General features: G+C 35.9%; 3 protein-coding genes across 5 annotated transcripts in view; 2 read left to right on the top strand and 1 right to left on the bottom strand.

The window, feature by feature from the left end:
- LOC113356358 overlaps window positions 1–2,015 on the bottom strand; it is a 5,888-nt gene extending 3,873 nt beyond the window's left edge. The window contains exons 1-2 of the mRNA XM_026599475.1: window positions 1,046–2,015; window positions 667–906 (exon numbers count right to left, since the gene is read on the bottom strand). Coding sequence (XP_026455260.1) covers window positions 667–906; window positions 1,046–1,624 — 819 coding nt within the window. The 5' untranslated portion in view covers window positions 1,625–2,015. The remainder of the gene's footprint in view (window positions 1–666; window positions 907–1,045) is intronic.
- Window positions 2,016–34,699: 32,684 nt separating this feature from the next.
- On the top strand, window positions 34,700–41,951 carry LOC113356357 (phosphoribosylamine--glycine ligase-like). Of its 3 annotated transcripts, XM_026599473.1 has the most exons (6): window positions 34,700–34,862; window positions 35,855–35,928; window positions 39,089–39,479; window positions 39,636–40,009; window positions 40,408–40,938; window positions 41,249–41,951. In XM_026599473.1, the coding sequence occupies exons 3-6, from the start codon at window positions 39,191–39,193 to the stop codon at window positions 41,720–41,722; spliced, it is 1,668 nt and encodes a 555-aa protein (XP_026455258.1). In that variant the 5' UTR covers window positions 34,700–34,862; window positions 35,855–35,928; window positions 39,089–39,190; the 3' UTR covers window positions 41,723–41,951. The 3 variants fall into 3 exon arrangements, with proteins under 3 accessions (XP_026455258.1, XP_026455259.1, XP_026455257.1); XM_026599474.1 differs by lacking the exons at window positions 34,700–34,862; window positions 35,855–35,928 and adding an exon at window positions 37,781–37,922; XM_026599472.1 differs by lacking the exons at window positions 34,700–34,862; window positions 35,855–35,928 and adding an exon at window positions 38,459–38,600.
- A 1,876-nt stretch (window positions 41,952–43,827) lies between these two features.
- On the top strand, window positions 43,828–53,445 carry LOC113356356 (gamma-glutamyl hydrolase 2-like). The gene is made up of 10 exons (XM_026599471.1): window positions 43,828–44,553; window positions 45,072–45,158; window positions 46,587–46,676; window positions 47,100–47,194; window positions 48,996–49,056; window positions 50,232–50,321; window positions 50,422–50,484; window positions 51,963–52,051; window positions 53,060–53,152; window positions 53,249–53,445. Exons 1-10 carry the CDS (start codon window positions 44,053–44,055, stop codon window positions 53,286–53,288), a joined length of 1,209 nt encoding a protein of 402 aa, XP_026455256.1. The 5' UTR covers window positions 43,828–44,052; the 3' UTR covers window positions 53,289–53,445.
- The last annotated feature ends 18,644 nt before the right edge of the window (window positions 53,446–72,089 follow it).

Raw genomic sequence — 72,089 nt, 5'->3', positions numbered from 1 at the left:
GATATTCCAAATGAGAAGAGAATGGAAGTGTTGTCATAACTAATGAGGTTAACCAATTTATACGAATATAAAGCATGGGGACAAAGACCTGTTTAGTTTTAGCCTACTATCTTATTTTGTTCACCATGTTCTAACACCTATTTGCTCCAGTTTGATGGTTATGGCACTCAACACACCTCACTACCCAGAAATTAATCAACAACTAATCTGATGTCTTATCCATTTTCTCCAACTGTACTAATCCAAATATGTTAGGTTTACAGAGTCATCAGTGAATCAGAAAGCTTATGCGGTATAGCCACAAAGGTATTACATGCTAAGCGCACTAAATATATGAAATATTTCAAAACTGCAAGAAGGAGCGTGGGAATGGTCAGTGCTAAAGTAGTCGTCTCACCACATGAGACAAAATATCAAATAGAAGTCGATGCACATTCAAAAATCTGAACCAAATCAAGTAGCAGGTTTACAAAGAATGTTGAGGGATTAAAAATGATATGACAATTCTATTTGCAATATGTAACTATATAACCATTACCAATAACTAGTATGTTGAGGGATTACAAATGAAACAATGAATATATGCAATATACAACCATATATAAACATAACGAATAACTAGTGTTTTCAGTAAGTCAAAAGTTGACTCACAAGGAATAGTCTTACCTTCCTATTGTAACCATACCAAAGCAAGTGCTGTTTTGACAAATGAACTGGTAAAAGTAGTGTTGTATCACGAACAAACAACAAGGGCCCAAACTGAACCAAAAACAAAGGAGAATTTTCATTCCCTGAAGTAGAGCCCCCATGTGATGCTTCTACCCTCCATAAATCCCCTCTTGCAACTAGAGAGTTTTCGATATCATTCGATCTACTATCGTATGTTGATGTAATATTACAGCTTCCCTGCATAAAGTACAAAATGAAAAAGCTTTATACAGGACTGTAAACAGATATCTATTTGTGCACTTTAAACTCTCTACCGTAGCCTATTCCTAGTTATCAATTGAGACAATATATTCGACAAGATTCAGAAAAAATATACCTGTTTTTTGCCGAAATATCCAGTAGATTTCAAATTAAAACCTCCAAAACCATCTTCCTCGGCCGATTCATCCGAAACAACTTCACTGGTCTCAGAAAATCCATAATCCCTAAACTGTTCAGCAAGCGATTTCAAATCTTCCTTGTGTCCAGCCAAAACAGCATCTCTTCTTTGAGTATCAAAATCCACCCTCAATGAACCACCAGCATCACTCTCATCATGTCGAAAAGGCACTGGTAATCTTCTAAAGAACTGTTGAATAACACCATTAACAGAAGCTCCAAATTCCACCCCAGCTTGTCCTAACCTATTTCCCGCATCAAAGATAGCTGAAACCCCATCAATTCCAAAACCATTATTATTATCCAATCCAAATCCAAAATCTCTTTTACCAAAACTCTGTGTTGTAAATTCAATATCAAACAGTTTAGGTTTTTGAGGTGGATTTGGCCATGGAAATGAATTAGGGTTTATATGTGTAGTAAGTAATCCATTGAAACCTTGTGCTAGTCTATCAGCTAAATCATGACCTTGTCTTTGTACCTCTTCCCAAGCTTCAAACGATCTCTCTACAGACATCAGAGATTCGATTATTTACCTTTTCTTTTGTCTTCAATTCAATTATCTTCTTTGATTTCAATTTCCTTAAAGATTTTTTCAAGAGATTTAGTTTGACCACTGTTAGAGACGAAATCGGGAGAAACAGATGGCTAAAAATAGGGTTTTTTTTCCCAGAGAAATGAAATGAAATTAGGGTTAGAGAGTGAGAGGAAATAGATAAGAAGAGGGGAAAGTGATTGTCAAGTCTGGACCAAGTTCTGTCCGAAGAAAAAGGTTGAGAAGCTTCTGATTACTGTTTCTGCTGTTCGTCTCATCTACTGCAGCGGTTGCGATGCGTGTTATGCATTTTTCTTAGTTTAGGTTTAGGTAGAACATGAGGAGGTTAAACTCGGCTTAACAAAATGATGGAATTCGTAGTATCTGAATGAATATATATATATATCTTTATGATGATGGGCAAGGGGCTAAAATGGCAAGCAACAAGACAAGAACGAGGAGATAGATCTTTTAATTGTGACACATGTCCACACTTCAAAGTTCAATTTTTTAAAGATAAAAACCATAAAGCTGGGGCCCTTAGGGGGGCTGGGTTCAGATTATGGCTGGCTCGCTTAAAGGATTTTATCACAATTCAAGAGGGAGACTGTTTCGAATACATATGAGTTCAAGGGCAAGTTGAAGGTTTTTTTTTTTTTTTTTTTTTGGAAGCATGAGATTGTATTAAGATTAAGCTGCAATTACACGAGGGAACGTTTTATCAAAAGAGTCCATTACAATTTGGTTAATGCAAGATGGGACTATATGATCCCAAACCAAGGTTGAAAGGTTTCCTAAGTGGCTACAGTCGGCAGCAAGGTTCGCCATCCCGTCTGCAGCTTGATTACCTTCCCTGTAGATGTGTGTAATGAGGCATTGCGGTAGTTGGCCCATGATTAGCTTGGTTTTCGAGATCATACTTGAAATGTACCAAGGCGGCTCAGCATCTGAAGATAGGAATCGAAGCAGGTTTTCTGAGTCGATTTCAAAATGAACTTGTGCCCAGCTTCAATTTCAAAAGGCTGGATGACGAAATGCCTAACACCTGCAGGAAGATTTTCTCTAGTAAAATCCTCCCTAATCCCTACCTCCAACCACATAATGCAAGCACAATATCTTCCTACACAAGTGCACAAGAAAATTGATCAAATTACTAGGAATTTTTTTGGGGGGCATGCTTCGTCCGTCAGGAAGCTTCACCCCTTGGGATTTGATAAGCTTACTAGAACCAAGTCACAAGGAGGGTTAGGCATACGTAAAAGCAGTGATCATAATAAGGCTTTACTTATGAAGCGGGTTTGGAACATCTATGAGAAACCAGATTCGATCTTGGCTTCCCTCTACAACGAAAAATATCTGAAACAACAACTTATATTTGCAGAAACTCCAGTTAAACTCCCTTCTTCAACCGGCCCTCAATGGAGGCAATTAGCATCTCTCATTCCTACAATGAAATAGCATCTTTTTTACACAATCGGAAATGGATTAACAACCCCCATCCAAGCTAATTGGATCCCACAATTCACTAATACCTTGGATCCGGCGAACAGTTACTCCATCCAGATGGTCGCTGACCTCATTGATCCTCTCAGTCACACCTGGAACCACGAAAAGCTAAACCTCCTTCCCCCTCACATAACCCAGAGAATCGTGAATATCCACCTCCCCCAAAACAACCCCTCTGATAGGATCATTTGGCCTTTCACCAAATCTGGAAAGTACACTATATCATCTGGATACAATTGCTTAGTAAGCACATCAAATCACGCGCACCCACTACCAGCATCAAAGTTCATATGGACACTTCCATGTCCTCCAAAAATACAGTTTTTCTTGTGGAAAGCAATCAATGAGGGCCTCTCAACCCTCACCATTTCACACCATATCCACCTCACCGACACAGACATATCCCAGTATGCAATTCTCATCCAGAAACTGTTGATCACATTCTCCTTCATTGTCAAGTACCTACAGCCGCATGGAACACTCTCATCATGGGACTTCCTAATCCTTCAAGTACCGGCCAAAATCTTCCAACCCTTCCAAACCCTCAAACGAAAATCTCACAAATCCTACAGTTAAAGGTACACGGTTCTATCAATACTGCATTTTGTTTCCTTTTCCGGTCCTTATGGATAGCTAGGAATGACTCCATATATCGTCAAAAGCAACCAAACCCGGGAAACATAGCACATATGGCTCTCAGTCTTCAACAAGAATTCTCTTGGGCACAAACGAACCTCCCTCTTGTGCTACCTGGAATGCCAGCTTCTATGAACCTTGGAAATGTAACACGGGCCTCCAGTACAATCATGGTAGGATGGACAAAACCTAATTTGGGTTGGATCAAGATCAACACAGATGGCGCAGCAAGAGGACATCCCTGAATAGCTGGAGCAGGCTTCATATGCAGGGACTCATCTGCGAACACCCTGATAGCGGTAGCACAACCGCTGGGAATCACCACTGCGTTGATTGACGAATCTTGGGCCATGCTCATAACATCTAGAATAGCAAAAGTTGAAGGTTATTAGTGTTGGAAATTTGATACTAGAGGATGAAAAATCACATAACAGGAAAGAATGTTATAACATCAGTTTCAATACGTTGCGATTTTTTTCAGCTAATATTTCGATCCTTCCCAAATTATTGGTGAGTACAATCGGTCATTGAAATAATACTTTTAGGATATAATGAATCCCTAACAATGTTGTTAGATTCAAGAGATGTACTCCCTTGACCTAACCAAGAACAGACAGTAATTAGAATCTGATGATGCTTAGAGTTTCTCCAATGATAATATGGTCGGTTTCATAGGTGGCACCATGGGAAGACACCCTTTATCTTATATAGAAATTGATTTTCCTAAATACAAGGGGAATAAAAATTCTTTCTCCAGCCCGTCTATCTATTAACCTCTTTCCCTGCCTAGTTATCTTATGGTTATTTGATTTGATCTTGTCAGAAAATATTACACAAAGTCACTCTTCTTTTCTGAACTTCAATTCTGTGACAGTGATCACACCGACGCCATCGATTATTTTCTGAACTCCAATTCCATGGCAGTGATCACCAAGAACGATTTGTTATTCCAACTGATGGATATTAATACCCAAATTTGTGCTCAAACATGAATCTACAGTTTTTTATTTTTTGAAGCATGAATCTACAGTTGTACGGCGATCATATAATTTTTTGATATTTGTGTTAATTATATTCGTGGAATCATTCAGATATACTGGCTTAACTTATGATTATGAAAAAGGCCATCACTCACAAACATATGATAAAAAAACCAAAAATTGGTTTTATCCTTTAAATTTGGCCTCGTGATTATTTCCCCCCTTGCGAACACTTAACTATGTCACCTGCTTATGTATATATATGAACAATTTCCAAAGCCTGATCAACAACTGTATCACCTTTTTCTTTCTTTGTCTGGTAATTAATTAAATAGTTACCAATTAAAGTTATAGATTTTGTTGTATCAATATAAAGAAAGAAAATAACTTTTACCGAAGTTTGGGATATGTACACAAGTAAAAGAAACTCTCTCTCCTCTAGATAAGCGATTTCCGACAAAGGGGAAGCTTTTACCGGCGTCCGCTGCTGCTCAGATCAGCTCTGGTCTGAGCAGTTCCAATCTCTAATCTTCCCTTATTAGCATAGAGTAATCAATTAGGACTCCTATAGAGAAGAAAAGGGAAATCATTAAACCCTAATCTCACTTAATCTTTCACCGCTATCGTCCAAACAACCTCCATGGATTTAACAGATCTCGTCGGCTAAATCCTCGGTTCACCGGCCTTTAGCTTAAAATTAGATGGTTGTTGCTTTGAAGTAATACCTACCTCTACTCATGAAGATTTTATCCTAATTTTATTTATGTTGTTGTTGCTGAGAATTAAAATTCAATAGAGGTTTCATTCAAATCTGGTCATCAACAATCTTCCTCGCCGACCCTGCTCATCTCAATTCTAATTGAGGTAATAACACTTTGGTTCCTCCTCAACCTCCTCTGGTCGGATAAGTAGGAGTAGATTTTGTTGTTGATACCCATGATTTCTTATTGTGGTGCTAGATATGGTATGTCTTCTTTGTTTAAACTTTAAACCATGTGAACACCCTCTGTTTGCCCCCAACTACCTCTCAAATACCCATTGGTTTTCAACTACCTGATAGTTACGATCGATATACAATCTCAATTTCCTTTTTTGCTTCTTTTTATTTTGTAAACCTTTAGCATCTGCATCTATTTCCTGAAGTTTTTTAGAGCCAGTCTTGGGTTAGTGAAAACCCCATGTTATTAACCTTTTATTTACATATGTGATCATGTTTATTTTAAATTGAAAGGCAATTTTCAATCAATCCACCAGTTTAGTTCCATCTAGAAGTTTGTTATGGTGTTGTTGGTGGTTTTCCTCTTGTTATTTTCTTTTATTGCCTTGATGATTACCGGGTTAGTTTTACAAAGTTTCCTTGTGATTTTTGTCAGAGTTTTTTGGAAATCAGATTTTGCTTAGGTTTGTTGGGTTCTTTTGGTTCATAGTTTTGTTTATCGAGTACCTAAAATTATCCTTGGAGTTGCATTAGTTGAATCATTTTTAGAAGCTAACCTCTCTGGTTTTAACCAAATTTTGTTGGGGTAACAGTTTTGAGCTTTATCTTGGCATCCAAGGAAAATAGCACCATCATTTTTTCATTCCTCAACGTTTGATCTCTCATCTACACCAAAATCAGGGACACCCAGCCATCGGACTTCAATTTCAATTGCGTCTAGATTTGTAGTTCTCTTCTTCGGCTTCACAAGTTTACCCTTTGATCCTAATTTGTTATGTGCCATCTCTGGTGCACTATTGTTGAAACCTGAAGCAATAGCACTAGAACCCTGCTAACCTTGGTCCTCTATAAAATGGTAGATTCATCTGCAATGTCAGGACCAAGGAGAATTATATCTCACCTCATGCAGCATAACATCTTCCCTATATGATGGAAACCATGAGCTCTACATTTTAGAATTGTATCACTATTACAGAATTACCTATTATCATAGCAGCAGCAAACTCAACACCTAATTTATGCGAATGGGCCGGTGAACTCGACTCCTTTAATCACTCTTAGTCTCAATTTCATTGTACTTTACTTTTAAGCAGATTTGTTTTCCCCTTTTTAATTATAGTACTGTAATCTAGTTTAAGCCTGTAACTCCTAGAGGTTTTATTTTTTAGTCTCTAGTATGTTTTAGTAGCATTTTCAGCAGTAGTAACCTCTATCTTCTCCGGTAAACACCATCTGATGGATAAAGACGGAAAGAAAAGAGATAGACAGTCATCGTTCGGGCAGTACACCTCGACATTTGGACGCAATTGCTTAACTAGCACTTTTAATCAAGAGCATCGAACACCTCTACCATCAACTAAACTCTTATGGACTCAGTCTCCATCAAAAGTACAGCTTTTCTTGTGGAAAGCATTGAATGAAGGCCTTCCGACCTTCGACTCCAACATCTCCCCCCGATGCACTTATGATCCGAAGATCGCTGCTCAAGCTTTACTCCATTGTTTTGCTACTTTAGATTCATGGCATTCCATTTCAATTGTAATTGATGAATCTATGGGTATCTTATACCCTCGTGTAATTGCTCGTTAAGTATTTAATAAAATTCATGCTTCAAAAGAAAAGTAAAGAAAGAAAAGAGGGAAGATAGGATGAGAAGAAGAAACCAAATCATGGAAACGATGGATGTTAGATTTGGTATAATCTTAATTTTGATTTAATGAATTTTAATTGAAAAATGCTGATTAGGATGGATAGACGTCCTCTTGGTGAACCTCTGAAACAAGAGATTGAGGAAGAGGACGTCTATATAAAAACATGTCATGTCATCTACATGTTAGTTAAAGAGGTTAGGGCTGGAGACATATTTCAGGGCAAATGAAACTATATCCTACGTGGATGAAGACTTTTTTGCTCACACACATTTCCATTGGAGAAGCTCTTAGAGAGTCCAAATTTGTGCACCCCTCCAAAACCAGGGTGCATTTCCGGCCCACCTCATTGGAGGATTCCTCGGTCAAAACCGGCTTTAAAACCAGCTTTAGTTTTCGAAAAAATATTTTCTGCATTTTCAAAACTTAATTTCCTTAAAAACTCTTTTAATTAGAATTTTTATTTCCTCCGTATCTCCGAGCCAACCAAATAAGAATTCCTCTTTCCTCTCTATCTTTTTAATTCATCCGAGTTTTTCCATTACAGTCTGGTAACTTAGAATTCTTCCGCAAAGAAAGTGATAATTAGAACTTCATTAAAGCCTCTAAGTTTCTTTTCTCTTCTAATCAAAGAAAGCGAAAAGTCAAGTTCAAAATTTTTTTCTTGTTTAACTTTGCTTCATCATAGTATGAATTTGGTTAAATTCCTATATATATCAGATTTAATTCCCCGCCACCTCTTACATCACCACAAATCTGCATACAAGAAGGACCAAAGATGAGTAATGAATTTGTCAAAACATACACATATATGATCACTAACTTCAGCGTCATCTAGATAATTTCCCTTCGAAATATCATCCAATTTATCCATAGAAATGTCTATTGAAATTAATTAAGAAGAGTTCCAGGAGCCTCAAATCATAAATAGATCTTGGCATAAGTAATCGTATCTTCTCACAATAGTATTTTCAACCAAAATTAAACCCTTATATTTTTTTCTTCTTGATGAGAAAATCACCAAAACAACTCCAAGAAAAAAAATCAAAACAAAGGGTTGAGAAAATGTTCAATTTTAGATATCATCAAGATTAACAATGATGAAGACGAGCATGACGAAGAACAAAATAGGAGAGAATATATTTTTTTTTATCTTTCAAGCATACTATATTTACTTTTATTAATAAATGGAAAATTGGAAAATAAAGCGAAAAACGGTTTTGTGACCTAAAAATCCTCCAATGAGGAGAGCCGGAATGTGCACCCCGGTTTTAGAGGGGTGCACAAATTTGGACTCATGCTTAGAGATAAAACAAATCACATGTTTTGATATGTTGAAATGGGAGAAAGCCTCCGCAAGTTAAAGATAGTTTCATGTCTATTGGAGATTCTCTTTATCTCCAACAGACGCCTTTAAAAGACACCCATTAATGGTATCTCATGAAAAGGTATCTTTTGGGAAGAGACGTGTTTGTAGAATTTTCTGGAAAATCGAATTAGGTTTTCAAATTCAAAATCCGAAAAAATTTATATGAGACATTGTCTAGCACTATGTTAGAGGGCGCTGCCCACTAGATCCCCACGTCTAAACCTTTCAGGTAGAACACAATCGGGGTTTGCCGCCCTCCCGGATCCCCTTTCGTAGCGGAAAACGTTTATGAGAATATCCAACAATTTTCATAAGATAGTAAAGTGTGCATAAATATAAATTACATATAAGTGATTTGCATGGTTTGGCAATTTATTGCTTTTCTCATCAGAATTCTATAAATCTCTGGTGAACATTCGCCTTTAGGACATATGGGCTACCACTCAGTAGCCCGATAAAATGTCGGAGTTTTACATAACGACAATGATGTAAAGATGGTCTTAAGAGAATATTAAAATATGATGAAAGAAGAAAACAAAATTAAAAAAATAACCAAAAAAGATGTGGGATTGGTGCCTGCTGGCCGGCCAAGCCGTCGATGCCATGACCGGTCCCACACCTTTTTATTTTTGTTTTTTCTTTGTTATTATTATTATTTCCTCTTCTTAGGGTTTCCTTTTCCTATCAAACTCTCTTTTGGTATTTATACCGAATCTTATCAAATTTTTCTTTAAAGGCAATATGATATATAAAACAAGTGGTTCCGCAACAAATCGGTCTTTGCACCATTTATTATTTTAATATTTAAAAATACCGGTCTTCACACTAAAATCTTACTTGGTATTTATATCAAAATCTTGGACTTTTAGTAAAAATTAAACTCTCTTGAAATATCAAGATAATGCCGGGAGGATCATATTAAAAATTACAAAAAAAAAATAATCAGGAATGGTCCCGCTACCACCATGGTGGTCCGTGCACCACCATGGATGTTCATATTGGTCGGCATCCTTTGCCACCATTGGCCGGTCTTTTTTATACCACTTGGTCGGTCCCTTTGCCACTATTGTCCGGTCTCGTCACCACCAATGGTCGGTCTCCTTCGCCCCATTGGTCGGTCCCTCTTTGCCACTTTTTGGATGGTCCTTCTACTATATTAACTTTTACTACCTGATGCTCTAACAAGAATAATTCTAGTTAAATCTAAAAAACAATTATTTTATATCGATCTTGTTATTGCAGTCGGAATATAGAGAAGATAAAGAGGCAAAGAGAAGTTTCGATTGATCAGAGTAAACTGTGTTACATAAATATATTCCTTTATATACAAGTAGGAAGAAGACCCTAGACACTATATTGGCCGCACATCCATGGGCTTCAAACCCTACAACACTCCCCCTTGTGCGGTCCAATAGAACTTCACATGCAGTGCTTCACATTTAGTGCTTCGAATATAGTTCTTCAAATGTCGTCCTCTCCTTGATGACTTGTGCCGAAATCAATTGCCTCATTAAAACTTTGACAAGGAAAAACCCAGTGGGACAAAACCTTCGAATATAGTTCTTCACATGTAGTACTTCACATGTTGTCTCGTATTTTACATATAGTTCATCACATGTAATAGGATCTTCAAAGATCGTCGAGTCTAAGTTAATTGTCTCGTTAAAACTTCGTCAGGCTAACCCAGAGGGACAAAACCTGAACTAAATAAAAAGAGTACAATATTAAGCAATCTTAGAACATAGTTGGACTGGGATATGTTGCCTCATTAAAATCTTGACAAGGAAAACCCAGTGGGATAAAACCTTGACGAAGGAAAAAAAGTACAACATGACAGATGCAAGTAAAGGTGATCTGTTGCAGATGATCACTTTGCTCCGTTGAAGTTGACTAGTGATGAGCGCCAAATATTGTATATATCGGCACCTTTTTATTGGCATTTAACTCATTTTTTGTGCATTAATTCTACATTTTATCTCATATTCTGTATTTTCATTGTTTTCAAGAATAAATATTTTTATTAATTAATTTTGCATTTTTAGGTTATAAATAAAGTTTGGATGGAATTACGGAGCGAAAAGAACAGAAAAGTGGTGGAAGCCGAGAGGAATCACGCAAGGAAGCTGCGAAGAATGTTGTGCGCAAGACCAAAAGGCTAGAAATTGGCTTAACAAGGAAGAAATTGTTCTTAAAGAAGAAATGGGCTCAGAATTATCCCAAGCCCAACTTATCTCCCAAACCAAAACCAAAATCCATAACCCACTTCTCACGTAGCCGTCAGATTGGATCCTCAGCTGAATCCAACAGTCGCTTCATCGCCGATACATCAAATTTGCTACAACCGCTTCACACCACAGCACCTAACTTCATCTTGAGCCGTCATTTTCGTTGTATTTTTGCATCCAGCGGTCGCTCATAATCTGTCTCCATCTCGCCGTTAGATCCATTTCAGAAGTTATCATCCCACGGCTCAGCTTCGCGAAACATCAAAATCTTTGTCCCTGCCTCACACCCAAACACCAAACTCATGTACACCCAAAATAGAGGTCAACCCAAACACACCCTAATCCTTAAACACATCGACCTTCTCTTTCTTCTCCACTCCGTCTTCATCCCATACCCTGTCTCTGCCGCATACACCACCTCTGCCATCACCACCACCTCTGCCCCCAGCCACCCTACGACTTCCATAACCACTCTAACGAAACACCACCTTACCCTATATCTCTAGCCACTTATTTCACCAATTTCCCCTCTATCCATCTCTGAAACCCTAGGTGGGAAATTGGTAAAATAGGTGGGTCTATAGAAGTGATTGAAGACAGGAGAGGGAGCAGGAAGAACAGAGAAAGAATGGGTCGACGATATAGGTAAGGATTATCCCATCCAATCAAGTAAAAATTGTAACCTTGGTTTACTGTTTCCATTTGGGGATTTGTAAGAACCCTAATTTTGTATTTTTGGGTATAAATAGAGATGGGGGTTAGTGTTGTTGGGGTATGCCCGGGCTAGCCGGAGCACCAAGCTCTTAGTGTTCTGTATTTTTACTATTTCATTTGTTTCATCCAGTAGTATAATTTCATCATGTTTTAGTTCACTAAGTTAAGGTTGAGATGAAACCATAGCTTTGTACTATGTTATTTATGTTGTTTGTGTGATTCTTGAATGCTTAAAATGTTGTATGATAGATTTAATCTCAGTGCATCAATACTCTGCTCTCACAATGTATGTCAAGCATCCATTGTAGTTAGGATAACATTGTGTTGATTGAACTGCAACTCATGTTTGATAGATTATTGTTAATCCTTTGACTAGTTGTGCTTGATTAGACAATTAGTGCTCCGGGTTAATACTTTAGTTGCGATTGAACTATCCATTGGTGAAACACCTTAGGTAAGTGATGGACTTGACACTTCTTCCTTATCTGTTACAAGGACAAGAGTATCATACTCAGTTGAATGCTTAGTATAGGGCTAGAGGTGGATTCAAAGCCTAGCAGTCCCTCCCATATCCCAAATTCCTTAGTCATTGTCACTGTAGGTTAGAAATTAGTTAGGAAAATATTAGAAAAACAACATCAGTTCCCTCCTTGTCCGTGAGGACTTACCCTGCTTATTTACTAGCTATAACAGCCCTGTATACTTGCAGGAAAATTAGAACATAGTTTTAGGGTATCATTCCCTTAGCTACCAAGTAGTTTCTTCACAACTCTTAAGGCTGAAAATCCTCGTGGGAAAGACAATAGCCTTAGATGGGAAATTACATTCCCGGTGTTTGTTGTTGTATCATTAAAAACCTTGTCGAGTAATAAAACCCTGTGGGAAAAAGCAACCTCGGTGAAGAAAAATAGTTCAACACACCATTAGATGCTTCCCATGATGTCAGGCAATTTTCATTAGTCTAGTGTAGTTAAAAGGAGTTTATCATACTTTACTTTGGTGACTTGAATGTTTATAAGACCATGTTGTTGATTCTGGAAGTTACGTTGCTTAACAGACCATCGTGTTTCATTTCGTTGATTTAAATATTTTCAGTAATATCAACGCGATCTTTATGTCTTCAACGTTCAACATACTTGATGTTTTTAGTGTTGTCTCGCTAAAAACCTTGTCGAGTAACAAAACCCTTTGGGAAAAACTATTCTCGATCGAAGGGAAAAAGAGTACAACACATCTTCAATTTCGAAGTAAAATATGTCGACATCATATCCTTGGATCCTCCCCCTGATGTTGGCATCTCCCCCTGATTACTTTCAGAGTTGTTTCAGAAAGTTCCTTTAGTCATATACTTTTCGAAACTGAATATCGGTAACGACTTAGAAAATAGTCTACCATATCTCCCCCTGATTACTTTCGTTGGAGAAGAGATTATTGTTCCTTCATAATCAACAACTTTTAGATTGCACTTTCATTAGCGTTTCTTTTTATGTCTTTGCAGGGATAAAACAAATTGATGTCAATGGTTACTTTTAAGTACATGATTACATTCATTGTACCATTCCAATGACATTATGTTGGCGCTGAGCTATATCTAGCTAACAAGTTCCCTGAGGATGCAACATCTTATCGAGTACATTATTATACTAAGTACAACAATGTGTCTATTATACTTAGATATGGGAATTTCATTTCCCAACACATCTTCGTCATCCTCCTTTAGATGAAATGGTTACTTACTTACATTTGAACCTCGACTAATCATGGGAGTGCTACCACGATGCATGTCTTTTTTAAATTTCCTGACAACTTTAGACATATGCAAACCGGTGGAATAATGAAAATGCGAGGGTACAACAACCACACCCAATATTTTGCTTAGCAATCTGTATGGACAAACTCCACTATACTTTCTAGAGAATCAACTAGACAGTCAGACTCAATCTAGAGAAAAGTATATTGAGGAGTTAATATCTCTCTCACTTGATTTGATTTTTACTCAAGCAAATAAGAATTTGCGAGTCTTTATCAAATACAAGGACAATAAACTTGGATGGTACAAAGACCAATATCCAAGGATCAATCAATTTCCAATCAACGACCAAGGTTGGATTTCACAATTGACCGATACAACGCATAACCTGTGATATTTCAATTATATAACAAAATATAATGCGGAATAGAAATAACACAGACACCACAAATTTTGTTAACGAGGAAACCGCAAATGTAGAAAAACCCCGGGACCTAGTGCAGATTGAACACCACACTGTATTAAGCCGCTACAGACACTAGCCTTCTACAAAATAACTTCGGTTTGGACTGTAGTTGAACCCCAATCAATCTCACACTGATTCAAGGTACAGTTGCGCTCCTTACGTCTCTGATCCCAGCAGGATACTACCATTTGATTCCCTTAGCTGATCTCACCCACAACTAAGAGTTGTTACGACCCAAAGTCGAAGACTTTAATAAACAAATATGTATCACACAGAAAAGTCTACAAAATAGATAAATCTGTCTCCCACAGAAATACCTACGAGTTTTGTTCTATCTTTTGATAAATCAAGGTGAAAAGGAACCAATTGATAACCCGGACTTATATTCCCGAAGAACAACCTAGCATTATCAATCACCTCACAATAATCTTAATCGATGCGGTGAAAGAAGATATTGTGGAATCACAAACGATGAGACGAAGATGTTTGTGACTACTTTTCTATCTTGCCTATCAGAGATATAAATCTCAAGCCAACCGTTACGATTGTACTCAAAACGATAGAATCAGCAAGATCATATCACACAACTACAAGAAAGTAGTATCGGTCTGGCTTCACAATCCCAATGAAGTCTTTAAGTCGTTAACCTGGTTTACAAGAAGAAACATAAGGTTAAAGGAGAATTAACTCTAGCTAATACAACTAGTATCACACAGGAGGTGCGGGTATTAGGTTTCCCAGTTGCTAGAGTTCTCCCTTATATAGTCTTTCAAATCAGGGTTTGCAATCAATGTTAGCTTGGTAACAAAGCATTCAATATTCACTATTAGATGAAAACCTGATTAGATTCAAGCTAATATCTTTCAACGGTTAGATCGAAAACTTAGATTGTTACACAAAAATGAAATGTACTATTTTTGGTTTATGTAACCGTACACAAACATGAACATTTGTTGGTTCAACAATAGTTAACCAATGGTTAGCCATATGAGCACTTTCATATCAACCATGTTCTTCTTCACCATAACTAGTTCAAATGACTCAAATGAACTAGTTAGAGAGTTGTCAATTGCAAGGAAATCTTATGTAACTACACAAGACACAATCGAAGCAAAAACAATTTGATTCACTCGAATCGGTTCATAAACTATATAGCCACGGTTTGCATTTAGCATTCATTAGTTAATATAAATAAGTTCACAAACAATCGTCTTTAGATATAACCAGCTTAAGTTCGCAGACTTAGTTCGCGGACTTAAGTTCCCGAAAGGGGTTCTCAAACTCCAGCAGATTTTCTCGGGTCGAGAAATTTCGCCAGTTCGCGGACTGGGTTCGCGGACTGGGTTCACGGCTCTTGTTCCGGTTCTCTTGATCAACAAAGTTCGCAAACTTCGGTTCAAGGAAAAATGACTTATACATATATGTGTTGCCACACAATGCTTATATCCATCATTGGTTATTTAATCTAAACTCTCATTTCAACCATTGAAACATTCTTAGAGGACATTTCATCAAAGTAAGCAATTTTCAAGGTGATTGAAACGTGTCATGAAACTTTCATCACTAGGTAAAGATGAACTTGGCCAAAGCAAAAGCTTACCAACACATATTTCGAGAAATAGATAGGCGAGATAAACTCGGCTCGAAATAGCAAATGTGTATAATCAAAGTCTATATAGCAAAACGACTTTTCTCTCAAAATAGGAGATAGAGTAGATAGACTTTTGAGTGATTGATAAGTTCAGGTCTCCACATACCTTTTAGTCGATGAAGATCCACCAGTTCCTTGAGTAGTCCTTCGTCTTGTATGATGATTGCCATGGAGTTCTTGAGCTCAACTACATTTTCGATCCTAGTCCAAGACTTAGCTATAGTAGACTAGAAATCAAGACTTATAGTTTTGATCACTAACACTGACAAACATGCTTGAGATAACACTGCATGCGAGTTCGACCGAGCAATGCTCTAACAAATAATATACCACAAGCTCAGTATTCGGTCGAGCTTTCCCCAGATTTTTCATCTCAAATTCGGATTTCAAATAGCCTTTAATGCCTCTTATTAAATCAAGAGTGCCCATCATGTTTGTATCATCGACATGATATCCAAATCAGGAACTTTCTTGTGAATACGCAATGAAAATAACTTACTTGTCTATCCCCTCCAAATCAAATAGTCACTTAGACGGGTATACCACATCCGCCTGATTGATTCAATCTATAAGTGAGCGTTATGTCTAACTGTAAACGCAATTTGTGGTTTAGAGTCACTTGATTTGGGAAACAAAAGGCTATCGAGTACTTTTGTAAATATTTGTTATATCTTGATTCTTTCAGAGATACGTAACAACCACATATATATGCTGCATTTCAAGTCCTTTTGAAATTACCAAGTTAACTAAGTAGCGGAATGATAACGTTCATTACAAGATTTCAGGGATTTCTGAGAAACCTCGCGCCACAAGGCGAGTCTTTATACATTAAGGATACTTTTTTCTCATTATGCTTCGTGAAAAATTAATCTTGTATGTCTAATAGGCTTTACACTTGGTTGGTTAGCACTACCACACCAAATACATGTATATTTGTCAAAGAACCAAGTTCTACCTGGATTGTATACGCCAAATATGCTCTTCGTTGACATTAAGCAACAAGGAGCTTGGTTCGATCTCATCCTGCTCTATTTCCTTAAGCAAGTGTATATGAAATTAATCATCAATATGCTCACATAATCTTTCCATTGACTCGTGCGCACTCTCATAATCCCCTTGGGATGTCATTGTTCTCTGGAATCATAAAACTTCGGAGCATCCTCCAGTTTGATTCATGGACATATTCAGAGACAATCTTATGAGATGATTTCTGATGATATAAATAAGTTCTGCCTTATTCACCTACTTCCTTTCTAGGTGAGGATTGATCGAACCAAATGGTGTCTCCAACTTCCTTTATGGAGCCACGGCCTCAACGACACTTCCACTAAGTGTAGTTGTAACACCTTAGTCTATGGTGTATATCCCTTATTGAGGATTTGTAACCTTGCAGGTAGGTTTGCATCTGGTATGTGTGATCTCATCGCTTTAGCGAAATCAGTGCACATTCTGAAAATAGATTATTCTTTGTCACTTCACATTTACATTTGTGGAGTACAATAATCAATATGAGACACAGTGGGAACATACCACGAGAATTCCTGTCGTTCCCTTAGGAAATAAGTTTTCTTATCTCCCCCTAACGACCGAAAGACTGTCTCATTAAAGTGATAACCCGCAAATCTAGCGGTAAGAGATCCCCTGTCAAGAGTTTAAAATGCGGATTATTGTTGGGAACTCCATTTCCAACATAACTACTTAACAGTTTTGAAGACCCATCATAGTACGATGTGGAGTCGTAATGGCACATATATAGTGCAACCAGAAAAATGTGTAAGAACGCGAATGTCAGGCTTAAATCCAGTTACCAACTGGTACGCATAAAAGGTTGACTAATATTGGATTCTAAAACGAATTAAGTCAAGACGCGTTAATATTGCATATTCGACAAACAATTAAAGGTAGGTTTGTACACATAACCATGCCTTAGGCACCATCTGTAAACTTTAATGATAGCCTTTGCGAGACCATGGGGTATAGGATGCTCTGCATTGATCCTATTAAACATGCAATAACCATCAAGTCCTTTTGATGTAAACTCGCTCGCATTTACAAGGGGTGGTGAGCGCTTACATGTAAAATATGTGCTAGTAGTTTTCCAAACGCAAATTTCTTGGGACTATAACTAGTCCAAAATGTCAAAACATTTACCAGAGCCATAAGTCACTTTTATGGTCCGCATTCTGCATGAATATTTTTCTAAATTTCACCTCGTTTTCTTTGTAATATGGAATTTTTACCATTTGCATCTTAGGATGGTCTCGATTCTGTTTTACTGAAGACTTTATAAAAACGAGTTTTATGCTTTCTCACCTAAAAGCATAATGGGAAGGGGGGTTGTGCATCTAGTACTTTAGAAAACACTTATTGAGAGATATGCCGTCACTTTGCATTCTGTCAATCTTTTTACCATTGTCTCGTCCACTCAAACACAATGATGTACGTATGATTCCTTTCAAAACGAAACATCATGTCACAACCAAAGTGCCTTTATGGTTATGTAAAGCCTGTATGAGTCAATTCCCAACATTTCATCGTCGGAGTCAATATGGATTCAATAATCCAAATACTATAGTGATTTACATTTCACTAGATTGACTCATTAGTTTCTCTAAGATATATTTCCTTCCAAATATATTAGAGACTATAAAAGATGCAATCAATTACATTCTTATCATTGTGAGTTTCCATATGATATCCATTTGCATGGTCTCTTTGGAATTTAACAAGGTGACTAGTTCTCGGTGCATATAGAGATTTTGTGACATTTAATCTTTGTTTCATCTTGGAAACAAAAGTTGAGCATCGCTTCGCTCGATGATCCAATCATCATAGTCACATTATAAAGAATTAGTTCAAAAACTGGTGTATATTCCTTAAATTAGTGGGAGAAAACCCACTATCAGTTAGACATTGAGTCTTGAGATATTTAATAAGTGGTGTGGCCTTATTGCATAATAAAAGTGGGATTCAACTCAAGTGCTTTAGAGGGAATATATGTTACGTTTCAAGGGGGTGATATATTTTTCATCCAAATATATCTCAAGTGCATTAGAAAATTTATGTCTCGTGGGAATGATGTACTTTTCATTCCATAAGCGCATACATTGGATCTAGTTCAATTAAATAATCAATTGGCCAGGCGAAGTTCTTTTTGTCATTAAAGTTCATGTCTAAAGTATTACCTTCCTATGAAAATTGGTTACCACTATGGTACCCGCATTACATTGCTTGTACCAATACCGGTGAGAAGATTCATTCCCAACTTTTTGGTGAGAGCTAGAATTACATCTTGGCTTCATCCCATATTCAGTTGATACATGTACTTTGGTGTCATTATTACTGGGGGGAAAATGCATTTTTGTCTCATGATATATATATGTCCCTTTTCACATGCTTTATATGAGTCGGTATGTCTAACCCTCATTACTTCGGGGTTCTTTCCATTTTGAATTTTGCTACATTTAGCTTAATTTGAGAAATTTATTTATCTCAACAGGCCAAGAGAATCTCACTACACATGTCAACCACTTACTTTAGGTTAAATAGATTACTAAAGATATTTCTCTTGTTGTTATACTTCAACATGTACTGGTTTGCTAGTATCATGGATGAAGTTGAGAAATGGAAATTTTCAGACTCATATCACCTTTTGTGTGTTCTTCCACATAAACTGGAATACATGTGATTTTATTTGCAACGTATCTTTTGAAACTACCGACTCTTTAATAGTCGAGCAAGTGGATTACATCCCAAGAAACATTCAAACTAAGGGAGAAAATGTACACAATAATGGTACTCAAGTACTTCTAAACCCCAAATAAATACATTGGAATCGAGTTGTTACAACCAATTGAACACAAGACATCATTCAACTATAACCAATATCATATTTAAGAGAACAATATTCCACTAAAACACAAATTCTTAATGATCAAGATCAACCTTCATAATTTAAGTTGACCATTTATATAGTATGGACTTATCTTAAAAAAATAGAACTAGGTGTTCTAAAAAAACAATAAATAATCCCAACAACTATTGAATGTAAAAATGCACATTAGTTACATACCTCAAATTGGTTCCCGATGTACATAGCAAAGACCAGAACAACATTGGCCATCCAGGTCCCAACATCCGGACGGAACAAGACCAGTTCAGGTTGGTTAGACCGGTTCGGTGGGTTGGACCGGTTTGAGAGGTTGGACCGTTCGGGTGGGTTGGACCTGTCAGGGATGAACCGGGTATTTTCCACAGGACATGTTTTCTTTCTCCCCTCGGATTTTTCATTCGCAAGCCGAGATTTCTCACCGATTGAACATTGTGTACTAGAACAATCATCGAGGACACAAATAAATTAATCTTTGTAAAATTCAGATATGAACACATACCAATAACAAAACCAATAATCAGTCTTTTGACACACAAATTCATACAGCCTACCTTCATGATTTAATAATAATTAAAAAATATTTTGACAACAACATATAATATTATAACAAGGTAATGCTCTTGGCAGTATCATGATTGTTAGAGCATAGCTCGGTTGAACCCACCAAGCATTGGTATGTCAAGATTGGTTGTCATATTTTAGTGAACCAAAACTCATTTAAAGAGTCGCTTGATTATTTACTAGAGTCAACTTCGTATAGGTTAGCTTGAAAGTATTAGTATATGAGACATTACAAGTATTACGTGAAGACTCGAAGAATGTGAAGAAGTAAGGAGCTACAACAACAACATCATCCTTCCACTTGAGGTTAGTAATATTTGACTTGAATTGTTTCATTACCTAAAGTATCTTTCAAGTCGTGCATATTGAAAACATAATTGCAAAGCCGTGAATGATTATACTCTAGTTAGACATAATATTAAGGAATTACAATACGAAGTATAACGTCTATCTTTTGAACTTCATATATAGGACATCGACATAATCGTATGAATGCTATTGTGATTATGTATGGGTATGGATGAAGATTTCGTCCTAGGAAACAATGTTTTACATTCATTTAAAGGAAGTAAATTCATGAACTTGTTTTATGAATCGAAAGGGAAATCGCTAGGCTTATTGGTATTGTCATTCATTGCAAATCTTTGGATTACCAATATGTGTGTTTAGTATAACCGCTCATAACTTGTTTATGTATCTTGGTAAAACTATTCACAAGGACTGACTTTTGTATTGGTATCACTTTTATTAGTGAAACCGATCTTAAGTAATCACCTAAGATGGTAAGATCGATATCTTGAATTTGGTGTGACTAAATGCTAGCCATTGGGAAACCAATCCTAGTAAGAGGTATGATCGATCACAAGAGAGAGTGTAATCAATCCCTGTAAGAGGTTTAACAAGTTTTAGTAAGTTAGTGTAGCCGATTATATAACTTGGTCAACCAATCACAAGTTTTACCATAAGAAGTGGTAACCGATCCTAGTACTTAGTTAGCCATTTTATGGTAGCTAGTGTATCCGATCCTAGTATCCACTTGGAGGTATAACCGAAACTTTATGGTAAGGTAGAACCGTGAAACCCATTAATGGTGATTTGATAGGATAATCAATCACACAGTTCTTGGAAGTCAGATGAACCAATTCTAAACTTGTTTGGAAGTTTGGAAAATCGGTTCCAAGATTGTAAATATGAAAAAGGATTTACAAAGTAAAGATGTCGACATACTTTGAACATGTGCAGTAACTTTTATCTTTTATGGTTCAAAGATATTCCTTAATAGCTAAAGGAGTATCCTGGATCGAAATAAATCGAGAATCTTTTAATTAAGGTTTTTAGTTTTATATGCTTTTAATTTCCAGCAATTAAAATGCATATCTTTAGAAAATAAAAATTAGTAATGTGCATTTACTAGTTGGAGATTTTCTACTGAGATTTCGGTCATTAATTGGACAGAGCATTTCCAGGAATTATGAAAACCGATTTTTAGCTTTATTGCATATCTTTGAGAATATTCAGTTTTGGAAATTCCTTGGTTCCCAAACTTCCTTGGTCTATAAATATTTAAGTTTGCATTTATAGCAAACTAATCCTCAAAGCCAGCAAAACTACCTAGTTGTGTTGTTACTGGTAGAGCCGCCTATTCGGAGAGGAAAGTAACCTAATTAGTCGAAATCTCTTACGGCCTCTCGGTTTAAAGACTTCTTTGGGATTGAGAAGCTCTATTAGTACCGTTGGTGGGAAACTAGATAATTGCAGTTTATTATTAGTTTTCGATTGATTTGATTGACTAACGGTGGTTGAACTTGGATTGCACCTAGTTTGTTTATGCTTGAGAATCTTCTCTTATGATATAAGATTCACTCAAACTAGATCGAAGTTTCGACGGGGATCTTTAGACTGTTTGTAGATCTAAAGACGTCTTGTGATAATCCATTGTTAACAGACTCCGTTCTGTGAATGATTGATCACAAGAGATTCAAGTTGTTTGTGTGCAGGTGTTTATTGAAGATCAAAGAAGATTTGAAGACAAAAAAGATATTTGGGTTCATAATCTTTGGTGTGCACAAAACTTGTTTCGACTGGAAAAGAATCCAACTATAATCGGTTTATCTTTATGATAGATTGGATTCATTAGTTGAGTAGATCGGCATCAATACAATTCTTTTTGATTAAAAGTATTGATTGCATAATCTTAACAATTACTTTGGTAGTTGTTGAAAAGATAGATCTGAGGACCTGACAAAGGAGTTTATTGGGATAAACAAAAGAGCCTTTTGTCAACTCATATCACTTGGTTGAAAAGAGTTGTTACCGAACAGATTTGTTGTTCCTTTACTGTTTGGAATACGAACCAAAGGAATTGTTCCAAGTGCGTGACTTATTACAAGTTGGAGGCGCATGGATACATACGGAACTAGGTGAACTATAGGTTTAGTTGCTTGGTCTCAACTATACGAAGTTGGTTTAGATTTTGTATAGCGTCTTAATCCTGAGAGTATTCAATTATGGACAAGGTCCCGGGATTTTTCTGCATTTGCGGTTTCCTAGTTAACAAAATCTTGTTGTGTCTTTTACTTTTCTATTTCCGCAGTTATAGTTGTTTTATTATAATTAGAAGTAAAATACACAAACGTTAATTCCTATTTACTTGATAGCAATCCTATTGTGTTTGGTTAAGTCCCTACCTTTTATCAAGTAAACATACTTCATTATCGTATTGTCTCGATCTCGTATCCATTGACGATCACACGAAGTGTGAACCGATTAGTTGTATTGTCTCGACTAAGTCCATAGACAATCACTTTCGGAAAAAGGACTTATAGGTGGAAAAGTTTTAAATTGAGGTATATTTGGGTACCCTCGTCTTTTCAATTGGTATCAAAGCAGGCAAACACAAAGATATAACAATCTGTGTTTGGTGCGATCCAACCTATAAGAAATTGAATCTATATCTGATTCAGTTAACGTAATAGCAGGAATTGACATCCCCAAGATCCTATGGTGGAGGACACAAATGAAGGGTACAATACTCTCATTAAAGGAATCGTCTAGAAGTTGGTTGAGAACTTACAACTTCTCAAGAAAGCCTCTCTTAGATTTAAGAGACAACTCACTGATTTCCACTTTTGATGGATACCTCAAACAAGGAAATCAATACAGTTCAACAAGGTTTTTTGTTGACCTATATGGGTTACAAAATATCTCCTCAGTTGCTTATATTTCTCACTATGATCTCTTCACCCAGAGAAATTGCTATGCCAAAATCTTAAATTTTGTGAATCTTACATTTGGTCCTGTATCAAGTATATTCACAAATAATCCGGTTGGATTAGATTTTAGAAGCAACCATATGGAAAGATTTTTACAAACAGAGAATCAAGTGGTGGGCCCGGGAAAGCGTATAAAATTGAAGCGTAATGAAAACGGGCCTACAGTAATACCGCAAGTGCACGGTCGTCGGTTGTAGCTCGTGCAAGTACGGGTCGATCCACAGAGACTGGGTGTGTTTGGAGTATTTAGCTACTTTGGGCTCTAAATTGCTATTGGGCTATGAATAATCAATGGGCTTTTGAGTGCTAATGGGTTATGAATACCCTTGGAATGAGTTGGGCTTTCAGTGGTTTTGATGGGCTGAACTTGGGTTCAGTTGGTTTCTGATGTGAATTGAACTGGGCTTGATCTTTGGATTGAACTGGGTCTTTGCCTCAGTGAACTGGGCTTCAGTTTGTACAAACAATGGACAGTGGGCTTAGAGAGTTTTTGGTCAAGAAGAAAAGAAGTGACCAGGAGAGACAGGTAACAGTGAGCAACAATGGCTCTAGGCCAAAACAACAAAGATAGAGGAAGAAGGCAGTGAGGCAATAATACAAAGGCAGTTAGCCTAAGGCAAAGACAATGAAGAAAATTAAACAAGACAATGACTAAACAGCAAAGAACTAAACAACAATGCACTAAACAAAACAGTGACAAAAGATTGTGAAAATGATGAAGATAGTAGTGAAATAATGAGACAATGGAAATGAAGCAATAAACACAAGGTAACAGTGAAGTAAATGTGATAGTACAATGAAACTACAAGCAGAGAACAATGGAACCAAGGCCTAAGCCAAGGGCAGGGGAGATGGTGAAGGTGAAATGGTGAAGGTGAAATGGTGAAGGTGAGCCTAGGCATACTACTAGAGTGGGAAGAGAACCAGCTTGCTCACAGTCACTAGTGAGCACTAGTTTCTCCCCACTGCTCAATCAATCCAATGCTTCACAGGCTTTAGCCTAACATTCACACAAAACAGTAAACAAGAGTGATGAAAGAACACTAGGATGTTGAATCCACCATTAACCTAAGGGATATTCTACTCACAGCTAAAATAGTTACCAAAGTACTAATTGTCTGATTAAAGTACAACTAGTCTAAGGGATTAACAACATTGGACATGAGCTGCACATGATGAAGACTATCTTATTGATTCATGGTTTCATCTAGTCCTAGCATTTGAGGTTTAGAACATACATAACAAGAACATTACAGAACATGATACAAACATTACAGAAACATAACATAACAGGAATATGGGAGTGACAGCAAAGAACAAACATAACACAACAGTGGAGTTCATAACAGGAACAACACATAACAACATCACAGTGACATAAAATGGAGAAAATCAAAACATTAAAATGGATAAACAGTGAACAGCAAAATGAACATTTAACAGAACTAAGTTCTGGACACTGGCTAGTCCAGCATAAAACCTCACACACAAACCCACAGTTCCCTTTTATACCCAATACCCAATTTAGGGTTTATAGAAAAATACCCAAATTCAAACAGTGAAATTAGGTATATGATTTACCTAATTTTTGACAGTACAAATTGAACCCATAACTAATTCATTGCTTCTCCTAACAGAAATTAGGGTTTTCTATAAAAATCCCAAAAATTGAGAAATTAGGGTTTCGTAAAATGTTACTTTGATGGCGCAATTTCTTCAATCAATCGCTGACCCATCCTTCCTCTGACTTCACTGCTCCTTCCCATGCCTTTTCTAGCTTCGATTGATAACATGCAATCATTCTCATCAATTCCACACGTCACTGAAATCGTGTGATGTTGATGAAGTTGATTGAAAGTTACCATGTGCGGTAGGTGGTGGTGATGATAAAGAAGGTGGTGTGGTTGTGGCAGAGGTATGGTGGCGGAATGGGTGTTGCAGTTGCAGCTCTGCAACTGTCGGGTGGAGGAGAAGAAGAAAGAAAGAGGAGAAGAATGGGTCGACAGTTTAGGGTATAGGGTATCTATTTTTAGGGTGTTGAGCGGGCGCATCAAAGTTAGAGGTTGGCGAAGCTGAGCCACTGGAATCGAAGCTGGTAGGTGAATCGGACGGCTCCGCCTGAAGAGGCTGGTATCGACCGTCGGATGTCTTGATACAACGAAGTTAACGGCTCTAGATGGGGTTAGGTGTTGAAGTGTTAAGCGGAAGTATCGAGATTTGATGCGCAGGCAAAGAAGCGACCGTAGGATCTAAATGTGATCTAATCTGAAGGCTTGGAATTTAGGCACTATGATGTTTTGCAGGTACTTCAGATTTTGATGAACGATGAAGAAGCGACCATTGGATGATGAGATGGATCCAATCTAACGGCTGAGAATGGAGGCGGGTATGGATATAAAAAATGGGTTTGGGTAAGGGTTTTGGGCCTTGGGTATGCCAAGCCCATATCTTCTTTAAGAACAATTCTTCCTTCTTGAGCCCATTCCTAGCTTTTTGGACGTGCGCTCCATTCTTTGCGGCTTCCTTGCGTAATTTCTTCCGGCTTTTCACCACTCTTCAGCTCTTTTCCGCTCCGCAAGTCATCCAGACTTTATTTATTACCTAAAAATGCAAAATTAAGTAAGAAAAATATTTATTCTTGAAAACAATGAAAATACAGAATATGGGATAAAATGTAGAATTACTGCACAAAAGATGAGTTAAATGCCAACAAAAAGGGATAAATATATACAATATTTGGCACTCATCATCAAGAAACTCGAAACGTAATTAATAAAGTAAGAACTCTTACTATATTAAAAAACAATATTGTAATAAAATCCTATTACAATAAAAGTCGAGTTAAGAGAATACCTCAAACTTATGAGAACAAGAAGTATCTCTTCATCTTCTCCATGAAAAGTAGCCATATTCACTCACCTCACAATGGTTTCTTCGAAACCAGTGACATGCTAAAAGATATGAGTACTCTAGATGAGTCGAGATGTGTTATAAACCATAACTCATGGGTTGATTTTCATTTTTGTGGGCTATTTCGGTTCCTAAATATCCATGAATGGATTGGTATCATTCCTATTGAAAATTTCTGTTACCGAAAATATGTTTTCTTAAAAATCGATGTCTCTTGTGATAGTTTTTGATTACATAGCATGTGCTTGAATGCTTCATGTTATTGCTATGTATGTTTATGGGATGTTTGATTTCAGTTTTCATGACCTTAATATTCGATCTCATATGTGTAAACCCTTATGGTTTTAGTGACTTTTTGGATTGAGTTCTAGCCCATATTGGTAGGCTTTATCAAAGGATTATGAGGGGTTCTGATTGAAACAATATGTGAAAAAGTCACAATATGTTGAATCGTTTGGTTTAGCATAAAAGAATATGTGTTTCGAGGTTTCAACTTTTGCGTTGCAATAGTTAAAACCGGTTTTCAACCTTTCTCTGGTAAAGGTTGCTCTTTGTTGTTGTTCTTTTGTTTTGCGGGGGGATGACAACATAACAGCGGGAGTTCTATGTGAACTTGCGCTTAATGATATATCTTTCTGGGGAGAAGAGGATGCGGAATTTGAGGTAACGAATTTGTTAGTTAATAGTTTTCCCGTGTTAAGAAAAACCTGATTTTATTGCATATATTTATTGCTTTTGCTTAACAAAATTTCGGTACAATTGATGCTTTATTCCATTATCTATGTATGGATGTGTGTGTTATTCAATTGTTTCCGGTTAAGAAAAACTATTATTATCTTGATTTATGGTTTGGTATCAATTGTTTAGGGTTACGAAATTACGGTGCAATTGCAGTATTTTAATGTCTATGTTGTTTCAATTGCTTCCGGTTGAGGTAAATAATTATGCAAGTTGATTTATTTGGTTTGTATTAATTTTTTATGGATTAACAAAAGAAAAGGTTTTGGGGATGAATTGTTTAGTCTAATTCGATTCCGGATAAGAGAAACTAAGTTAATTCTGATCTTAGTTAGACTTATCAAAGTGGATTTACCAAAGATGTGATTAATAAAAAAATGATTCAAAAACATGGAAGACAAATTCCATTGATCCAAGACATTGCAGACTTATACAAATTACAAACATGTCATAGATATTATTATTATTAAGATAGATAGATTCGTTCACATAGCAGACCACTATTCATATTTTAGATCACATATTCCAATCAAGTACAAAAGGAAGGGAAAAAAATTCTATTTAGGTATACCTCCAACGTACTGCCCTTAATCTTAATTGAGAAGCAAGACAACTTGATTGAGAAGCAAAACAGAAATATCGATAAAACAAGTCAGTGGTTGAGCTCGTGCTTGATAACGTATTGCAGTCGGAATATAGAGAAGATAAAGAGGCAGAGAGAAGTTTCGATTGATCAGAGTAAACTGTGTTACATAAATATATTCCTTTATATACAAGTAGAAAGAAGATCCTAGACACTACATTGGGCCGCACATCCATGGGCTTCAAGCCCTACAACACTTGCTACCAATATTTTCATTAATAAGTCAAATGGTCCTGCTATCAGTATTTAATTAATAATATTTAATTGGTTCGTCTACCAATATTTCATTGGTTCGTCTACCAATACTTAATTGGTCTTGCTTTAATATTTTAATGGTGTTTCCACCAATACTGTGATTGGTCTTGCCACCTTTATTAATATTATAATCTTTCTATTTTGAGGTTTGAACCATTCTCGTCATGGTAGATCGAGATTAAATATTTAATATTGCTAGCATTAGCATTTTTGATATTTAGATGAATTCATGTGAAATGCTTGACACATCATCATACATATATATTGGTATTTGCTCGATTTATCAATCTCATCAGACCAATGTTTACCGATCATCCAAATATCATTGTTGCCCCAGTTGACACTATGATATGCCTCGAACACCATAATACACGTATTATTGCTGACTCGGCTGCCACTTTATTATGCTGATACTATCAATACAAAATTTCATCAGACTCTCTATGTATATAGTATACGAAGTATCATTGCTTGTTTCAGCCAACAATTTATGCTTCATTCATCGGAATAACAAGTCTCTATAAAGCATGCCAAACTCATCATTGAGAAATATGTTAGACTCATCAATATGCTAAAAGTAACACTTAGGTCAACAATTGACCAAATAAATACACGTTTATGATACAGATTTAACCATGCTCGAGATCAATTATGTCACGTAAGGGAAATTCACTAGGTTTTTGGTCTGGCGGCCTATATCAAGTGCAGTGTAGCAATACACCCATGATGAGAAAGTGTAAGTCGTGCTGGAAGCTGATGAAGGAATAGATGGAGTACTGGTCTTACAACCGCCAAGTCTTCTTAACCAAGCAGAACTGGTGTCATTATTGTTAGAGAAATACTCGGTTGAACCCACAAGTCTTTCTATCTCAAGCTTGTTGCAAATGTTAGATGATCAAAACTATATCTTGATTTCTAGTCTATTAAGTCAAGTCTAGAACTAGGTTAGATTTTGGTAGTTGAGTATCAGACATCACCCTCGACGAAGACATTTGGAGAACTTCTGTATCAGGTATGTGAAGATTTAACCATTCAATTTTACTCATTATCTTACTATTTTATATGTGAGACGATGTCATATGACTTTTATAGTAGATTTATAAAAAAGAAGTTATAAGTTAAGCTGTCTTGTTAAAAATCTCGAAATATGACTTTAGCAAAGATGTTCAACGATCCTTAAACAATATTAGTTTTAAGCAATTTATTGTTTGAATTAATTTGTGGATCAATTGAAAATTTCCCATTCAAATGATTTTATCACGTGGGAATGTTTCAAACATCATAAAAGAAAAATATTGAACTATCTGATATTTCTGCTCACTGTAGGTTGGCGAACCATTTCGCAAACCATAGATATCTAAGTTTCAGAAATACATGAAGGTCAGTGAAGCAGTTCGAAAACCGTGAATTCAGTTGGGGACAGTTCACGAACCGTTGTGAACTTAATTTTGAAGTTGGTATTATAGACTAGCACTTGGCAAACCCGGTTCACGAACCGCGGTCCACTGAGTTCGGTAGTCTTGTAGGGTTAGAAAACCCGGTTCACGAACCATTGTACCCTAACACGTAAACAAGCTTAATGGTTCACGTACCGTTGCACCATCCGTCCCAAAAGATTTTAGCAGATGTTCAAATGACTATTTTTTAAGTATGTATATCATTGGTAGAACTCTTTCAAACACTTTTAAGACTTCATTGATCACTTAAGCACTTATGTGTGTGCATCATGATTAAATTCTTATGTGTTTAAATGAACATCAAATTGCTTTTAGTTCTTTGACATACTTGCCAAACCAAACAGTCATTGTGCACGGTTCCAAAACCGGTTCCTAGTGTATATTCTTCTATTGTATTTTCAAGACTTAAAAGTGTTTGATCGATTTTCAAGTTATCTTAGCTTGAATTCTAAGCAACCCCTGGTCTTTGAAAACTGTAAGTAGGGATGCTCTTTCAATTGGTAAAATCAATCCCTGACACTTTGTGTCTTAGTTGAGTATAGAGTCGTCCTTTATATACCTAGGTTTCATCTTATAGAAATATTATTTTGTATACGACTAAAAGATTTCGCCTTGGGGATTCGTGAAGCCAGGTCCGACTATCTTTACCTTGATAGATCGTGAATCGTGATCTTGCTTTTCTGTTATCGAATTTTTCGTAATCTCTTTCAGGGAGGATAGATAATAATCACAAAGTTCTTTTCGTCACAGACTTTGTGAGTCCTCAAGATATATATCTGAGAACCGATCTTAATTGATCTTTTAAAGATTGTTCTTGAGAGGTGGTTATGAAATTAGGCTGCTCTTTGGGAGTCGTAAGTTCTGGATTTGTGAGGTTTGCTAGGTTTGTTTATTGCAAACATATACCCTCACCTTGATCTTTGATCTAAATGAAAATGAAATAGGCTTATTTGTTAGAGGCAGATTGGTATCAAAAGTCTTCACTTAGGTTGAAGCGACTCTTAGGCTGTAAAGGACGTTAGCTAAGGGAATCAATTGTGTAGAGCATGCGAGGTTTAAGAGACGTAAGGAGCGCGACTGTAACTGAATCTCTTGGAGGGTGGATTCGGTCTCAACTAAATTCCAGTCTGATAGTAGGCTAGTGCCTATAACAGCTTAATACAGTTTGGTGTTCAAATCTGGACGAGGTCCCGAGGTTATTCTGCTATTACAACATTCTCGTTAACAAAACTTCTGGTGTCTTGTGTTTTTCCTTTTCCGCATTATATTGTTTATCTTTATAATTGGATTTACGCAAGTTGTACGTATTCAACCTTAGTTGATACATACATCAAATTTTATTCGATTACGAGACTCGTTTCTTGTATAATTCGTATCTTGAATAGATAACAAGTTTAATTACTTGGCAAAATTCCGATTGGATTATTTGGATACTACTAAATTGATCTTGGATATCGATTTTTGGGATCGTTCAAGTACTCTTCTTAACAATCAGGTTCACAGACTCTTGTCTATATACATACTGATTGAGAAGAGGTTAGAGATATAAACTATATATACATATTATCAAGGATCATTCAGTTGGTCTACTTGCAATTGTATTAGGTTTTGTCCATAAAGGTTGCCGAAAAAAAAGTTGGTGGTGTACTTGGTACCCGTGCGTTTCAATCATGATTTTCACTTCTCTACAGTTATTATATTTTTATGAAAGCAATACGTAAAATACTTACCTGTGAAAACTCTGGGAGTATTTTGTGCTTACCACCAGGAAGTGGCTTCAACCTTGAATGACTATCCATCACCTTTGCATTTGGAGCTCCACTCGCTGGAGTTGTAGTTATTTGTACAAAATTCTAAAGATGCTCATGCCGCTGATTCCAGAAGGTCTTATAACTAGAAGCCACATATGTCACTCTGTCTGAATGTGGGAAAAATTATTTTTTCCCTTCTAATTGATTAAGGCCCAAATGGGACACAAGGTCTTGCCAAGTGGTTTATAAGGTTAATTGAGGGATACGATTTATATTTTGGGAGGATTCATGGTTGCAGGATGGCTCTTTAGCTTCTTCATTTCCTGCTCTTTACAATGTAACTAGAACTAAGAATCTCATATTTGTTGAAGTTTTTTCAAAAACAGATGATGTGGTGTAATAAAATCTTGCTATTCCTAGGAGAATCAATATGCGGCCACAACAAAAAATTGTTATCCTTATGGATAAACTTAATTCCGTAAACTTCGAGCTTCCAGGTGAAGAAATATTTGAATGGAAAAACGTCAAGTAAAGATAACTATACAGTGAAATCAACTTATAATCTTCTTCAATCTCAAATTGGTGATGGTGCAGTACAAGAAATATTTCAGATTCATTTAGGATCAGAAGATTCCCTCTAATATTGCCTTTTTTCTGCCTAGAATAAGAGTCTAACTAGAGATAATCTTCTTCGACGACATATACCTATTTCTCCAACTTGCATTTCTTGTCATACTGATGAATCTTGTTATCATATCTTCGTTATTTTTCCTCTAGCTCAAGTCTTTGGAACTATCTTTTGGAGTATTTGCTCTGCCATTTCATTTTTCCTGTATATATAACAACTACTCTTTGATCTTGGAATGATATGAATGTCGTTTTTCTATCCATATTTGGAATATGGTACTTGCAACCGCCATTTAGACTGTCTGGATTGAAGTGAATGCGAGAGTTCTTTTTTTTTTTCTTTTTTCCGGAAGAAGAAAGCTGAGAATGAGTAAAAAAAAAGTGGTTAAGTATCATATTTATTATTGGGCTTTAGCTATCCCGCAGTTCTTAGAATTTCTTATAACCGAATCATGCATATCTGGATAGAACAGGGCGGAGCCAGCCTAGCTGTCTCCTAAGCCTAATTTATTATTATTATTCTTTTGTTTGAGCCATCCTGGAAGCCTAATTTTGCTTCTTTAAACCCCTAATCCAGCTGGCTTAATAAAAAAACAAAAGTTTGCACCCGAGATTATAAATCTTGGCTCCGCTCTTGCATGCCATAAAGACGGACTTTAAGCCACAATAGTTTTTTTTTTCCTTCATATCAAGCTTATTATAGGGGAGGTATGGTTTATTAGAGGGGCGGCATTGTAATAGTAATGTCCCTTTAGTTGGTTAGGGGATGTCCTAAAGGGGATGTAAATTGACTAGATTACCCTTTTCACCTTAAATCAACCAAAATCAAATCATTTTTTTTTAACCTAATGAATCATAAAAAATCAAATCAGTTTTTTTTCATCTTCTTCTTCATCCTCTCTTCTCCTCCATCAACCGTAACCTCCATTAAAACTGAAAATTTCATCGTCTTCGATTAATGGGCGATTTGAAAAATGTTTGGAAAAACCCAGTTAGGGTTTAGTTTATCGTGTTGGATTTAATTTAATTTTGTATCAAAAATTAGGGTTTTGTATGAAAATTGAAATTGAAATTTCTGGTTGCATGTGAGTTACGGTTGGTAATAACTCAAATACGAACCGTAACTGTAGATGGTTGGTTTTAACTCAAATACCAACCGTAAGTTCTTAGTTTTGAGAAATATGTTCAGTTATGGTTTGTATTTGCATCATATTTATCAACCGTAATTAAGTTACGGTTTGTTACTCAAACAACCATACCAACCGTAAATAATCCTGTGTCTTAAGAATTTATCAAATAATGATTTACGGTTCAAAAGTTAAGTTGACACATTACCAACCGTAATTTAGTTACGTTTGTTGTCCAAATTTAATTACCAATCGTAACTGGTTTTACGATTGGATCTTTCCCAAATTTAACCAGTTACGGTTGGTATTCGATAACTTACGAACCGTTACGGTTGGTCACGAGCAAAATTGCAACCGTAAGTTCTTCTGAAAATTTAAAAGTTTTGATTTTGTGACGTACTTTAGATAATTTTGAGCGAGAAAAAGCTAGTGGGAACTAATTTAGAAGTATACCGGGTCACTGGAATCACTCATTTTGGTTGAGTGAATCAAAATCTAGGGTTTCACAGATACAAAAGTTTTTCTTTTTCTTCTCCTCTGAACTTTTTTTTTTTAACTCTAAAAATCTGATTTTGTTTTGATTTAAAGTTAATATAAGTGAAATTAATCATTAACACTAAACTAGGTTATCAATAATGAGGGTTAATTTGTCATTTCCAGTTTTTTTTTGATAAGGGACACCTTGAATGATCATGTAATGACCCTTTTTGTCCTATTAGAATGCCGCCTCTCTAATAAACCATGCCGCCCCTATAATAAGCTTGTTTCACATAGTATAATTTTTGTAGGAATTACTGTTTAGTCCACTTTTTCATGACCCAGTTAATGGCTAGTCCACCCGTGGAAAAAATTTACTCCCTAGTCCAAAAACATGTTTTTGGACTAGATTATTTACTCTCTAGTCCAAAAACTTCGTGGAGATTATAAAGTGTATTTTCTAAATGCCTAAAACACCCTTCCAGGTCTAATTAATATCAACACATGTAAATATTACTGGTAGTATGTTACTACATCCTAGTAGTATCAATACAGTGATACTACATATTAGTATGTACTGTACTAGTAGTAACAAAAATATCTTATTGTTACTAGTATACTAGTAAACTAGTTACTACTACGTAGTAACTAGTATACTAGTAAACTAGTTACTACTACTATTAACTAGTATACTAGTAGTAACTAGTACTAGTAGTAACATATGTAGTATCAATACTTAACAATTTTTTGATTTGTAGTATCAATACATAATATCAATATGTAGTATCAATATATAACATACTACATATCAAACATACTACATATCAATATATAACATACTACATATCAATATGTAGTATTAATACATAACATACTACATATCAATATGTAGTATCAACATATAACATACACATATCAAACATACTACATACTACATATCAATATGTAGTATCAATATATAACATACTACATATTGATATGTAGTAGTATCAATACATAACATATTACATATCAAACATACTACATATCAATATATAACATACTACGTATCAATATATAACATACATATTGATATGCAGTAGTATCAATACATAACATATTACTACTAGTACTAGTTACTACTAGTATACTACATACTACATATGTTATTACCACATACTAGTTACTACTAGTATACTACATATGTATTAATATACACGTAATGTTATATGTTAGGGTTAGTAAAGTAATTTTATTCTTTTCAAAATTTTTTTGGGTTAGAGAGTAAATATATTTTGCGGCTGGACTAACCAGTAACCCGGGTCGGATTTACTGGACTAAACAGGAATTCTCGTAATTTTTTGTATGGTCTCTCGATATATAAGGGGGTAATAGAGGGCACTGTAGGTATTAAAAAATAACGTGGCATCGGATGTTTGAGATGGCATGGGATTTATTAAGCATTAAACCCCGAATTTTAAAGGACTCAGTTGGTGAGTGTGACTGTGTGAGGCGTAAAACATGAACCATGACCGAGAACATTGAGTTCCAACTTCTAGTAACAGACAGTCGGGCACTAAGAAAGAGTGAGAAATTGAATAGCAAAGGAAAGTTAGGGTTTTTGTATTTCATCTGAAGCTTGAACAAGGTAAAATCTATGGCTTCTCTTTGTAGTCTTTCAGCTAAAAGTTTTAAAAGTAATCCTTTTTTTATGTGGTTTCAGTTTCTGTAGCTGTTATGTTGTAGATCTTCATGTTTCTGTGTTTAATGTCTTAGATTTCTTATGCTAGGTCCACCAAAATAATCATCGTTGATTCTAAAATGATTTAGCCGTTTTTTTTTTTTGAATTGAAATTGACCGCCGTTGCAATTTTCTAATGGCAACGACTGACTACATACCATCCAACTTTTGAATAAATACAACCCTTACTGTAAAAATAAACCCAAATAAAATGTAGACATCAATTTTCTTCTTTACAGTGGTGTTGTCTAGGTATTATAAATGATATAAAACCCTAAAGTAGATTCTTAGATTCTTTTAGCTTCATGAGTATGTATTTTCTCTTAACTTATCAGACGACCGAAGGGATGAAAAAATGTGTATCTGTCCGTCACACATTCTGTGCAAAAACAAACGAAAAAAAAGTTAATTTATGGAATTTCAGAATCAAATAGAGGCTATTGATAACATTGATCATGGATTTCAATAAAAGACAATAGAATGGACAAATTACATGTTCAAAGTTCATCAAACAATCCATTGATTCGACTGGAATTGATGAATTTCAGAATCCTTTTCATGTCGTTTCACTCAGCGGTTCTGTTCATATTTTTAGGATGAAAAATTATAGTTAGCTTGTGTTTCAAATGCTTTGATATCGATTTAGCTTGAAAAATGTTTTACAGAATATGAATTCTGTCAAATGCTCAGATACTTTGATATTCAATATATTGGAATTCTTTGACGGGTGTATGAATTGAACTTGCTCAGATGGTGTTTGGTGAAATGCATGACAAGAATTTTTTTCTTGGACTGTTATGATTTATGGGTACTCAAAATGTGGAAAGGTTGAGAATAAAATTTGAGTAAAGCTTTAATGGGTAAGGAAATGAATTTGTTCTTGGGGTTTTTATGTGCAGTTGGTTAGTCTGGTGCTTGGTTATGCGATCTTTGTCAGATGATATGAAGTAAGAGCAAAGAAGACTGCAACAAGGTATTTTAAAATTTTGAATTCTGATTTTGAGATTTGGTTTTAGTTTTGAGATTTGATTGTTAAGTTGAGAGGAACGCTGTCAAAATGTATACGAATCATATATGGACATCTATTGGTAATAGCCCTGCATCTAGGAGTTCAAATAGCACTGAGTCACTGACAAGGAAAATTGAGATGCCTTATAGAGAGTGAGATTATAAACATGGGGCTTCTGTGTATAACATTCGTGATTATGACGGCTTCTTTTTGCAAATGATCTGAAAAGAGGCTAAATACGTCTTTGTCTGTAAGTATTGAGGTTCTAGATTCTTCCTAGTTTGTCTCAATAAAAATAGACATCGAGGACAGGTTCACTAAAGCTGATTGTATATACGTAGGCAATAATCTTTTAGGAAAAGATTAGTGCACTAACATGAATGAGTTTATGGTAAATGAGATTATTGATATGAATAAGTGCTAATGAAACTTAAAACAATGTTGGTGCAGTCTTTTAACCTCTCCCTAATACAAGTAATCAGTAGCACCAACAAACAACATAGTAGCAAATGATTAATCTATGGTCTTAGATCAGAGGCAAGTGGTTTATGTCTGAAATATTTATAGATGGTTCAATTGTTTTCTCGACTACCCTTGTTTGATGTACTTTTATGGTTATGATACAAAGCGTGAGGTTAGTTTGTAATGAGCTTTCTTTTAGCTATAATGTTGTGCTTAGTTTCTGGTCGATAGCTTTACAAACTCGACGATGTAACCAATTAGTGATGTTGCGGTAGTCAAAAGGTATACATGGAGACTCAAGAGTTGAAATTGAGCTTATTAGTTGGGAGTATGTTTCGTGGTTATATCACAATGATACTTCTCTCTGCGTGCCACTTGCTGGTTATAGTTTTGTGTTAGGTATAAACACATAAAAGAACAAAGTTTCTGTAAATTCGCTAACTAGTCAAATTCGTTGGGCTAAGAGTTAGATTAATTATACTGTTTTTGCCACTTGCTGGTAATAGAGTTAAACAACTTCTGAACTACCCCCACTTGCCTACAATGAACATGGCAGGTCTTATAGTCCTGCAGCAATAAGTATGTCCTAGCAGATCAGTCATCTTTGCAGTTGCAGAATTGTAGAAATTATGTTTCTTTATTATGTTTTATGTTCACTTCTTCCCCACTTCGTAAGTAAAGCAAATGTAAACTTTCTTTGGTTGTATATGAGAAAGTCAGTTATCATTTTGTTGGGATTTTATAGGAGATATATTTCTTCCCATTCCGATCATAATTAGATTAAACATTGACACATATATAAGCCTTACAGGATCCTCAAATGCATGCACCAGCAGAGCAGTTCCTTATTCTGAGGGCCATTGGTGCAAGATTATGTTGTTTGTGCCATTTGTTATAACGGTGGCCGTTTTGTTGGTCTTTAGCCATATTGTTTTTCTTCGTCGGCCCCCCACCGCTCGCGGTCATCTAGTAATTGGACGACCAAAGGGAGTCCTTATGTGATGAAAAAAAACTCATTGATGTCCGTCACAATAAATGTGCAGAGAAAATAAAATTGAAACTTTTATTTCTCACAATTTCACCAAAATGAGTTACAAAATGAGATGATTAAAGAAATTGTTCAAAAATTTCGATCATACAACCAAAAGAACAGATTAACTGTTCAACGTTACTTGAAAACTTCATTAAATCAGTAGGAATCGATTAAAAATCGGAATACAGAGCACACAATTGAAACACAGAAGTTTCAGTTAAGCGTATGAAGATGATTGCTTTCTGGGTCGGGTTTCTGCATCCGAAACCACATTACCGAACCCAAATATGTTTCTGAGTTCAGTCACCACAAAACTCCTGCTTTAAGTTCTTCCACGACATATGCAGAAGAAATCCATATTAGACTAACATCACAAAGCCTGAAACGACATCTGAAACTTCAAATTTTGATTCAATCACTTACAGTTACACAGAAAACAACCTAAGTCTAAGGAAATTGAAAGGTATGGGATTGTTAACCAATATCCTTGCTGATTTCTTTGTTATGAAAAGTGATAAGTCATAAATGGGTTGTGTATCCTAAATTTAAGTGAATGGGTGATTTTGAGAAGTGGGTATATTAAGGATTTTATGTTTGTAGAGAATTAGGTTGTGGATTTATATACCCATGTTGTAATTGTCATGGAACTAAAGGTTCAATTTGATTAATACAGGTTTTGTATTTTTTCTATCATGCTTTGTGATTCCTTCTAATCAAATTTGCTCTAGTATGTCAAAAAGAAACGAAAAAGATAACAGTATTGATCAATCCCTGTTTGATAAAAATGCCTCAAAGAATAGATTGTCATGTTCCTGAAATTAAATTGTAGTTTTAGGATTATTAGGTTGTAGTTTTAGGATTATTAGATTGTAAAGAGGTTTTGGGTACTGGGTTTTGTTTATATATGTTTTAGAGCAATCACTTATTGTTGTGCAATCCTCATAACATCCAGCAATTTCGCAGCATCAGGTCAAGAGTCATCAGTAGTCCTTGTTAGTTTCTAGTCGTGTTTTTTTCTCTTTGGTCGGCCCTCACTGCTGCAGCAGTAGTCTAGTCTACTCTCTCCCTTTCCTTAGATTTTGTGGAATAACAGCCCCTGGTTGGAAACTCGGAGAATCCCCTGCGTAATCGACACATGCCAGTAAGGAATCTACCTTCTTTAGTTTCAATAGGTGAAAGTGTTTGATAGATTGTCTTATTCTTTCTACAATCTTAGCAGGTTCAGAGTTGGATAAATTGTCTCCCTGAACCCAAAGCTATTTTTCTCTACTTTGTTTATTTCAGCAGATTAACTGTTTGATAAATTGTTTCAGTGATTAAGTAAAGAGTCAAAACTTTTCCATATATTTTTCTTTCTTTTTGTTAATGAAAATTGAGCAAAAGGATTACCTCTTGATAAGTACTGTAATGCAATCCAACAACAATCATTCCGTTGCTATCAAACTGTGGTCAGCTTCTCATTTAGTTTTGTAGCTTGTACTTTCATTTGCTCCATCATAAGCTGTTTTGTGAGTCACAGTGACACTTGATAGTCTTTCCTGCACATTACTTCCATTTTTATACATTTTTCTTGCCCTCTTGAGTTCCTCTGTTGTGCTTACCAAGTAGTTTTATTTGGTGGATTTGCAGGGGTGTGGCATTTCGGTAAGGGTCCATTTCTTCGTCGGTTCCCCACCGTGGCAGGGACCATCTAGTCAGGGTTTTGCAAGGAAGAGTTTCTCAGCTTCCACTATGGCCTGCGTTGCTTACAATAATCCTTCAACAGCGTTTTTGAGTTTTCACGAGAATCAATTTACAAAACCTTTTTCCTTAAATCGTCCTTCATTTTCACTGTTCGTTAGTAAAGATAAAAGATGCAACCCTATTCGTTCTACTGCCATAATCAGACAATCTTATCTGTTTCCGAATTCGAGTCCAAGGCTTTCATCTTTTTCTGGTGAATTCAAGAGATTTTCAGAACATTCAGAGAAATCTGGTTGTATCAATGCAATTACCTTCGATTATTACGATAAAGCTCCAGGTAAGAATTACAATATGCATTTCACCTTTTTATTTATTCATGAATATGGTAATGATAAAATTGCGAGGTAATGTTAAAAAATTAGGTTATGAGAAACACTAATAATATGTGGTTTGATAAGACCCTAAATTGATATGAAATTTTCCTAATGTGCAGAAGAGAGGTTGGTGGTGTTAGTTATTGGAGGTGGAGGAAGGGAACATGCAATTTGTTACGCCTTGCAGCGGTCTCCATCTGTTGATGGAGTATTTTGTCTTCCTGGCAATGATGGGATTGCTAACTCAGGATGTGCCACCTGTGTACACGGCCTTGACATTTCTGACAGCTCAAAGGTGATATCCTTTTGTCAAGAGTGGGGAGTTAAATTGGTTGTGGTAGGACCAGAGGCTCCCTTGGTTGCAGGTCTTTCAGATATTCTTAATAAGGCTGGGATACCTACTTTTGGGCCGTCAGCAGAGGCTGCTGCTTTGGAGGGATCTAAGGATTTCATGAAGAGGTTGTGTTACAAGTATGGAATTCCCACTGCTAAGGTTTGTCGTGACTCACCTTCTGTTCTCTCACTTCGTACTAGTCTTATTACGTTTTCATGGCTTATAGTGTTTTTTTAGGTTAATGCTTCTCAGTATCCTTAGGTGACCATTCTTTCTTAATGTTCGTTAAGCATTTCAAACATCTCGTCGTCAACAGTAAAATTGGTTATTCTAGACATACTTCCTGATCAACTTCTAAATGTATATTTCTTCTATGTGTCTCCAGGGAAATGGTGAGTCATGTTATATAAGAACTAGAATTTTGTTTAGATTTTCATCCTAAAGACATATTTTGTTTGTCTGTTTACAATACTTTGGAATTCATTTGTTTTCCTTTCTTTTGCCGCTTAATAAACTTCGCAGGGTTTTCCTATATTAATTAATAATCATTTGCGCAGTATCAAACATTTACAGATCCATCCGCAGCAAAGCAGTACATTCAAGAGCAAGGAGTACCCATCGTCATTAAAACTGATGGCCTTGCCGCTGGCAAAGGAGTTGTTGTTGCCATGACGTTGGACGAGGCATATGAAGCTGTTGACTTAATGCTCGTAAAGGGTGTGTTTGGATCTGCAGGCTGCCGTGTGATTGTTGAGGAATTCTTGGAAGGAGAAGAAGCTTCATTTTTTGCACTCGTCGATGGTGAGACAGCCATACCTCTTGAATCTGCTCAGGATCATAAACGGGTTGGGGATGGTGACACAGGACCTAATACAGGGGGAATGGGTGCATACTCACCGGCTCCTATAGTAACAGAAGACATTAAGTCTTTTATAATGGAATCTATAATTCTGCCTACGGTGAAAGGAATGTCTGAAGAAGGCTGTAAATTTGTTGGAGTTTTATTTGCTGGTCTCATGATTGAAAAGAGAACTGGTTTACCAAAACTTATAGAGTACAATGTGCGGTTTGGAGACCCTGAATGCCAGGTTAGAGTTCTTAATTTTTGTTTGATTACTTTTCAGTAGATATTTCCTCCCTATTATATGCTATGTAAGATATGTATAGAGTATATCATGGTGCATAAAACCTTTTGATAATTATCTTACCTTGTAGAAATATTGATGGACCGCTTTTTGCAATCTTTGAATTAGTTAAAATATATGGATTGTCGCACAAAAAGAGTTTGACTGCTCTACATTACTAATCAATCTGTTTAATTTCAGAAGTAATATGTTTAGATTTATGATGTAGTTGTTCCCACTTCTCTGACTTTATCTGTTGAACTATGAATCCCAGGTTTTGATGGTTAGGTTGGAATCGGATTTAGCACAAGCTCTACTTGCAGCTTGCCGAGGAGAGTTAGATAATGTGTCATTGAAGTGGTCCTCTGACTCAGCCATGGTGGTGGTGATGGCAAGTAAAGGCTACCCTGGAAAATACATGAAAGATACTGTGATCCGAAATCTCAAAGACGTAGAAGAAATGCTACAAGAAGAAGAAAGAGAACACAAACAAAAACAAGTTTCTTCTTTGATTAAAGTTTTTCATGCAGGAACATCAACCAACGACGATGGCAACTACATTGCTGTTGGAGGTCGTGTTCTTGGGGTTACAGCAACAGGAAAAGATTTAAAAGAGGCACGGGATAAAGCTTATGAAACTGTTGAAAAAATTAACTGGCCAGAAGGATTTTTTAGACGAGATATTGGTTGGAGAGCACTTCCTAAGAAATCATTTTGGCGAAATTTGTGTGTTATCTCAAAAGCTTAGAGAGATTATAAACTAATTAATTTGGTCAAAATTAGCTTATACTGTCAACTCAAGGTTGCATTGCATCATCCATTTCCATTATTTCTTTCTGAATTTAGCATTATATTAAATTAGCTGAGATTGCTCTTTATACAAACTTCAAGGTTGCATTGCATTAGCCATTATTTCTTTCTGAATCAAATTTCTTTAGAATCTCTTAATCACAAGAACTGACATTAAAATTTTCTTTCCTCCTAGTGTTTGTTGAAATTGGTCTTTCACTTTAATGGGTTGTTAAATTTTCATATGCATCACGTTTTCTTATGTTTTTGAAAATTGATTACTTTTGATAGCTCAATTAGTTGATTATCAGGTTTCTCCCAGGACTTTATTGTCATGTGGATGAAGTGTTTGCAAGGGAAATGGTTGTCAGCTTTACCTATTTTCATTTCATGCTTGTTCTTTTTTGTTCTTCCAGCTCTGTTACTGACACACTGGCAAAGCAACACGGCTGCAGCCTTGAGCCTACAATCCATACCAGGTTTCTCTGAAGGTTCTATCCGGCCGGCAGATGCAACGCCTTACAGTACTAACTAATTTATATGCACCTCCTTGTCCTAATTTGACCTGCGTTTCAATCACAATTTTCGACATCTTCATATGGAATAATTTTTTTTACGCATGGTCTCATTCAACCGAGACCCGACACAACACATCAACTTTTTTGTCTGCGTTACAAAATGCGCCCTCCCTTTTCCTTGGTGGATTTTTTGGTTGGATCGAATTTTGCACCCTAGTAGCTTTCAAATAAAATTGCAAGTCACCCCAGTCTAGTGCCAATAACTAAAACCAAATGTCCTAATCGACTATTGGTTTAGGTTCCCAGTTTAATACAATTCTCTATAAAATAAATAAAAATAAGAACATTTGCGAAGAGTAGAGCGTACGGTGGCCCTTATTCAGTTATATGCAGGGAAACTGTTGATACTTTTAGCCGAGTCAAGTTTTACTATTTAATTAAGGAGGTCTTCTCTTACTTTTGCTCACAGTGGATTGCACCATTTGTTACACTATCCATGCGTAGATAATCCATCATCTTCTTGTACAATGGTCAAAAGTTTTCTTTGAAACTGACTCAGAAAATCTTTTGCGCTTCATCACATCCTCTACTTCCCATTCTTGGCACATCTCAGGAATGATTGAAGAAATACAAAATAGATTCAGACAGATCCCATATGCTGCTATTCAACACAATTACAGGGAAGGAAACCAAACAGCAGATGGAAGTGAATTGGAAAACTCATCAACCAAAATATGGGACCAGACAATCCCGCTTTTTATTAGTCAAATTCTATTTCACGACTCGATGGGTACCACGTACCCACGGCAAATTATAACCTAATTTCCTATTAATAAAATGCATGCGTCAAAAAAAATAATCTTCTTGTACAATCCACAAAAAAGAAGAAAAAAAAGGATTAAAGTGCTCATTTCTCAGCCATTTCTACTTGAAACACATCAGTTATTCAACCATGGTGCAATATTATGCACTATCTCGGATACTTACAGAAAAACGTAAATCAAGATTCACAAGACAAACAAATGCACTATCACACGGTGCACAATCTCAGTACATTTTTGACTATCACCACTAACTAGCAAGGCATGCCACAAAAGTCTCCAGACTTGTGCTTGCAAGCTCCTATCAGTCATTCAGGTTCAGGCAAAGCTTTCTATATGTTATACAAATAGTCTTTAAAACCTGGATAAGTATACAACATGATGCTCAATTTCAGTTCAATCAACTGACATTTTTTTTTTTTTTTTGGACACAATGAAGCGAGCACTAAGCAACTGTTTTAAAAATCAGGATCCAACGACCATGAAGTGAAAGCGAAACCGAAAACAAATATATTTGTCAGCCTTCTTGTTCCTTCGGACCCTTACAAACACTCAAAACAACACTTGTAAAAACTTGTCTATTGACACGTGTACGCAATCATTTTTCTTTGCTTGTTTAAAAACAGAAAATTAGTTCAATTTTAACGGTTCAGATGATAAGGAGTAGGTACTCCTGATTACTACGTAGCAGAGTTCAAATCACCACTAGTATTCTCCTCCTCTTTCTTTGTAGTAGTAGTACGAAACTTTCTTTCCGCCATTAATAAAGTAGTTCCCCTCGAACACTAAACTTCCGTCAGAGATTCTTCATTTTGTCTCAACTTCTCTCACAATTAAAGTTGAGCGACTTTTTCATTTTTCCCATTTATCAATGTATCAAAATAATAACAAAACCCTAATTTCATTTCTCAAATTCATTTCTCTATCCAACCCTAACTCAACGCTAAAAAATGCATGCTAGATTTCTTTGTAACTCATCAGCTGATTACTCAGAGAATCGAAACGAAACAGAATCATCGTCCCATCAGAATTCATCATCGTTATCATTATTAGCAGCATCTTCTTCTTCTCCTTCTTCTTCGTCATCTTCTTCGTCGGCGTTGAATTCTCGTTATACGGAGCTAGTTATGAATTATTTATGGGTACCTCTATTGATTTCACTAACGAATTGTTTGAATTCAGTAAAAGCAGCTCATCAAACGATTCGATTTCCAGTAGATGATGAGAATAGTGTTGTACGATCCGGAGGAAGTTGTATTGCTCCTGATTCTAGTTTGTATTATAGACCAGTAATTGGGATATTAACACATCCTGGTGATGGTGCGTCTGGGAGGTTAAATAATGATAAAAATGCTTCCTACATAGCTGCTTCTTATGTTAAGTTTATTGAATCTGCTGGTGCTCGTGTAATTCCACTAATTTATAATGAACCGGAAGAGGTTCTTTATGAAGTAAGTTTTTCTATTTAATTAAATGATATTGTTTCATTTGTTAGGGCGTTTTGTTTGGTAGTTTCTTGTGTTCACTGGATAGATTGTCTACGTAAGTCATTAGCAAGACCTCTGAGTAGTTGTAGGCTTTTAATGTTTGCAAATATTGGTTATTGAAAAGTATGAGTGCTCTGGTGGGATTGTACACCTGTTGGAATATGGCTAAATTACGGTCTATGCTCCCACTGATTTCAGAACTGTGCACTCTTTTTTCCAAGCTCATGTTGGGTTTATCGCATGTTATTGCATGATATAATTGAACTGGTCTACCTCCAAAGAAGTTGATTCATTTAAACTTTGGTCGTGAATGGTTGTTGAACTAATTTTATATCAAGCACGAGTGTACGATGTCGAAGTATTGAGGGTTGTTTTGTGTATTTGTTAGTTGAAACTCTTGATAGAGCTACCTGTTAATTTTTCCTTGAATATTCCTGTGTGTCTAAGTTGTACTGATTGGATGTACTTCGTGTTGTATACAGAAGCTCAACCTAGTTAATGGAGTGCTTTTTACTGGGGGGTGGGCTAAAACTGGCTTGTACTATGAGGTCGTTGAGGGAATTTTTAAGGTAAATTATTGTGTTATCCTTTACAGTAACTTGCCATCTTCAGTAGATATTTGCAGACAAAGGATAAAGCATGGTTGAAATTTGTGTCATGTTTTTATTGGTAGTTACTATATTTCTATAGTTTCATCTTTGATGTAATTTTGTTAGATCATGGTCTTAAGTTATTGTCAAAATTCAGAATCAATTGTATGTGTGCATCTAGGTATCACGATGCGGTGTTGATATGAAACACCAATCAGTTCAAACTATAAACTGGACATCAACTGCCTCGATAAGAAAGGGTCAGGGACTAAATGTCTTTTGCTCAGGTTGAATAAAAATTGCAGCCTGAGGTGTGTTATTACTTTTGGTTACCTTGTAATTACTTGGAACCAGTATCTGTTTTGATGCGTTTAATGGCTGTTCTTCATCTGTTAGTTCTATTACCATGTTCCACCTCGTGGTCCTGAATTGGGAAACTATCTGGGAAGTTATGGTGCTCCAAGACGTGAGAACTATGGGTTATGGACAAACATCCAATTTGGATCATCAGAACATTGAAGCTCTATGATAATAATTCAAATCAGGAATGCTATATTTAAATGCTTCAGTATCGAGTAATGGACAATTTTGGTCATCCTTTGCTTTTCATCATAAGTTAAGCCTTTACGGGAAAGCTGGATTAGCTTAAGCTCTAGGAATGAAGAAATATTATACTGATTTTTTCATTCTCTTTGAAAGCCATAATCTTACTGGGAGATTCTATTAAGCGATCAAGAGGTTATCGGTCTAACAGTTTTGTGCTCGGCTTCTTTGGTCTCATGGATGGATTTTGGTGTAATATCATGGTGTGGAGTGGATCTCCTATTGGTATTTTCACCCTTAGTTTATTGTTATGGAACTTGATCCTTGTGTTGATTATATATGACTCATCACTTGATTAAAAGCCTCAGAGGGATAGATTATCCACCTTGAATACTATGGAGTCATATTGGAAGTTGTCTCTGATTACTATTATTGGCGTGTTAGTTTCTTTTAGTTGCTACAGTCCTGTGTTAGGTCAGTAAACCTATAAGTTGATGAAACTTTTCCCATTTCAGCTTCGCTTTCTTTTCCACCTTGAAATACGTTCGTCTCTCTTTAGGACACTTTTTAACTTGTTGGGTCAGTTTAAAGTTTGCTTCATCTGTACAAATATATATTTAGAGTTACTGTCCTCAATTGCCAATTGATTCCAATCACATTGATTCCTATCGCATCACAAATTATAGCAGAAACGTATTTCCTAGTTTGCTGTCAGTTGGCGCTCCTGTACATCTCTGTCAGTTCTCTTTTCTCGTAGTGCACTTACTTATTAGCTTGCTATGTGTATCCTGATTTTGATATCACTGTCATTCATTTTACTGTTTATTAACTCTTATGTGACATCTATTTGATTTATGTATGTAGAGAGTTCTGAAGAGAAACAATGCTGGTGACCATTTTCCTTTACTTGCAATCTGCTTAGGCTTTGAACTGTTAAGCAAGGTTATCAGCAAGGTAAGCTGCTATCTTTTTGTTCTTTACTTGACTTCATCTTGGATATATAATTATATTTATTTGAATTTTTTATCAGCAAGGTGAGATACATTATTAAGTTATTTTCATGTTTTGATTGATGAAATGTAGTTGCATTTCAGCCTTCATTCTTTGCTGTCTGGTAGTCTAGTCTAAGACAGTAAGACAAAGTGATTGCATACACTGGTGTGTCTTGAAGACACGTTTCTTCCAAAATTAATCTCTTATTCCTCTTAGCATGTTCTCTAGTTAGATCGAGTTGCTGTTTCCTTAAATGTCGATGTTAACGGATTTGGGTTTTAATTTTTGATTGCATTCTTTCACTGCCCAACTGAATTTTATCTCGCTACGTGAAGTATTACTGCTCTTGGTATAATTGTTCCCTGTTTTATGTTGTGGTTTCAGGATCCTGACATTCTTGAAAAGTTCAGCGCACAAGATCATGCATCTACTCTTCAGTTCATCAAACCCACCAATATTGAAGGCACTGTTTTTCAAAGGTATAAGCTTTCCCCGATATTCTGATTTTCTATTATTTTGATTCTTAATATACTACTCATGAAGTGTCCACAAATACTTTGTAGGTTAGGGTTCTTTTGTATTTTCTGCTGAAGTTGACATTATGTGAACCATGATGCAAATGCGTCGCATAGATTGGTCAGGGCATTTTTTATCATTATCCTGATCAAAAATAACAATTAAAAAGTGTAAAATGTATGTAAAGAATTACTTTCTTGTGCGCTACCAATGTGGTCTACATTTTCCAAAATGTGAAATTGAAGTATGTTAAATGATCTTTCCTGGGCGCCCCTGGGTTTTCATTTCTATTGGTTTTCAATGATTTCTTTTATCCCAGCCAAGTTTGACCTTGTTTCACCTCTTTTTTCCATAAACATATGTGTTATGTAGACCCTGATTGCTTGCATGAACTGTTAATTTAGCTAAGAGTTAAGAGAAAAACTTCATCCGTTCAATTGGCATAAATTTTGTTTTCTAGGTAGCTGTTGGGTGTAGCCTACAATATTTATGCGGTTAACATGATTTTCTGTTGTGCTGTCCCCATTGCTTTCAGTTTTTGGAAAGGAAACAATTAAGGTTTTTATATGCATTTAGCCTTGTGACGCGGTTCAAAGAGGCAAGGTACTGCCTCAGAGACATACACCTTATCTACCTCGAATTGTAAACTTAGTTTAACTGGTGTTGAAATTTTACCTAGTTCTTTGTCTTACTTCTTCTTTCCTTCTTTGTTGTCTGTATTTAGGCAGTAATGGAAGAACTATAATTTAAAGTTTGTCCTTTGACTGTTGATCCTTAAAAAATAAAAAACATACAGTGAGATTTTTTTGGTCTTTTCCACAAAAATGCCTCAGGGGACTCGCTTCTAGAAAACATTTGTGGGTAAAAGGCATGGAAAGGCTCTCGGAATGATTCGGGGTTGGCACACCTTATCCGATTTTTGAACCATGGAAACAATAACACCCTTTCTGCAGGGGTGGGTGAGATGAATGAGCCCTCATCTTACCGTATCCTGAAGTTTCACTTTGAATCGTCATAGATTTTATATCAAAGAATTGTGCAAAATAAAGTATGTTTAGACCTTCTCCTTTTCGGTACCACCGAGATACATTAGACTCACGAAACTCGATGCTTGGCTTTGACTTATTCACTGGGATACTTTTCCCCATAGAGACCAGGTAAGATGTAGCGGGTTTCATTCGGCCGACCCACAAGCTCTCAAATTTAACTACTCTTTGTCTGCAACCCTTGATTATCGAATGTAAATCAATTTCAGCTGCCAATGTTATATATCTTGTTGCACAGAAACTTTTAAGATTTGCAACTGAATCGTATTTTGAAAAGTTAGTTCACAGTGGTCCAGGGCACCAACATGTATTATTGTTTATTCAAGTTTAACACGCCATAAGCAAGGACCATATGAGGTGGGTTTGGGCATTTATATTTTCTTGCTTGCTGCATGAACTTGTGTTTACCGTAGTAAACCATCATTCACAGTAAGGTCTCCAGCATTGTTTCACTCACAGTATTGGGTTGCTAATTGCTACATTATGGCACCTTTTTCAGTGAAGTAACTGAATTGGAAACATCCTATTAAGGACACAAACAACCCAACTCCTTTTAATAGATAGAAAATCAACCTGATCTTTGAGTGTGTAGTGCAGGACACAATCTTTTTCTCCTGGAACCCAATGTTATCTTGGAATTTCCAGTTCGTTGAAATTTATGTTACCTTCGTGCTCATATGTATGATAATTAAATTAACCTGTTTTTCTGGTTTTGCAGGTTCCCTCCTGAGTTGCTACAAAAATTGACTACAGACTGTCTTGCCATGCAAAACCATCAGGTATTTTTTTCTTTTCTTCCAGTAGTGTGTCTTATGCATCTCAGTTTGGTAATGTGATAGCTCCAAACACTATAAAACCATCACATACGATAAAATGTAGATTTTTCAGAAAGCAGACTTACAAGTTACAATCGCTCTTTTCGTTCTGCAATAGAACATTACCAACTTTTGGTTTATTCAGTAATCACTGACATGTTTGTTGATCCTTACTGAAGTTTGTTTGATTGAGCTGCCACCAAACGGACCAGTCATCAGTGAACATCTCCTTTCTTTGAGCCTATTTCTAATATGGCTCGAATAATTGAACATATCTGAGAAGCTCATGCTCCACTATGATAACAGACCTTTAGAATCTCTTGTAGCAGTTCACATTTCTTGGTAGATTTAGTTTTTCCTTTGTTCATCACTCTTGAGAATCTTCGATATCTTTTTGCGTGAACATTAAGTTCACAACTGTGACCGCTTAGCTGCTAAGTTGCATCCATAATTAGCTTGGAGGAGTCGTCCAAAAGAAAAAGATGCATCCATGAAGCCTTCAAGTAAACTTACAGTCAGACGGTTCTATTTTTATAAATATTAAGAATGATATTTCCTAGGCAACATTGGCGTGGTAGACGTATATCTATGACAAAAGAATTAGATAACAAGGTGAATTAGCTTTAGAACTACTCCACCTACAGTGCTACACCGATAAAAATGAACTTTAATGTCCACATGGAAGGCATTGTTAACGAGTCAACATGCTGATTCCACAATATCAATGCCTAGTGGGCTTTTTACTTTTATTGTTTTCATGAGTTTGAAGTTTCATATGGTCGTTGCTGCCGTGCCACGTAATGAATGCTTCAAATCATTTTTTGGTAAACTCCTGACTCAAAATCAATATTAGCATGGCAGATGTGATTTTTATTTCTTCGTAAGCATTGCACTAAAATAATACTCCCTCCGTCCCACTATTAGTTGAGCTACTTTATAACTAATTTATTTAGTTATAAAGTAGCTCAACTAATAGTGGGACGGAGGTAGTAATAATAAACAAAGCATATGAGTGAGTTTTTGGTTCTTGAAGTCTTGACAATTTCAAAAGCTTTAAAGCTTTGTTCATTTGAATCCCAATAAGCTCCTTCCTGTCCATATTGAATCGTTATAGGACTGAATTCATTTCCGTGTCACAGTATGGTGTATCGCCAGAGAGGTTTCAGGAGAATTCCGCGTTGTGCAGTTTTTTCAGGGTCGTGACTACATGCACAGATGAAGACAACCAGGTAATTTTCATGTAGTGCTCTGTTAGCTATTCCGTAAGCTTGATTGCTATTTTCTAATACACTTCTAAAGGGCCTTATTTTACTGACAATTTCTTACCAGAAGTACGTCTCAACTGTACAAGCACACGACTATCCGATCACCGGCGTCCAGTGGCACCCAGAGGTATTCTTCTTTCTAACTCCTGCACATGTGTTTCATTGCCACTTGAAATGGGAACTACTTGTACTTAATTCAACTTATGTTCTGTTGATGGATGTGAGTCCAATTTCAACTCCTATTGCATAGGTTCCGGTTAGAGTTGTAATTTGAATAATAAATCCTAGTCATATTCAGATCATTGTTCATCAAAATTGTAAGGGTGACTGTACAGGCTCGGATTCATTTTTTTCTTTTTGTTCTTTAGCTTCATCATATGATTTTGTCTACATTATCCCGACTTTTGAGCTCACAAAAAGGCATAAATACCTTTTCACTTGAGGATAAGCACACAGCCCTTTTCATGTTCTGAAAATACGACGAAACTGAGTTTCCAAATTCTAAATCTTGGTTTCCTTCTAAGTTTTTGGAGTTTGGAGGTTATCTTGGTTGTTCTCAGATATCTGGAAACTCATAAATGACATTGATCTAGGAATTTGGAGTCCACTATTCTTGTGCATGCTGCCTTTATTTAGCATACCCTTGTGGTAGCTCTTAGAGCATGTTTGGATGGTGGGAAGGGAATCCATCCCCAGGATTCATATTCCCAGAGGAGGGAACATACCACCCCCATGGGTTTTTGGAGGAATCCTATTTCCATCCCTCCTCTATTCTATCTACCAAAAATGAGAATGGAATTGTATCCTGGGAACTCATAAATGACATTGATCTAGGAATTTTGGAGTCCACTATTCTTGTGCATGCTGTCTTTATTTAGCATACCTTTATGGTAGCTCTTAGAGCATGTTTGGATGGTGGGAAGGGAATCCATCCCCAGGATTCATGTTCCCAGAGGAGGGAACTTACCACCCCCATGGGTTTTTGGAGGAATCCTATTCTATCTACCAAACATGGGAATGGAATTGTATTCTGGGGTAAGGGATTCAATTCCCTCCAACCAAACATGCTCTTAGGGTGGGGTTCAGTTATAGTACTACCTAATTGTGCTATAATCCTGAGAGGTATAATTAGGCCTATCCGATGGTTGTTTCATTTGCTTAACTTTTCCTGAAAAGGTAACCAATTGTATATCACCAGTGAGAGAACTATTGGTCATCCGAGCTTCTGGAACATGGAAAAGGCTGAGTTATCTATCTTAACAATTCTTTTCAATCTTGCTATAAAATGATATGAAGCTCACTTTATGCTGCTGTGTAGTTTGTTGTTCTACAATATTTTATTTATTTGTGTCCCTCATAGATTGGCATTCAACTTGGAAAAGTACAGTCCATCATCTTGGTTTGGTTTCCTTTTTATGATGTATCACTAGTTTGGTGTTTTTTGTTACTTTCATTTCTGGGTTCTGTGAATAGTAGTTTACTGCTCCAAGAAGCCACATATATTGTGCATGTATCTATCTAACATGTCTAATTTGTTCATACTGTTGTTGCTCACGATGGAAATGCAATCTTATTCTTGCAAACACTGATCTAAATGTATTGCAGAAAAATGCTTTCGAATGGGGATACTCAACGATTCCCCACTCCGAAGATGCGATTCAAGTTACTCAGCATGTTGCAAACTATTTTATCAGGTATTGATTGCTGCTTCCATTTCCTTCAATAGATCTTTAAACTGTCACAAGATTTTTGCAGTAATTCATTTGCGTGATAAAAAACTGGAAACTTCCAACTTTCTTTATGTTATTTTTTCTGGAAATGACTACTGACTTTCTTACATTGATATATAACAGATCAAAATGACCTTAAGATACATTCTGTTGCACTGGTCTTAGATTTGAATCTAGATCCCCAAGCTCTGCCATGTTAGTACGGGTGTGCCAGTGATTCTCAGTCGAGTCTATGCAAGTCTAATTAGGTTAGGACTTGCATTTCACGCAGCCAAGGTCAAACTTCGTAGATCAAGCTGTCTCCATAGTGCATGTAATGTATTAGTGGCTTATGTCAGGTACTAAGATTAGGACTTAGAAGGGAGATAGTAATCCTCAATATGTGGTGTAAGAATGGCCCAAGGAAGTAGTCACATTGAACTGTTTAGTGATCATAATACTAGAATGACTAAATATTGTCTGTTGTTCTGTAAATCTAATCCTGCGGTTTCTTCTTTGAGAAAGCCTATGCATGGAGTAGTATATCTTCACAAGTCAATTTTGTTCAAACCCACGGAGTATTAGGAAATGTTCTCCCTTAGGTACTGGTATCTGAACTAACTTGCAGTATTTGTCATAAGTTCGCATTCTTCTTATCCTATAAATATAAACCACCACATTAGACGAATGCATCTCCACAATTGAGGGTTAAAATTGCGATTAAATTTAGATCTGAAGCCATGAAGCACTCGACTGGGTGTCATCTGCATATGTTCCGAGGCCATCAACATAATTGGCTAGTAAATTCATTGGTAAAAAAGAATGAAGTAGAAAGATTTATTTGGAGGAAAAATACTCAAAGGAGGTTTCCCATATGCAAATAGTGACGGGAATTTAGGAACACCAATGTTTTCTGGTGAAGTATTTTGCTTCGGCTTTTATATTTTATCATGGGAGTTTACTGATATCTCTCATCTCATTCTTCCTGTACAGTGAGGCAAGAAAGTCCTTAAACAGGCCACCAACCAGGAAAGTCCTTGACAACCTTATTTACAATTACAATCCTACTTTTTGTGGGAAGGCCGGGTAAGTTCTGAATGTTTCAGTTACCATTGTTTAAGTGTACTTGGCTGATCACTGTAACTGTCTAACATGCTTTACCTTTCCGTTTGGTTTATGTAGGAGGGGCTTCGACGAGGTTTACATATTCTCTCGAATGTAATTGAATATTTCTAGGTCGCCTCTTACGAAATAATAACTATGTATGTACATACTATGAATCTCTCTTGTTAAATATATGCATAATGTAATGTAAAGGGACTGACTACTGAGCAAGTTATTTGAAATATAGAGTTCGAAACTAAAGATTCCCAGTGGCACTGATAATCTGGTTCGCAGTTCCAATTAGTAAATTGCGCCTAGATCAGACTCCGCTAAGAATCCTACCACATAAAAGTTATTTAGACACATTGACCACATGTGGAATTTCGTCCAATAATATTGACTTTGGGTAACTTGAATAAAAGTTACCATTAAACCCTGCACTTTATGTAGGATCTCAAGTTCTCAACCATCCTACCGAATCACTTAAATCTTTTGTGGGATCTCATCAGGTCTGACTCACTGTAGACCCAGTAATTATATTAGAAGTGCTTTTATTTAAGCTGGGAAACAGTGTCAAACTGAAATGGTCCCCGTGCTGTCATCAAAAGAAGCAAAATGAAATGGTCCACATGACACTTGTCATCTAAAGAAGTTAAGATAAATATGGTCACAGAAAATTAAAGTAACATTTAACTTTCTCAATTAGGAAACAGGTAGAAACCAGCTTATTAAAAAGAAACGGAGGGAGTAACATCTTACCAATTCCCACTTACTCAGTTGACTTGGCTAATAGCTAGTGCCTTTCCAAAGACCCTTTCGGTGGTGCAGAGATGGTCAAGTAACTGAAAGTCTTGAAAGTGTTTCCTATGAAAAAAAGAGGATTAAGATTCCTATTTGTTTTTACTAAACAATTGCTACTGTAATTGCAGTTATTGGTCTTGTCTTTGGAGACAACATTATGAGCTTTTGATGCATGCAATGGATCCTACACTAGCCTGGTTACCATGAGTAGGGTTAGTGCTTTATTTCTCCAAGTCCCTAGTTGGGGATTCATTTCCTTTTAATCATATGCAAACATTTCTCTGATGCACGCTGAAGTGAAAGTCGGTAACCTGAGTTCGGTGGCCCATCTGCTGCGAAAGCCCGTGTGAGACGAAACTGAACTGGTGAATACGGAAAGAGGGACATGATTATAAAACTGAATGGCGAATGCTGTGGTTGGCAACTTGACGTGTTCAAGTCTGATTGACACATGAGTAACTTTGTTCACATATTAGGAGGCAATAGTTCTCATCGAAATTAAAATGTTTTACCGACAGAATCTATTTCCTGAACTTCCCATTCATGAGCTCCTAAAAGGTGATTTTGTCAACATTTTCATTCCACTCAAAATTTGGATTTCTCAAAGTTGCTTGAAATTAGGGAGAAATGGGTCCGTCGGTAAGGAAATTGTACACTTCGTAAACATCAGTCAAGTTGATTGAGAGTTGAGACTCGAGACAAACTGTAACCTCATTATATTCTCTAATAAATTTGTCGCATGCAAAAGAAGGGTAGAACCAAGTGGATCGGACGAAATACTCACCAACTGCAAAGAAAACCATGTGCCTACCATCATAGTTCACACCCGAGACTAGTGTTCCTTATTCAAGATTGTGCTAACAGTGGACAGCATTAAGCGCGCATTCACACCTGATAGATTCATTTACCATCGAGGGGGAAGGACATATCTAAGGAACTTACACTAGTTGGCAATGGGCAACATTGGCAAGAATGAGATGTAGAAGGCTCCAGTAAATCAAAATGAAGCCATTTTGAGGGCCTTGTGATTGTTAATACGGTTACTTTTTACTTGGATAGTAGGATGTTCCTCAACAATCTCCCAAAAGGAAAAATAAAAATCCGTTCTGCGAATGTTTGACACTGTCCATCATTCCTGTTAAGGCAAAACAAAAACAAAAAACTCTTGAAAAAGTCAAACTCTGGACTCCCCCTGGCGGTAACACAAGTCTCTCTAGTAAGAACCATATTTTGCCCTTAAACAAGCCGGCCTAGTTTGTGGAGTATAGTATAATCTCTACTAATTAAGAAATTAAATGTTGTTGATGATTAGATAATCGAGAATGCTGGCAGTTACTTAGGAGTAGTTTCAAGAATATTTAGTCTAGACTCTAGAGCAATGGATTATGAAATGGTACCCTATTTTCATGATCACGCCTCTATAATTATATTCATTAACTTCAAATCATGATTGTGTTCAATCATTAATCCAATCTCAATGTGCATTAAATATGTATATATAAGATTTTTGGCGATCTGAATTTGGGATTTGAAATGATTTTAAGGGATTATCAAGGGAGTTAGTCAGTGATTAAAAAGAACGTTATAGGTAGGAGTAGATAACAAAGGTGGAGGTTGAGGCTTGCCATGTGGCCATTCAAGGTCTAAGAGTATGCCTACATTGCCTAGTATGTGTACATAAAATCTTGTAACTAAGCTGACTTAACGTAAAGAATCTAATCTAACGGCGTACCTAACACCAAGAAAAATCCGACTATTTGACCACAAAAATCTAATACAGGTAATGATTAACGCCTTTCTCTTACAGGATTTTCTTTCTCAAACTACTATTTCGAAATATGCTGAAGAATAAACATGTTCAAGAAAAAAGGGTAGGACGACCTGGAAAATAAGGGACAAATGGCCCATAGAAATGACCGTCTACTTTTCATTTGATGGATGAGACAAATCATAAGACCAAAATTCATCAATCATGTCCTGGAAGAAAAAATCCTACTTTGCCGAGAGGAGAGGTTTCTAAGATGACAGCTGACTGATGCCATTTTGATTTTGGTGCCGCAAATGAATTTCCACATGAGAATGAACACCCGATTGTTTATTTTTAGCGGGTGTCATATATTATCTCATTCTGTTACTGTGGTCCTAATACAAAAACAAATCACTTTGATCTATTTTCTTAGATTTTTTTCTTTGTTTGTTTGTTAACAAAAGATGATTTGCAGGATAAAAAAAAAGCCCCTAGGAAAGTAAGACGTTAGTTTATTCACATACAGGCTCGTAGGATGCTGGAATAAGTATATCAATGGAAGTTGGTCAACCTAATCCTCCTCCTCCTTAAGCTAAGTGACCCAGCTACTGACCTGTATCAAGTCAGATCTCATGTGACGTGAGTCCAACCATCATCTACAAAATAAATAAAAAAGTATATGATAAAAGATAAAACATTTTTCAAAGTTCAAGATTGGTTCAACTTGCTCTCCTTTTGTCCGGGCAAGATTAGGACTAAATTCCATGTTCTATGGAATATGCAATAACTTGTTACTAGGGTTAAAACTTTAAGTAAGGTTTTCTTTCACCACTCAAAATGATCACAAATTTATTGAAAAAAGAAAAAGAAGAAAAGAATTTCAAGACCAGAATCGGTTTTTAAGTTCCTAATCAGTTGGTGTCTCGATGGATTAGGTTCATCCATGACTAATAGTTTGGATTCTCTGATTTTGAGATATTTCTTTCATAAAAACACACAACATGCACCACATACGTAAATGAATTAGTGTTCAATATAAGATAGGGAAAACAAAAGATCTCATTTGACCATACGAAGATGTAAGATCTATGATAGTTAGAAGAGATCTACCTAATTTATTTAAATAAGTTCAGTGGTTTTGGCCATGGTGGTATGGTCATCCACAAACTAGAGAAGAGGTAAGAATTTGGCTCATGGTATTGGCATTTCAGTTATATTTTAGAGAGTTTTGTTGGGAATATATATTTAAAACATAAATTTATTTTTCAATAAATAAAAAGAAAGATTTTAATAGCATTTAAGTTTCTTAAATGAAAAAAATTAATTTTGTTAACATTAATTTTGACCGTTACATATTTCTGGTTTTTAATAGTGTTAACTCCACCATAATAACATTTTAAATATGTTTTGAAACTCTTGACTATAAATTAGAATTTTGGTTGGAAAAACAAATATGAGAGATCAATGTTCTTAAATGTTTTCTTTTAGTTTTTTGATGAAAAAAATTGGGAGAGTTGTAGAAGCCTTTTTCTTATGTGAGAGTTTTCTATTATGTCTTGAGTTTATTAGAAAATGAATTGTTTATGAGAAAGAAAAAAACAAGTGTGTGATCATCCTTGGTTTTTTCTAAAGAGTTCTGAGCAAGAATGAAGTGTAGAAGTTTCACATCCTCTCAGCGTGCAATAGTGATTGTGTAAGAGATTGATCTCGGCTGTTTTATCCTGGGGACGACGCTCCATTAAAGAACTGCTTGCACAATTTTGGGCAGAGCCGCGAAACGTCTTAAAGAAAGCGACCTAGTCCGCGACTCAGCCATAACGTTATTTGTTTCGTATTTGATTTTATTTGTTGTGCAGGCATGATTCGTCCAACAATTTTAAGACGTTTACTCTGCTACAGATATCAAAAGAAAATGATTGCTGAAACGCGATAAGTATCATTGTTTTATTTCGTTTTATAGAACTATAATCGGTATAATTTTTCTTTGACGATTGAAAATGATGCTTGAGATTTTAGGTAACCTGATACCTAGAGTTAATTTTATGTTATGGACTAGGATTGTAAAATGATTGATATATTTTTATGAATTTTTAGCATAGAAAAATGTTGTTGAACATATACGAACATTTTTGACATGTTATAGAGTTTTATGCGCATCTCTTTAATGAAAAGGTATTGGGTCTTGAGATTTGAACAGAGTATATGAGACATCATGGGGATCATCCCTATAAAATTTCATAATTTTTGGAGTCCGAAAAGTATTTTTAGAGTATTTTACGAAACTGAATAATGTTGTTGAAAATTTCTAAAGATTAGAAATTTAGCATTGATTAATTTAGTTTTTCTGATCTCTGTGCTGATATTTTGGGTTTGTGTGAAACATGAAACTTTTAAATCATGAACTTATCTTGGAAACCCATTTTGAAATTTCCCGTTTGGATTTTTAGATTGAGAGATGTGGTGATTTCAAAATCGTTGTGTATGTCTATCTAAAATAGGGGACATGATACTTGAGATTGGAAAAATGTAATAAATTACATTAAAAATATGTTTGGATTTTTATTTCTTTATGCTCTTGTTTTGGTAATGAAAAACAAGATTGTTGTAAGAAATCAAACTAGTGCACCATATGTGTTTGATAATATGCATAGTAGAAAGTTATAAGTATATGTATGATGTTATGACTATATAACTTTGAATCTTTGTTTGAAATTTAAGAGAAACTTGAAGTGATATGTTTCATTTGATTTTTTAGTAATTATATGAGTGCATACCTTACTTATTTTTTTGGTTTCAAATGCTCACATGTACATGATTGTGACAGGTGAAAGTTCACTTATTTGAGCAAGTTTTTATTTTCCAATGAAATAAAAATTGCGGGAGATTAATCGATATGAGGAGCAAGGGGTTGCTGATTTATTTTTTGGTGCGCAAAGAATGAACAATGGTTTATAACCAATTGAGCTTTAAAAGCAATTGAGGTATGTTTAATGAATTATTTGTAGTTATTGTAGTGATCAAATAATGGTATTCTAAATTGAATAAATTGATTGTTCAATCTTAGAATAAATTTTAGGGAAACAAGATATTGAGAATTATTGTGTATGACAATAAACATGTGAATCATGTAAGTTTGGAACTTAAGAAATGAAATTTTATAAGAACCAAAAACCGAAATAATTAGAAACCTAGTCAAAACTAATGTGAATATCAATTCTCAACATGAAATGAACATAATATTTGATTACGAATTTATTTGATATTCTTGCACGGCATTGCAAGGATATCAAATGCTATTAACAACGCTTTTCAAGCTAAGTTAATGTGAATTATGGATACGGTGAGAGGTTGGTATATGTTGGTTCACACCATATTTGTTTTGATAGGTTATGATTTAATATTTGAACCAAATTGTTTGAAAGAAAGTGGTGGTGAGATATACTCACATTACTAGGATTTTCGGTCTTGGTACGATCTCAAAGTTTACTTTGGGTAGAACAATCTTGTTAAATATTTCATACTTCCGAAATGAGCGAGAATTTAGTTTCCGCATATCTTGTTATAAACAAGATTGATATTAGAAATTTGTTGAATTTGATCATTGCACTACTACAAATAATATGTTATGGATAAAATGTTTGAATATTATATTACAATTTTATCATAAGATGAATTGAATTTTGAATATTTGAAATATGAGTTTTTGTCATGCTATTAAGAAGTCAAAGAGTTAGTGATGAATATGAGCATGTTATATTTTCTTATAAACTTGGTGAATTTTTTGAGTAACATGTATGTAATCTTACCTAACTCATAAAAGCATGTACATTTTCAAATCCTACGCAACTTGCAATGATATTGGATGAAATAAAGTATTTGTGAATTTTATAGAGATGCGTCGAGTAATTTGTCTTGATATCAAATATGATTTTTGAGTAGTGAATTAGGCAATGTTGCTTTCAAGAAAATTGTTTGAATTTTTTCTCTACATTATGAAAATCATTTTGGGCTTTGATGATTGGTTTATTAGTTTTTCACAATTTTTGGGATCTTTGGATATTGTTTTGAAATTCTTGTTTGAGTCAAAAAATAGTGGGGGTTCCATACCCTATACTTTAATATATTTGATTTAAATTAGAGGAACTAGAAAAATGAAAGTGACAAGTAATTCATTAAGAATGAACCTAGAAAAGCATATATAGTGAGACTAAATTTTAGTCATGAATATTGTGTTGCTTATAATTTCAAAGATAACCTCTCATAGAAAGTAACTTTGTTCTTTAAAAATGTAATCTTTGGAAAAATAAATTCGTGAACCTGTTATCTTTAGACAAGCAAACAGAAAAATTGTTGGTACTTGCATTCATGTCTCTAAATTAGCTTACATGCTTGTTTTGTTGATGTTGTTTCTACGATATATGATTTGTTATAGTCATAAGTAGAAATACATACTTTTATGTAAGTCAAAGATGAGAATATATGTAAACAAGGCATGGAAAACTATGTAGTTTCTACCATAAAAGAAAACATATAAGTTATATAATTTATCATTTATATTCTGAAAACAACTTTAAAACAATTTAAAAGAAATAAAGTGTTTACTTGATTCATTCGAATGATATCAGAATTGATGAAAGTGAAATGCACAATACTCTTTGTTTTGTATGCATATGTGATTTGTTGAATTTTTATTCTAACTTATAGGATGAAAATGAAATTTTGAACATGCTTAGTTTACTATTTAACATGAAAGACTTGAATGAAGATGGTGTATGTTGTTAAAATAATTTTTTTTTTCATCAGATCTATTTCATTTCAATGAAAATAGGATTTTAAAAGAGATAGAAATATATATACTCTGACTGTAAACTAGTTTTCACTCATTTGATTTAGTGCAAATGTTTTTGAGATTAAGTGTGATGGCACTAGATATGAGTATGGTAGCTCAGTATGTTTCTTTGCTACGTGATTGACTATATATAAGTATTTTTTGTAGTGGGGGTATATTACCTCCGTAGTGGGGGTTTTATATTCAGATTTACCAACCTTAGTATGGAAAATTGGTAAAATTTTGAGAAGGTTATGAGGTGTTTTAAACACATCATACGCCTAGAAATATACTATCTAAATGGTTACCAAAATCCTTTAAGGATATTGCGAAGCTGATTGGACATCCTTTCAGTTGAATCCTTTAAGGGATGGAGCGATTCAATCCTTTAACAAATAGAGGAACAAACATATTAATCCAATGTGATAGTGTCACGGATATTGCATGAGTTGAAAATGTAACGACAACTATAAGAGTTGATTTTATGAGAATATGGATTATATAGTGTCTGAAACGAGTTTCCATTAGTCCTTTGACGAAAGGATTGATAAGAAGACGTGAATACATCTTAGGGATGAGGTTGATGTCCGTTAAGATTGAGTCATCTATGATTGATACCCAACCTAGAAATACGTTCAAAAGGACTAGACGAAGTGACAGGTGATATGAAGATGCGAGAATCATGCTTTTGAAGAATTCATCCCACGGCATGACATCCTGAAACGAGTAAAGGTTGAGTTTAATTTTTAATTTTAAAATTTTAAACTCTTAATGATGTTTATATCTCTATTTAGAGTGGGGTACATTCAGGAGTACTCTTGATAGACTCAGCTATATGAATGTGAAAGTGTGGCCGCTTTTTATGAGAATATGGGCAGTTCTCTAGATCATTCATTAAACTGGGATACAAGCGCAAGGCCGTAATGTGCTGGCTTTAGACTTTACACTAGTATAGTCGTGCGTGTTGAGTAATCTTTTTATCTCCTAGCGTTCAAGACTTATGTTCACTCTATGGTCAGATTTTAAGAGATCCTGTTAACACTACGTAAAGGTTCAAGTCGCGAGACACCTTTGCTTATGCACAACTCTGTACGTTCTTGCTCAATGTTTTAAAAATATAAGTGGGAGATTGTTGGGAATATATATTTAAAACATAAATTTATTTCCCAATAAATAAAAAGAAAGATTTTAATAGCATTTAAGTTTCTTAAATGAAAAAAATTTAATTTTGTTAACATTAATTTTGACCGTTACGTATTTCTGGTTTTTAATGGTGTTAACTCCACCATAATAACATTTTAAATATGTTTTGAAACTCTTGACTATAAATTAGAATTTTGGTTGGAAAAACAAATATGAGAGATCAATGTTCTTAAATGTTTTTTTTTAGTTTTTTGATGAAAAAAATTGGGAGAGTTGTAGAAGCCTTTTTCTTATATGAGAGTTTTCTATTATGTCTTGAGTTTATTAGAAAATGAATTGTTTATGAGAAAGAAAAAAACAAGTGTGTGATCATCCTTGGTTTTTTCTAAAGAGTTCTGAGTAAGAATGAAGTGTAGAAGTTTCACATCCTCTCAGCGTGCAAGAGTGATTGTGTAAGAGATTGATCTCGGCTGTTTTATCCTGGGGACGACGCTCCATTGAAGAACTGCTTGCACAATTTTAGGCAGAGCCGCGAAACGTCTTAAAGAAATCGACCTAATCCGCGACTCAGTCATAACGTTATTTATTTCGTGTTTGATTTTATTTGTTGTGCAGGCATGATTCGGCAATTGTTCCAACAAGTTTTATTTTATATATTGGTCACGGAGTAAGCCCACAAGAAAATGAACGAAGAAACCCACATCTTTACCGATATGCACTTTTCAGTCGGTGCCGCTTTTTGTTCTTTTGTGTGTATATATATATATATAGTTGGGAGGTCTGTTTATACCATTGAGCCATTTTTACCATAATAAGTAGCTGAAAGCGGAAAGCCCGAAACCAATGGAGCCTCTAAAGGTTAATTAATCATGTGAAATGTATTTGGGTTCTTTAAGTGAATTTTAAGTGTCTAACAACTAAGTTGGTCAAAATTTAGTGGTTGTATTAAGAGGTTTCGGAGTTTGAATCTCACTTAAGCCGCCGGAGAACTTTTTTCCTTTCTTTTATTTACGTGGCTAAATTATCTAAGCTAATTTTCTCTTAATTTTTTGTGATCGTTGGTAGCCAATTTTGAACTACTTAATTCCTTTTGTCATACAGTGGTTAATTTTAAATAAAATGTATTGAGTGGTGAGCAAGCACAAAGAAGGCAAAATAGTAATCGTCAACTGACGCTCGAATGAGTTTGCCCCCATGGTGGTTGGACTTTGAAGTCTCAAAAGAAATTTACCAAATTCAAAAGTTTGACATTTTATGGCCACCTAAAAAATTGTCCTTAAACTCCTTCCTGATTCCAAATGTGCCTACCCGGTAAGTAACTATGTAGCTCTTAGGAACGAATAAACTACGTATTTGTTCCTAATCTTGTAGAGTTGCCTAAAAATGGTAAAAGTGTTTACTACACGGCTGAAAAAACACAATTTGTAATTCAGCAAGCCTGAATTGAGCAACACTGTCTGTGGCCTCGCAGATGATGGCAAATGGGAAAACGAAAGAGAAAAAGTAGCAATGGCAAACAGATATGATAGGCAAGTATACTGGATTTTGGGTAGTAGGAACTTTGTAGATAGATAGGGGAGTTGGGTGGAGTACTAATTAGCTAGGGATCTGAGTCATCACTGAGTGAATAATCATTGCCGAATCAATGAAAAATTTCTGAGAAATTAAGATAACTTTATATTCTGACGGCAATCAATGTTCATTTATGACAACAAATAGCAAGCTTGATTAAATAATTAATTAAGTGTGCATCTAATTACAGGACACACTACACAATTGCTGCCATGCCATCAATGTACAGTAAATTTAAGGTGCCACTGTAATTAACGAACTAATAAACAAATCGATTACTACTTAATTTCTGCCATTGTAATCTCGTCGCTATGAATTTAGATTTTATTAACCGTTAAAAGATACTAATTAATTTTCAAACCGACAGACGACATGTAAAAACCTTATATGAAACCAACAAGGAGTGGCATAGTGTGGAAATGCGTGAGTGCTAGATTTGAATCGAATTGGCCACTTCCCCAGGAAAAACATCCTTAGCCAAAGGGGCATATCTTGACGTCACTCTTCACGTCATACAGGGAGGAGAAAACCCAAGATTAGATATTGTGAGAATGTTGTTGTGTTATCGAGTATGAGATGGATTACACCAAATACCTATTATGTGTCATGACTCAAGCACAAGTCAGAACAACTAAGCGGCAGCACCTACTAGACCCCATGGTACAATATAGAGATATTAGACACACATGATCAAGATCTACACACTTTAAACCCCAACAACAATGTTGTACTAATAGTCATACAACACGTGGAGTTGTAGAGTGTGGATATAAATTTTTGACGGTGCTAACTTAGCTGCTCCAAAGGACAGGTACCAGTATTGACTATATGTAATAAAAACGCCAAGTCCCAAAGTAAATGGCCAGCCAAGTGACTTGCGCTCTTTCTACTACTACTACTTCAACAACTAAGCAGAAATCACCACGTACGCGGCCTGCCATCCTCGTTTACAAAGACAATTTTGCTCTTTCCATACAACATCCCCACAAGTTTGACTCTCTCATCTTCATTCTTCTTTTCCATTGTATTGTATACCAAAACTAACTTCCTCACCACGTTTCTCTCTCTCTCTCAACTTCTCACGCCGCGTGTCATATTAACTCTCTTTTCTCCGTCTTAAACAGTGCTCTCTACATAGATTCATTTCCTATATATACAAGATTTCCTTTACAATTCACTCTACCATCAAAACTCCTCATCCAAAACCTACCTCTGCATAAAACTTTTCAACAACAACAACAACTGATTTTCATTCGTTCATTCATTCATCAAACTCTATAAATCTCATCATCATCATCAACAACTCAATTCATTCGTTCATTCAGTCTTCATTTGGTTTCTTATTATAATGGCAACAACCAAAAAAAGTATTACTTTGATTCTCTTCATCATGAGTGTGGTACTATTGCTTTGTATTTCATCAATACCTTTATCAAATGCCAGAAGGATGCCATCTTCATTATCAGATACTTTGATTCTAAGTTCTCTTCCAAAGGGGCCGGTTCGTTCATCTACACCTAGCAAAAAAGGTCATGCTATGATCAACAACATCAGGAAACTCTCCTCCAATCAAAACCTCTTCACCACTACTGCAGCTACTCAGCATGATGATCTTCCAGCTAAAAATGATAAGGTTGATGAAGGTTCTCGGATGGACCGGCTTCTGAAATCCGTTCCTAGCCCTGGTATGGGACACTAGGTCGATTGTTGTAAACACATCTTAGTTGATTTGTTAGTTTTTCTTCTTAGTAGATGGGAATTTTTTTTCTCTAATTCATTTGGTGAGGTTATTAGATCTAACAATATGATCATGATCAATTACTATGTACAGAATACAATACAAGAGAGAGTTTTTTTATTCTATTTCTTTAATGTTGAATTACATTTTGTAATTTTGTTCTTTGGGTTTTCCTTGATTTGAAGAAGATCAAGTGTATGTATTATCACCAAAAATGGAGAAAAATTATTATTATGGCATCGTAATGATGAGGAATCAAGCAGGAAATTATTAGGAAATGATGTGAACATTTTTTGGATTATCTCATCATGTTCAATTTTTATTATAGTGGGATCGAAATTAAATATATTCAAAGTTTGACCTTTTTGATAGTGGACCAAAACAATCTCTGACTATGTCATGTTCTTAAATAACGTTTTCTAAGTTTAACTTTTGGCCATCAGAATAATCTCTTCTGAGTTCTGACCAATTCATTTCACCATATAGGCTGCTTGATTATTCCTGATTTTTGTAGTCAAATCCTGAATTTGGCTTAGGATCATATTAAGCAGCCTATTTATGAAGAAAGAATAATCAGCGCGTCATCTCTACGAATGAACGTCATAGCCTCATAGGTTAGGTTAGCAACAGCAGTGAAATTTAGAATCAAACAGTAGAAGGAATCAACTAGGATTGAAATCATAGTATAATCATTTTCACAGCACTGGTTAACTCTTACAGTGTATATACAAGCTTTGAATCATTTCTTTCTTGCATAATTTAGTGATAAGACAAATCACAAAATAATCTTTGTTTTAAATATTTCTTCTTTTTTATGGACGAAAATGTTACATTTCATAAATCAAGAGATATAATACAATAGGTTTATAATGTCATCATTATCAAAATTATTGGACAATATACTTGATTTACTAATTTTTTTTCTTAATGTTCAAAGATAAATGTTGAAGACTTTTGATTCTTGTTTCTTTAGCTATAATATCCAATGCCGAGTTGTGTTTTCCATATATACTAAATGTAACCTACAAGTTATTTTAAGTATATATCGCGTAAAAAGTTTCTCGGCCTTTTATCTTACGATCGGTGGGTTCTATTTTTCCATGGGGTCGGGGAAGGAATATAACTCAATTTTTTTCTTTTCTTTTTGTTATTAATCAAATTAAATAATAAGCTGAATTCGGATGAAGTTCTCAAGAGTTCTACGGCCTAGGCCATGGTGGAAAGGTCACATTACATGAATATGCAGTCCACTAACATGAAACAGAAAAGATAAGTTGGAAATAGTGGATTGATAGATGTCAAAGCCCCAAATTAAGCCATAGTCTACAAGCATTTGTTCCATATACTAGCTAATTCTCTAGTGGACCTTTGTCTGGATCATCTAAATTTCTCTTTTCTTTTTAGATTTTACTACTAAAGAAATTAAAGTTCGAAAGCGCGTTATTTGATCTTTGAGGCAATCTTCAACTATTCCAGAGTGTATGGGATTGGGAGTTATTGTAAAGATGCAAAACCGTCACCTAACCCAAAAACTCGCAGACACCGACAAATATTGGGCATGACCCACCAAGTTGCAATGCGGAATTTCGATTCGATTATTTGATCTCATTTTAGATCACCAAGTTGCAGGCAGCATTCGTCCCATTTCACCGCTTCTTGTTTGTTAGTATATGCATAGTTCACTTTATAGGGGTACTATATATTTTCAATTAACTGCTTTGTATGTGGATTTATGACTAATGGCCTAATGGGAGACTATTGCAACCTCCTGTTCGTTTCGGGTTTCCTCAATTTCCTTAATCAGTGCCATGTTTACCAAAAGATCGCAAAAAGATTTATTTAACCATGTAAGTTAGCAATTCATTCCCCACCTCTTCAAATTTCCTCAAAGTCGCTAGAGTTGATTTCTGAGCAGCTTACTGCTTTTACCAGGTTATAGATGCGGATATTTTTGTTACACTCCGGGTTGAAACCGGCTTTAAGCACGAGCCTGGTGATATACCAGGGTCTAGTGATCACCATTCCAAAGGAGTGACTGAACCCCTCACCTCCCACTTGGCTTCTCAAGATAACCATCCCGTTGAGGGTGTGTATTCCTCAGGCCACATATATAGATATGCCGGCTTAACACCAAATGTATAAATTATTTTATAGCTGCAGCTAAAAATTTCACATCCTTGATACAACCTTTAATGCGAGTGAAAAATAAAGCTCATGTATTTAATCATTAATATCACTGAAAGCTACGCTTACTTGAAAATCCGAGGGACCAACTACTGGTGCACGCAACATATATAGATAAACTTAAGTATATCATATCATCTACTTTACTTGCTACTTATACACCAAATCCATACATCCCTATGTGTACAATATTGTAAACAATTTAAGTCTATGAATGGTGAACCGTGAAACTTTTAAAGAATGGTGTGTCTCATACAAAAATCATACGTAATCGCTAAGTGATTGACACGTAGTAGTACATGGATTTGGTATAGAAATCTTGGCGTATACAAAGTATTTTTGCATATTATCACCTAACGCTCACTAGTATGTTCTTAACCGATCTGTGTCATTGCTTCAAAAAATAATCAGTCTGGAACTTTCATAATTAAACTGGTATGTTTTGTGAGGTATGCTAGCTAGTGTACCAAATTTCTGAATTTGGCGTAGTGTAGCTTAATTGCAGTAAAACCGGAGATAAACACTAATTCAGAGTCTAGTTTAGCCAATCTAGTTTGATTAAAAAGATGTTGTAACAAATATTCATGACCTGTTTGCTGCATCCAACTTCACTACCAGCTGGTTAGGGTAAATTTTAAGCGTGTTCTTTCCTTTTCTCATATGACTAGATGTTTTTCCTTAATTGTTACGCCCCCTTCATGTGGTGTGTAGCTGTGTGGAAGCGGGAATGATCATATATGGTTCTCTAAGTTCAACAGCTTTGGGGCTCAAAAATGACGTATCTCTCACCTGCATTGTGCAATAATGCATTGAAAATCTTAATAAAGGGTCATACATATATATGTATGATGCCGTATTGTCCTAATTCGCTTGTAGTTGTGCCAACAATATAACGTGTCTATGCCATGGATTAGAGTGGCATCAAACGTGCATGGTATATGGGATAGAGTGGAGACTTGAGACAAGACACTGACATTAGTTTACCCTAGCCTCAAACCTACATTGCATGCATTTGGAGTGGTAGTCACCACCTTGTTATTAGGGCTCCAGTACTTGCATAACATGGGTTGGTGGTGGCCTACATATATGCACTGCATGATATAGATTTTTTTGCAATTTTGATCTGCTTTTTAACTCGAACAATTATGTGCTTAATTTAGTTTTGGAAAATACGTACCCACTTTCAACAAGTCATCAGTGACGCCGTTGTTACTTCACTCAGGGGCTATTTCCTTGTGTGCCAAATCTCTACTAGTAATACGTACACATGGGACTGCATGCACTTATTGCGCGCATTAAACACCAGACAAGGAACTAAGAAAAGAAAAGGGTAGACTTTTATTCATGTTCTGTTGCTTCTGTGTCCAACATAATGACCCTACAAAACCGCGAACTTTTTTTGGCTTTTTGTTGGCAATCAATATGAGCTTCAGTGACCGACCAAATCGAATCAAACCTTTTGGTAACAATAACAACAGCAACTATTAATTATATCGTACCCTATGTCAAAATCGTTTCTGCAGAGGCATATGCACTTTCTTACGCAAGTTTAATACCGTTCACATGCATACGTTTTCCTGCAATATGGAGGAAAATCAAAGAGAAAAAGGATCCGTGTTTTGCTGTTAATACAATTACCATGTTTTGACTAGGTTTCGGATAGGGAGCATTGTTTCAATACTCTAGTTATTTTACTTTGTGAATTCATCTGTTAATAGTATTATTTCAAATCTTAGTGAGGCATAATTAGTACTCCCTCCGTTTCTCTTTAATAGTCTGGTTCTGTGTTTAGAGAAATTTAAGGAAATTAAGAGAACTAATCATTGAATGTGGTCCTCATGACACTTGTCAATAAAAGAAGTGAAGTGAAATTGTTCCCATAACACTTATCATCAAAAGAAGTAAAGTGAAATGGTCCACATGCATTCCTTATTTTATAAATGTTTTAGTTCATGAACAAACCAATTTTAGAAAGTAACGCACTTAAGTATATGTGTACGGGTATGCATACTTAAGTAACCGGATTTGAGTTTGTTTTGGTTTTCAAACTCATCAGAAATTCACGGACGTGAACTTTCCTCCAGTATGCGTACCCGTACGTTTTGGTAAAAATTCACGGTCGTGAACTTCCGCCAGTATGCGTACGGGTACGCATACTTACCCAGTCTCCATCAATGGTAGGTTTGAGAAACCTACAATAAAATATTGCAAGTGCACAGAGTCTAACTAGTAGAACAATGACAAGTACAGGTCGTTCCCACGAGGAGTGTGAAAATACGTCTACTAACTAATACCAAAACTCAATAATCAAGTAGATAACGTTTTAACGATTTTCAGAAACAAAATGAAATAATAATAATTCTAACAATAAACAAATGAGAATGGGTTATTAGGGTTGCTAGGGTTTTTGATTTCCACCAATTCAATCATATAAGACTCTACTAATTTCTATTTATTACTCAAGACAAATTTCGAAATCAATCTCATGTCTCAGAAGATAATATGTTTAAATTCTAAAATGTGGTTTCTCCGCTGTAATTTCCTTCGCTTCATGGGTAGTGATTCTAAAATATTACATATCAATCCTAAAACATATGCGTCTAAGAATTTAACCAAGCACGATGTATCAATTGAAAAGCATAAGTAATCAAGAAGAAATCACTAATCAATGAATCATAATTAAAAATATCATAGTAGAGTTTATATAAATAAATTGGTTTCTACCTAAACCCTAACATGACTCTAGCTAGACATGGCTTTTTCAAAAACCATAAACATATTAAAATGACACTTGCTGAGCAAAAACGGAAGTGGAGAAGTAAAACTCCAAACCCTCTTCTCTGTCCACGGCTCTGTGCCGCCTCCCTTTGGAAGATTTTCAGTTCTCATTTTATTTCTTTCTTCCTCACGTCACAAATGTATCACCGACGAATGAGAACGTGTCACCTCATCCCTTCCAGCGCCATCACAATTCCAATTATGACTCCCTTTTGATCGTACACAAATGACCTCATTCTGTATTCCCAGCTAGGTAAGTAATTAAATTCTCCTATACTCTTTCCTTATTCGTGGGAGTAGCTAAGGTAGGTGCAAAGGCTTTTTCCAAATCCAGTCCAGCCACCAACCTCCAAATTCAGGCTCTCCTCGAAGTCGGGCCACATCATCTTCTCTTGTTCTTCTATTGGTAACTGCAACACGATCAGCTTCAGTTCATAACAATTAACCACGTCTGCCGAAAAACCCATTTAACTGAATCATCATTCAAGCCTTAATTCTGTCGAGAACCCTTGTCCATATTCCCATATTTCTTCTCTTAACTTCTCCACCGATGCACAACCACTATTCTCCAATATTTGCTCGCTGCCAACTCCATTCCATTCTCCCTGAATTTCAGTTCATTCCTCAATTGAAATATCAATACCCACGGCCACTGCAGCTCGACTCCAATAGCAAATATTCATCTTGGCAACAACACTACCATCTCCGGCAAATCCTCCCAACAATCAGATTCACTCTAATTGGACTAAGAGCGCCACTTACTTCCAGCCAACAACATCTCCAATTCTGGTCTTTCGAATCAGAACACATGAACCCAAACTCCATACGAAATGGAAGACAGCAGCACCCTCGATTTCTGTAGCACACTCGAGTCGATCATCTCCGATTAGTCATTACACAACACTGTCTCCATTAGGTTCCGTCAATAGCATCAACACCTTCCACTGAGTCTTCTCTTAACTTCTTCGAAGTACGAACCATAGTACCAACTAGTTGTCTTCGCATCACCAGTTCCTTGCCAAATTCAGGCCACAGCAAACTTCAGCCAGCGCGGCTCTTGTTCTCTGACGAGCATCACTTCAAATCCATCGAATTCTTCAAGCACTGCCAGTGCCATCTCTGCCACCATCAGCCAACTCCGATCTCTGCCCATCTACAACCACAGCCAACCCATTGTGAACCATGGAAGCAAACACCAGTTCTGCCTCCGGCTCATTCCGTACCAAACAGTCAACACGAGTTCTCGGCATTAATACCACTACCAGACCATCTGAACGCCTCCTACACCATGGCAGTAAACTCTCGATCACCTAGTTCTCCCATCTTACATCTGCAGTTCTATGTATGGCCATTTCCATTAACAGTAATCTCAACTTTCATTTCTAAAACTCGAACACAACCCCATCTTATTCTCTGCACAAAACCCGTCAATCACCGGTCATCTCATAACCGAGCTCCTGGTTTGTTGATGTCCCTGGGAAATGGAAAATGCAGTATGCATCACGGCACAGATGAATATTTAGAACACCAGCTGGATGACTCGGCTCCATTCACATCTGAGATTACAAAGAATTGTATGGTGTGCAGTGGTGCCACATCGTCCATTATCTCTTAGCTTTGTAGTGGACATTCACTTGCTTGAAACAAAGAAACGCAATTCTTTATTATCTTCTCTAGCCGAGTGGTGACTTAGGCAGTGTGATTGGCGTTTGAACACAGCATAACAAATAATTAATTTAACTGCTCCGTTTGGTGTCATGAGTAACTCAAGTGGTTGCTGATATATTAAAATACCAGGCCAACCTTATTCGGTCATTGTGGTTGCTGATACATGGAAATATCAGGCCAACTCCATTTCGTCATTGTGGTTGCTGATACATGAAAATACTAGGCCAACCCGGCTGCTGATACATGGAAATATCAGGCCAGCATAATAAGTGTTGTTGATATATAGAAATACCATGCCAGCATAATAAGTGCTGCTGATATATATAAATACCAGGCCAGCATAATAAGCTGCTGATATATAGAAATACCAGGCCAACCACATTTTGCCATTTTCGTCACAAACACCAGTAAGTCTCACATTTTGTTGTTTATTCGTTGGATGATCGAATTCACTTGTACT

The sequence above is a fragment of the Papaver somniferum genome, chromosome 3 (assembly GCF_003573695.1).
Source record: "Papaver somniferum cultivar HN1 chromosome 3, ASM357369v1, whole genome shotgun sequence".
In the NCBI taxonomy this organism is placed as follows: Eukaryota; Viridiplantae; Streptophyta; class Magnoliopsida; order Ranunculales; family Papaveraceae; genus Papaver; species Papaver somniferum.
Note: the sequence above shows the minus strand (reverse complement) of the source record. Positions and strands in the feature narration are given on the sequence as shown.

Excerpts from the sequence above, each read along its gene's own strand:
- LOC113356357 (XM_026599472.1), top strand. Across the intron at positions 39,480-39,635 it reads TTATTACGATAAAGCTCCAG|AAGAGAGGTTGGTGGTGTTA; the intron begins GTAAGAATTACA and ends CCTAATGTGCAG. Across the intron at positions 40,939-41,248 it reads TTGGAGACCCTGAATGCCAG|GTTTTGATGGTTAGGTTGGA; the intron begins GTTAGAGTTCTT and ends TATGAATCCCAG.
- LOC113356356 (XM_026599471.1), top strand. The coding sequence starts at position 44,053 with ATGCATGCTAGATTTCTTTGTAACTCATCAGCTGATTACTCAGAGAAT. Across the intron at positions 44,554-45,071 it reads CGGAAGAGGTTCTTTATGAA|AAGCTCAACCTAGTTAATGG; the intron begins GTAAGTTTTTCT and ends TGTTGTATACAG. Across the intron at positions 49,057-50,231 it reads TTGCCATGCAAAACCATCAG|TATGGTGTATCGCCAGAGAG; the intron begins GTATTTTTTTCT and ends TCCGTGTCACAG.